Here is a 72,089-nt window from a genome sequence, read left to right as displayed (position 1 = left end):
CGTTTGAGGGAATATGAATATATTGACTTCTCAAGTTCCGAAGTTCAATTCAAATCCTAAAAACCACATATTTTCAATCTTTTTATCATCTAAAACCACATAATTGCGATTTGCCCACTACCAGTTCGTTTTTTTGTAGTGGTATCTGAGAGTGATGGTATTCTGTGATAAGTCTTCTGTGGTAAAGATAAAGATTTTGGCGTGATACTTTTTTCAGACTTGGCCCGAACCGGATCTATCAAAACCAATTGTGTCTGGACAAGCTTTTGTGACACGATTGTCGTTGATTCGTTGCCACATCCATCATCACAGCTAAAAATAATGAAAGCACACTTCTCCATAACATGGGCCTTTCTTGTGTTTTGCTCTTCTTTTTTCAATTACCCAGCCCCTATAATGGCCGGTGCAGTGGTGCATCATCATGTAGAGGCAAAACTTTCCACATTCACAAGTTTCGAGTCGCCAGAAGCTTCAGTATATAACCTTCATTTGCCATTTGTTGTGTTGTGTGCCACTCATTGGATGGCTGTTGATGACTGTGCCAAAGATTGATCTGTATGTACTAGCCTTCTTCTGTTCCACATGGCAGAATGGCTTGTGCGGCCCATGATCAGCAGCCCCGGCTAAATCACCAATTCACGAAAAAGAAACGCTCGCTTCTAGCCGGGCTTTACATGGCTTGCCTTCATCCCTTTGGATCCCGGCCCATGCTCCATCCACCCTTCCTTCCCCGTGCGGACGTGCGTGTGTGCTCCCGCCCTGCATCTCCCCATCTGATCCATTTCCTCGCATACTTGGTCCTAGTACGTCCGTGATTTGGATCTAATCAAAATACAATTATCTGGAGTGAAACTTGAGTTGTTGATTCAGTGTTTTCTTCTTATTAGTGCAGGTCAAGGAGAAATTTATAACATATGAATAAATACAACGTGTCCTACTGTGCGGCATCTAATTGGGTGCCTTCTGTATTTTGCATTGACTGCAGCTTTCACCAGGATGCAGCAGCAAGCAGGGTTTTTATGAGTTGTATTCACATCCCAGTTCTTTGTTCGCTGCACTGCCTGGCCAAGCCATTTGCAAGATGAATTTATCAGCTTTGTTTCTTGAAGGTAGTTTATCAGCTTTGTTAAGGAAAATAAAAAGGTTTCTCGTGAAGACATTGAACTTGTAAGATGAGTTTATTCTATTTTGAATGTTGGAATGTCTAGGATTTGGGTACAGAGTTCTAGTCTTCTATTGATTTCTGAGCAACAAAAAAAAATGATTTTGCAGAGGTTCAGAATCCGATAGAGCATTGTTGGCAACTACATAAGAATAACGAAGCAGCTGTTTGACCTTCTAGTTTTACAGTTTAGTGAGACTCAGTTATATTCGATACTGCATTTCATTTTGTGCATATATAGTACATCAGTGACCTTTATTTTTGCTCCATGGGATGGTTGCAGCCTAAGATATGGACACATTTTCCTGCCTGCAACTGCAAGTATTCTGTCCATGTCTCCTTTTTACCCGGCCGTTGGCCTTATGTCGCACATAACAATCAGTTATGCTTATGATGTATTGAGTATTTTGCATTCTGCATACACCATTCATATGGAAATACTGCTAGTTCCAACTCTGCATATCTCCAAGCTATTGGGAAAAAAATCCATCAAGACTAGCAATGGTTAAATACCAATAAGCTGTAATTGCTCTGAAGTCTGAAGTTAGAAGCTGATTTGCTCATTGCTCTGAACCTGTAATTGCTTATTGCACAGAATTGAAGTCTGAACCTGTAATGCTATATTGCTCGGAACCTGACATATGCTAATTACACATGTCAAATTACATATGAACCCTTAATGTGGATTTAGAAGCCTCTTATTTGGGGAGCATTTACCAGCTACGGTCAGCAGTGACTACATATGCTTATTAGCTACTAGTTCTCACTTGTATCTATTCCTATAATTATGAAAGAATATTGGTCATTGCCTTCCAAATACATTCCGGTGTGCTAAATTACTAATTTTTAAATCCTAGCGATGATGTATCCTAGAGCCAAGCTTGTTTTGTTTTCCTTATTTAGCATTCCAGCACTACACAAGGGCAAGGAGATGAGGTGCAGCGAACATTCCTAATAACCTATACTGTTTAGAATTTGTGGAAGGAAAGATGCCGGCGAGTCTTCGACAACAAGGCGCGCACCACATAAGAACTCTTGCAAGACATTATCAATGATGTACAGATGCAACATCTAGCTTTTGAGGATAATCAGTAGTTCCACAATAGTTTTTTAGCTGTTTTCTTTCTTTGCTCTTCTCATTACCTTGCAAATATTCAGACTATGCTTTCTACTGAATGAAAAGGCAGAGCACTTGCCAGTTCTGTTAAAAAATATATAGTCTAAAATATTTTGTCTTTTAAAAGTGATAGCGATTTTCATCGCTCAGCTCCAAATGGCACTGCGGCCTTCCATCATCAAACTGGCAGTGAAACTTCTTATCACCACCGATTTGTAAGTGCTTCGCGCATTGCATGACTAGCTGACACCTGGCAGTGCTAAATGTTTTCACGGTTCGGCGTGTGATATGGTGGCGAAGACCAGCGCTGTTTTTGTCACCGGATCTTATGTCGATCTGACAGTGAAAATGTGCATAACTACCGGTGGTCACCCTTCTGCACTGCCTCTGTCTTTGAACCAACGGTGAAATACACCACCGCCGGTTCTCATATAACCAGCTGTGAAAGTCTGACAACGATCATCCTTTATATAGTAGTAAAAAGTTCTAACTCAATGATCAAGCTCTGAATGCAATCTATGAAGAGGTTGATCACAAGGTCTTTGAGTCCATCATGGTCTTGGAGATGGCACACAAGGTGTGGAAGAGGCTTGAGAAAGCATTTGAGAGCACCACAACTGTGAAGGATCCCAAGCTCTACATATTCAAAGATAAACACGACAAGCTAAAGAGCTTAATTCGACCCAGCAGTGAAGCATAATCACTGCTTGGTCTGACAAATGTTTATCTGTGGGTGTACAAATGATTATTTTTAAATTAAATTTAAACTTGTTGTTTTGAATTATTGAACAAACCTCACATTAATTCTGTCAAAAAAAAACTATATATATATATATATATATATATATATATATATATATATATATATATATATATATATATACACACACACAAGATATAAATATTACATATATTTTCTACAAATCGAGTCAAACTTGTGGCATAAAAACCTAAAACGACACTCTTTCTGTGACGGAGGGAGTATATACTAACCGCTAGCGCGTTTAGTACCATATATAATATCTATGGAATCTAGAGCTGCCTAGCTTATCGTGCTCCATCCAGCATATATACGTTGAGGGCATTCATGCATGGGTAAAATTATGTCAGGTTCGTAACACAGTGCAAGCTGGATTATTACCGTATCCTGCACCACCAGATATGGTAGTACTATACGAGACACGGGCCGTAGCATGCAGCAGCAGAGTTAGCGCTGCACGTACACGTACACACGCTACTGGCACTGGCAGCAATTTATTTGGCGCTCCCAGTCCCGGCGACCAACGGCCGGCGGATCTCCTCCGAGCACCGCACTCGATCCCGTAGGTACACCAGCCGCCCGGCGTACGCTTCCGTGCGTTAATTAGTTCCCCGCCGGCGGCGTCTCGCTCTTCAGTCACTTCCACTCCGATGATCCGCCGGTGTCCGCCCGGCCAGAGTTGCTCCACGGCCCTCGCCACGCGCAATACAATAATCGTTTGTCGCGGACGCCGCGCCGGCCTCTCATGATGATCTTGGTACAATCTTTTCGTTTAAGCTTAATGCTTTGCATATGTGTTTAAAGATTTGATGCGACGAACAATCTTAAAAACTTTTGCAAATTAAACAAGCCAAAGCTCGCACGACACACGCCGATTGATGTCGCTGCACGTACGGGCTGCTGTGGCACGTAGGGCATGCAGCTAGGCGTACGTGTTTCACGTGCACCCTCGATCGATCACCCGTCGCCCTCCGCGGGACCGCCGCCGGTCCGCCGGACGACGGGGCTCCGGCAGGCGTTGACGTCGATTAGTGTTGGTACATTCTTGCGCACAGCACGTCACTTCCCCGGTTCATTTACGCCTGCCCTGCCCTCCGTCTCCGTGTCCGTGCTGCCTACTACACGGTATACACGTACGTGGTGGCTCCGAAGATGGCACCGGCCAAAAATCAGGTATGCGCGTGTGCATTCATACATATAAGAGCAAGGATAATAATATACCGTACCCTAAGTTGGTTATATACAATTTTTAGTTTCTCTCTTAGTCCACTCATGTCGTAGTTAACTATTCACTTTCCTCATGAAAAAAGTTAACTATTCACTATTACTGTATGACTCAATTATCTCTCTCACACTCACAAAGTTTTCTTTTTTTCGAAGAATCCTCATAAAGTTTTTTTTTTGTTCTTATGTTTTAAGCCAGCAGCTCAGTTTCTTCTCTCCTCTCTTTTCTTTACCTCAGCATACAATCAGGCAGCTCCAATAGTTGACTCTTAAGTTAGCTCTAAGTATTTTTTTATATTTCAATAGAAGAGAGAAAAAACTAGCAGAAAGTACTGTTGGCTGCTGAATGGCTGACAAATTTACGTGATAAGCACAAACGAACAGGTTGTTAATCAAGAGCTAGACTCTTAGACACATTTCAACATCATGTGAGGATGTTAGGCTAGTCTCAATACATATTTTATGAGAGTGTCATACGCATTGAATAAAGTGTCATATAAGAAAAATTGCTGACTTGGCAGAGTCATTAAATGAAGAAATTTTCATCAGATGAGAGAGGAGTTTCATCCTCATAAAACTCATGTGGCTCAGTTACCTAGTCTTGCTAACTATGTCATTAAACTATGCATTGAGACTGGCTTTATAGGGGTCTGTCTAATCATACTAAGAGTCATTGCTAGAAAATTTAGCACTATTAATTATAAAAGTTAGTTTAGACCTAGTATCTATGTATGGCGTACACCTAAAAACATATAGGCCGTCCTGCAGATTAATTGCTGACCACGTATTAGGACACAAAACATTACTGCATGCATGCGTCTCCCACTGTAGCGGATCTAGCCATCAGCCTCTGCCTCACGTATAGGACACAAACATTACTGCATGCATGCATTGCTATCTATGTATGGGGGAGGTGTGCTAACCATCCCGAATCGAGTTAGGTCAACCTCTAAAAAGAACAAGCACCTTCTCCAGCGTGTAACGCATAGGTACTAGAGTAAAGTAAAATTTGCTCTTAAGGACACATGTCCTCATAATATGGACCACAACATTTGTTTTGAGATTCTTGTCCAATAAGAGAGAGGTAATTTTCTATTATTGTCTCTCTCCTGGTGGACACAAATCTCATAGCGAATCCTGTGGTTCACAATGCAAGAGCGTGTGCCCTTAAGGTCAAAGAAACTGTGTTCTACGTGCTACCTACGTGTAATCTGCACTAGCTTTTCCAGCATGTAACGGAAGAGACAGAGATAGAGAGACTATTACATGAAGGATTTTTAGAGACGATCAGATAAAATGAATTCTTAAATGATATTTATCGAAGAAAACCCAAATAAATAAATAAATAAATAAAATAGTGTCTTTGAGGATGCAAATTCTACAACCATATATTCAAAATCTAAAAAACATTAAAATCTGCATATTTAGATATTTCTATGCTTATTGATAATCTAAAAAACATTAAAATTCCACATATTTGAATATTTCTATGTAAGTTCATAATCTAAAACAACCACGTACTTGAATATTTCATAATCTTAAAAAGCGACCACATATTTATAATCTAAAAAACAAAGATCTACAAATGATGTATAAATAAAATAAATTCCACCATTATTATTCATAATCTAAAAAATCACATATTTGAATATTTCTATGCTTATTACCAAAGCAGCAAATGATCTATATTATTAACAATAAAAGATTATAAGATGAAGTTGCTAACCTTTGGAAGATTTGGAGATGAAGCCGGCGGTGCCTAAAGAGCAAGAACTTGTTCACCCAAGCAAGAATAGGATGAACACAAGCAGCAGATAGGGCCAGTGACTGATTTTGACCACCTGCATGCGGTATATAGGCGGATACCTTTAGCCGGCGGTGCCTAAAAGTCACCCAGATGTCCCGGTTGGAGTCACAAACCGGGATAAAAACCCGACTACACCTTTTGGTCCCGGTTGGTGGCTTCCAACCGGAATTGGAAGGCAACTTTTAGTCTCAGTTATTTGTTTAAACCTGGACTAAAGGTCCTCAACAGATAGTGCCGTAAAAATCTGCTACACTACTCGTTGGGCAGGGAATTCTAGTTCTGGTTGGTGATTCCAACTAGAACTAAATTTTGTATCACTCTCAGGACAAAATCCGACCTGACAGCATAATAAACTTCTTGTGGCACCTTTCAGCTTTTATTAAGTTGAATCCATTTGCATTTGTGCTGGTCTTCGCTTCACTCTTCGCTCTTTTTTGGCTGGTAGAGTACATAAATTTTTTTGAGATGTCGTAGTTCTCCTTTAAAAGAAAGAAAAAGAAAATGACGAAGTTTGAGATGTCGTAGTTGTAGTAACGACGGCAACTGTTACGTTTAGATTAAACGATAAAACTATTACGATTGCGTTTTCATATATGGCATTAAATTTGTACTGTGACACAGTACAATGTATCTACATTGATTGCACACTAGAATTTGCAGGACTTGTTAGTTCTCAAAAAATTTTGCAAAAAATTCTAGATTTCTCGTCACATTGAATTTTACGGCGCATATATAGAGCATTAAATATAGATAAAAATAATAACTAATTGCACAGTTTGACTGTAATTTGCGAGACGAATATTTTGAGCCTAGTTAGTTCATAAATGAACAATATTTGTTAAATACAAATGAAAGTGTTACACGGTATTTATTTTATAAAAGTTTTTGGAACTAAACGAGGCAGATTCATTATTAGACAGACTATTCCTGACTGTCGTCAGAGGTTTCTCAATTGTTAACCAGGTTTGCTGCAATCACATCACACAGTTAAATGGCGGTACACATGGACAGCTATTGATCAGGGGGTTCTGGAGTCAACTATCCCTGTAGTTTCTGGAACCCCTTACCACAGATGCATAGATTCGTACTAGAGATTTGGATTAGCTATAGCTTCAAGTACTGTTTGCGTGTTGTTGATGCAGAGGCTTCAAACCCGTACCCAGTGAGGCCAACTGCCCTAACTATAACACAGCACGCATCTGATTGGTGCATATCCATATATTTCAGTGTAGTTCCTCCTATCATGAATGTAAACTATATAAATCCATTTGGACAAGTCTCTGATCTAACATTAGAATTGGACTAGCAATACTTTATAAGTATATTGTCTTGAAAGAAACATATTAGAGTAACTCCAAAAAACTCTTTATACCATTCTTAATTGTTAGGATAGAGATTTTGATGAATAAAATGCTCTCCAACAGCTTCATTAATTGGTTATATAAAACTAGCCATCTTCAAGTCTATTCTGGATTTCTCGCTATCTAAAGATAGAAAACGAAAATGGCTATCTAGACTGCAAATGAGATATAAAAGCACCGTTAGAGTAGAAAGATATAGAAAACGATTGTTATTATATAAATGACTCTCCAAATGATGATTCATAAAGCAAGCTTTGAAAGACTCTTGGAGATCCATGTTCTTATACAGTATTCGTTTATGGTTGTCAATCTAGGTAAAATGTTACATGGCGATGGTCACAGTTGTAAATTTTGTCATTGGGGGAGTTGGTAAGGATTCCCTATGTAGTAGTATATTTGAACTGGAAGTCTAGTATGTAGGATGATTTCTTATAAAAAAAAACAAAAGAATTGATCACAAGATTTCACACAAAACAGTTCAACATACTCATCTCGTGCATCCAAAGCAAGAAACATTCCCAGACCATCTTTCTTATGCATATAAATCCAGTTACCATATTTTATATATATATATATATATATATATATATATATATACACACACTAATTCGGCAATTCCACACACAATATATAAGAAAAACCCCAAGAGATCGAAAATTAGCATCGGGGTTCCAAGTTTGTACACCATGATCACAGCATACATCTACATGCCGACAGCCACAATCGACCGAATCTCTCCATCGCGTCCTCCGTGTCAGTCGCTCACAAGTCACAAGTCTCAGCTACAGCCCCTTCCCTGCTACTGCTACTGCTACTGACTAGTCAGGCAAGACGACACACTCGTAGCAAGCAGCTAGTAGCTCAGTTACTGCTCCAGCCAGGACTCCCCTGCGGCGGCGTCCCCCTGCTGCTGCGTTTCATGGCGACATATAGCAGCTGAACCTCGATGCACGCGTCCATCTGCACACGTACCGCAACCGCAGTGGCGCCCAGACCAGAAGATCGAGCCGCAGCGCCAGCGCGCTAGGATTCGGCAGAGGCAGGCAGGCCGGCCGCCGGCGTCGTACCGTACGTTCCTGTAGACCAACAGGGAGGAAAGGGAAGCTAGAAGAAGACGAGCGAACCAAGACCAGAGATGCGTAGCGGCGGCTGCGCGGTGCAGCAGGAGCTGGCCGGGGACGCGGCGGCCGTGATGCGGCAGGCGGTGAGCCTGGCGCGGCGCCGGGGCCACGCGCAGGTCACGCCGCTGCACGTCGCCAGCGCCGTGCTCTCGGTCTCGGACGCCGGGGCACTCCTCCGCGCCGCCTGCCTCCGGTCCCGGGCCAGCTCCCACCCGCTCCAGTGCAAGGCGCTGGAGCTCTGCTTCAACGTCGCGCTCAACCGCCTCGCGACGACGGCGGGGATGCCGGGACCGCCGGCCCCGCCGCCGGCCATGTTCCAGTTCCACCACGCGCCGGCTGGTGGGCACCGCGCGCCGGCGCTGTCCAACGCGCTCGCCGCCGCGTTCAAGCGCGCGCAGGCGAACCAGCGCCGGGGCGGCGGCGGCGGTGGCTCGGCGTCCGCCGCGGAGGCCGGCCAGCACCAGCACCAGCACGTCCCCGCCAAGGTCGAGCTCGAGCAGCTCGTCATCTCCATCCTCGACGATCCCAGCGTCAGCCGCGTCATGCGCGAGGCCGGCTTCGCGAGCGCCGAGGTCAAGGCCAACGTCGAGAAGGCCGTCTCGTCGTCGGAGCAGTCGTCGAACACGGCAACCAGCAGCACCGCTTCCCCGAATACTACTACTAATAATAACCCCACCAAGGACAAGGAGTCCAGAGCCAAGGCCGACGACATCGTCGGCGACGCCGTGCGCGTGCTGGACTGCATGGCGAGCGGGACGAACCGGTGCGTGGTGGTCCTCGGCGAGACCGCCGCCGCCGCGGAGAGGGTGGTCAAGGCGGTGATGGACAAGGTGAGCAAGGGGGAGCTGCGGCGCCGCCAGCACGAGCGCCTCAAGAACGCCCAGTTGGTGCCCTTCTCGGCCGCATCCTTCCAGCGGATGCCGAGGGAGGAGGTCGAGGCCAGGGCCGGCGACCTGTGCGCGCTCGTGCGCGAGTGCTGCGCCGCCGGCAGAGGCGTGGTGCTCGTGCTCGAGGACCTCGCCTACGCGGCGGAGGCCTGGACCGCCGCGTCGTGGAAGAGATCAAGTGGCCACCGCGCGCATGGCCTCATCGACTATTGTCCCGTCCAGCACGCGGTCATGGAGTTGAGCAGCCTCGTGCGCGGCGCCGGCGGCCGCGGCCGCGACAAGGGCATGTTCTGGCTGCTGGGGTTCGGAGCCTCCGCGTCCTACACGAGCTGCAGGTCGGGGCAGCCTTCCCTGGAGACCGTCTTGGGACTACACCCCGTCGTCGTGCCGGACGGCGGCCTCGCGTTGAGCCTCGGCGGCGACAGGTACGCCACAAGCTTGATCCTTCAGTTGTGTCGCATCGCATGCATGCGTCAGTTTGACCACTTTATTTATTTGTTTATTTATTTATTTGTTTTCGGTTGCTCGTCATTCATCAACGTGTCTTCTTGATTTGTTCTTTCCAGTGAGGTCACACACTGCAGCGCCGGCACGGTCGTGGCGACGGCGGCGGCGGCGAGCATCCCCGCGTGGATTCGCCGTTGCCAAGGTCCAGCCCTCACTGGATCGGAGCTCACACTGAGCTTCTCCTCTCCGGCCTCTTCCTCCCACTGTGGCTTTACCCATTATGACACCAACAAGAGCTGCGAGCCATGGCATGATCTCATGGACCGGCGGCAACCGTTGCTGAACCGCCGGCACGATGGTCCGATGGCCGAGCCATACGATCAGCTGTGGCTCGCCGCAAACCCTAATTCAGGGTCCTCCAACTCGGTGTCCAATAAATCCAACTCATCGGATGGCACGACGACGACGGCTCGCCGCCGGCGTCCGAAGTTCACCGAGCTCACCGCGGAGAATCTCAAGGTCCTGAGCAGCGCGCTCGAGACGCGCGTCCCGCGCCACAGAGACATAGCTCCGGGCATCGCCAGCGCCGTGCTCCAGCGCCGCTCCGGCGTGACGAGGACGACGAGGCCGACCCCGGCGACGTGGCTCCTCTTCCAAGGGAGGGACAACGACGGCAAGATGGCCATGGCTCGGGAGCTTGCCAGGCTTGTCTTTGGCTCCTACGCCGAGTTCACCTGCTGCTTCGCCGCAGCAGCATCAAAGCTCGCACCGGATCACTCCGGCTCCAGCAGCCCCGGCGATCGCCGCAGCCTAAAGAGGCAGAGGTCGTCGCCGGACAACGAGCACGGCGGCTGCATGCAGATGTTCTACGAGGCGATCCGGGAAAACCCTCACCGTGTCGTGCTGGTCGACGGCGGCGTCGAGCACGACTCGGAACTAGAAGTCGGCATCATGGATGCCATGGCGAGCGGAACCGTGAGGGGTTGCGATGGTGGTGTGGTCAGCTTGGAGGACTCTATCGTAGTGTACTGCTGTGAAGTGTTCGTCGAGTCGGTGTCATCGCCTAGGGTTTCCTCACCACGGCCTGTGAAGCAAAGGATCATCACGAGTGGCGACGTTGACAGCAAGGTGGAAGATGATGGCGCAGAGAAAGGAGTAGTTGTGCCACGTTTCAGCTTGGATTTGAATGCGTGCGCCATTGACGGCGAAGGGGAGGAAGGGAGTTCTTCGTATAATGCCATGGAGATCCTTAATGTTGTGGATGGTGTTTTCTTCTTCTAGTATTAACTGAGAAATAATTAATGGATTTAGTTTTGCTTCATTGGTGGATGACACAATCTTACATGTTGCTGTTGTTCTGTTGTTTCGATCTTGAATATATCTCTTTCGAGAAAACATATATAGGAAAACAGCGTGTATCATGTGAAACAAAGCAAGTTCATTAACGGTTTTTTATAGATGTCAGGTTCAAGGACTATAGACACCATCATCATATGCATTCCGAAAACAAATGTCATCTTGTATGTAACCGTAGTAGTACAGTAAGGCTAATTTCAATGTGATTTCATCAAAGTTTTATGGGCATTAAATATGTCGACGTGGCATCGTATTAATGAAGTGAGAGATGATAAGAGTTTTATGGAAGCAGAGAGAGTTTCAGCCCAATGAAACTCTTCTGTACTGTTTCCAAAATCAGATGAGTTAAAAACTAGGACATGAAACTCTTCTTTGAGACTAGCCTAAAGGCATCCAACAAAGGTTCAAATTGCTTGTGTTTAATATATTTTATACCATCACGATAAAAAAGAATATAAAAATTGCAGTAGCTAGGGCAGCGACGAAGCTACATTATAGCTTGTGAGTGCAAATACACCTATAAATTTTAAAAAATATTATTAAAATCAATTTTTTATTATAATTGTTGCATATATTTTTACATCTACAAAAGAAGCGCACTACCCTCTAAATTGCTCTAGCTTCGCCAATGAGCTAGGGAGTTCTCAAGTAGCGCTTGTATGCGACCCTCGGGTCCCTTCCTCATCTATTATGTGTATGTATTGTTTTCTTCATTATTTTAATTTCCTTTTTCTCTTCTCCTCACTAGCGATTTCATTAATTGCGTACGCCTAAGCTTCCGTTGCCGGCAGCGTACTCTTACACGGTTTCAGCCAGAACTATTGATCAAATTAGGGCCTTGTTTAATTCCGAAAAAATTTCAAATTTCGCTACCGTAGCACTTTCGTTTCTATTTGACAAATATTGTCCAATCATGAACTAACTAGGATCAAAAGATTCGTCTCACGATTTACGGACAAACTGTGTAATTAGTTATGCATATGCCGTAAGATTCGATGTGACGGGGAATCTTGAAAACTTTTTAGATTTCGGAGTGAACTAAGGCCTTGTTTAGTTCCCAAAAAATTTTGTAAAATTTTTCAGATTCCCCATCACATCGAATCTTTAGACGCATGTATGAAATATTAAATATAGACAAAAATAAAAACTAATTGCACAGTTCAGTCGGAATTGACGAGACGAATCTTTTGAGCCTAGTTAGTCCATGATTGGTCAATATTTGTCAAATACAAATAAAAGTGCTACAGTATCGATTTTGTAAATAATTTTGGAACTAAACAAGGCCTAAACAAGACCTAGATATGACGATACATATTTTTGTGATTGGACCGTTTCTGGAGATTCATGCATGTGTGTACATGTTACGCCTTTTGGTTTTCCATGTTTAATTTATTTCACTATATATAATCCCACTGCGCTAGCTTCATCATCACCTTAAGATTATTATTGTACAAGACTAACAAAGTATTACTATAACATTTTAATTAATATATTTTTGAAACACAATATGGACGTATGTGGTCATATCTACTCCCTCCAGGAGAGTTCCGCTAAACAAACAAATATATGGAGAGTCTTTTTTACCTTTTTTTATCTTCGAGATCCAACTTTAGCCATAATTTTTGTACTAGAATATAGTTAGTTATATAAGTCTAATAAACAGAGGACATTATGAAAGTATTTTTTGAGATAAATGTATCCATTGCGTATTTATATCTACGAACCAAATAACTTGAGGGCTATCCGTGGTCAAAAAGACTCAAATTAAAGTTTCAGAAGTTTGACTAGATTTTTTTTTGAAGTGTCATATATACGTGAAATAGAGGGAGTATTCCTAGAATAATGATAATGTTATATGGTCAATTTGAACATTCACAAAGATTTTACTGGTCACTGGTCAAAGTAAATTAAAACTATCTTTACTATACTCAACAAAGCAGCAATTGCATATTTGTCTCTATATATACAAGCGATCTCATTGGATGTAGTTCGTTGACACAACGCATTCACACATACTGACATATTAATCCCATGCCCGTGCGTTGATCAGCATATGGTTTCCTTCCCAACTGCTAGAACTAGCGACAGCTAGTAATATATATCTTATTGAATTCATGAATTGTCTTTAAGATTATGTTGGAACATTTGTTCGACGTAGTACACTCAAAGTTGTACCCCCTCCATTTGAAAGTGTAAGTCATTCTATCTTTTCTGAAAATATAATAAAAGTTATGAACCTTTACATAGCATATATCTAGGCCTTGTTACTTCCACCCCAAATTCTACACATCGAATCTTTAGGCGCGTGCATGGAGTATTAAACATAAACGAAAATAAAAACTAATTGCACGGTTTGGTCAAATTTTACTCGACGAATCTTTTTGAGTCTAGTTAGGCCATGGTTGGACAATAATTACCACAAACAGTGTCACGAAATTTTTTCATTCACGAACTAAACACGGCCCTAGCTAAATGCATTGTAAAAAGCTATGTATTTAGAAAGACCTAGAAATGCCAAAATATAACTTACGATTTAAAATAAAGGGGGGTATAGAAAGCATGAATTATAGTTCGATTTCTGGTAGACTTTGTTGAAATCCTTACCCACGTACTGACAAAATTAAACCCATGCTTGTGCATTTCATTGGCTAGGTTTCCTTATTACCCACGGCTTGTAGAAATGATAGATGTACCTCTATATTTCAGTCTGATTTTTTGTTGTTTTGCAGACAACGTGTAATTTAATCATTGTTTGAATATAGAAAAAATCATGAATTGTCATGCAATAGAAATATAGCAACTCTTATAATAATATACCAAGTTTCAGTTGGAACTTTGAGTATTTTTAGTTTTGGTATTTATAACTCTCATAGTAATATACCCTATTTAATTTAAGAAGGGTTTCACTTAATACATGAAAATCTCAAAGTTTTATTAATTGCAATTAGGTTGCTTGCTTTCTATGTAGTGGTTAATTTTTCTCCTGGACTCTCAGCTGTATAGCTAGATTCGTGTGGACACAAATGTTTTGGTATTTGTAGTGATCATTGCGTATTTTGGTATAGATTGTGTTGTCCAAGTAGTAGTATGGTTCAAGAATAAAGACTTCGGGTTTGTAGAAAGTAGGAGACACTTTATATTACAAGGCAACGAGCTGCAATCTCTCATTCAGAGATGACCAAAAGGTACATGCTTTTAGTGTATGGTGATGCCATTTGAGAAAAAGAATAAAATAACGATCCTCCTTTTCGTGCTTTAGATCTCCAAAATCAACATCGCCATACATCTCAAAGCACTGACCGGCCGGAGTGTGAAAAAGCTTAGGCAGGATGAAAGCAGCAAGCAAGAGATCAACAAGATGATAAGCATCTCCTCCCCCTGGTCATTAGGCCCTAAAGTTTGGTGCTTTAGAATCCTATAAAGATATTTAATCTCTTCTCTTAGTAGTCTCGCCCAACATCTGATGATATTTAGGTCACTAAAATACGCAAACCAGCTGTAAGTAGGGCACTTGTCGTTTGCTGCTTTTCAGAGATAAAAATTGACGACATGTGTTGAAATCTAAGAGCCTACTCTGTTCTGGGTGCGTCTCTTTCTCCCCATGAGGCCATGACTATCTATTCTTTCCACAAGCTATGTAATCTCTGCATAGTTGGTTGCGTGTATCTCGCTATGCTTTTGTGTTTTAATTAATTTATATCTACCTTTTGCCCTATCTCAAAAGGGGAGAAGCCCCATACTACTTTCTTCTTAAAAGATGTATTGCTGGTGTCTTCCCTCTAGATGTATATACTTTCTTTTTTTTTGCGTATAATGATTTTACATATTTGCATTCAGTTCTATTGTATGTATGTATGTACACTTGAACCTGGGTTCATTTACTGGTTTATATCATTAGCTATAGGGAATATTTGCACCTTTTTCCACCAGGAATCGTCAAACACAATTTCAAGAATGGAAACTATAACTAACAAAAAGTCTAGAAGAAATAAAAACAAGTAACCAAAACTTTAAAACTGGTGACCTGTCACGGAAACAAAAAAAAGGATTGTAACAAACCAGTTGCATTTCGACTTAAATATGATCATCGTTTGGTATCATTCCTCTCTAGAAGCTAATTAATTTGAAAAATTTATGTTGTTTAAAACTGAATCTGACACGTTTATGGAGTGTTAGATGTGAACCCTCAGATGGTTCGGCATTGCCATGTTAGTGGTTAGCAAAGTCCAGTCATATTAGGAAAAACTCACAGTTGTCGCATGGTCAAACGAGAGGTTATGGATGGTCTAACCCTACACAGTTGGCACATGTAACATGTAAAGGGCTAGCTATCCATACCCCTCTCCCCTTGACCCCATCTGTCAGCCTAATGTAACACCCGGCCTAGGGTTTAATAGAATTAATAGGAGACTCATACCAACAAGTTGCAACTTCTTTTCCGGAAGCCTATCTCCAAAGAACTCTAAAGTTAAGCGTGCTTGGCCTAGAGAAATTTAGGGGATAGGTGACCGACCGGGAAGTAGTTCCCGGGTACGCACGAGTGAGGACAAAGTGTGCAGAAAAAACTAGTGTTGGTTTGTGGGGGCTGACTATGTCCTAGAAAAGCTGCCAGATGTAAGCGGGCCTGGCCTCGTGGAGGCGGGACCTTACACCTAAGGTGGCACCCAAAACCAGAACCAACTCCTGCTCTCTTGCTATTCACACCTCACCCTCCCATTTCTTATTATTAAGAAGAATGCTAAGAAGGGCGTGGAAAGCAAAAGGAAGGGAAGCTGAGCAAGAATAAGGTCAAGTCGACACCTGAAGATCACCACTATGGATAAGGTTTGAGCTCTCTCTCTCTCTCTCTGCCTTGGAGGAAGAACAAAAGTAAGCTTCTACAACACCTCTCTACACCAACTAGGGGCCCTTGCTGATGTTATTAAATGCAATGGTAAATCCAAATCCAGCCTCTAGTATGGCCAAGCCTAGGATTGTATCCCCATCTTCAACCTCGATAGGTTAGTCGTGGATAATTTAGAGCTTCACCTAGGCAAAACCCACCCAATGTACCTTCCTAGATGTACTATAGAGCCTTCTAGCAACCTCTAGAAATTGACCTGGCCCAATCCACTCTCAACATGACCCAAAGTGAACCTCGGTACCTCCACCAAGATTGTTGGATAGTTTAGAACCATACATCAAGCGGTTCACCCTCTCTAAAACTTAGCAACCAGTAAGCTTGTTATCTATTTTAAGACAATAGATACATATCAGATGGCACGAGGTGTACCATGGCTAGTCTAACAAGTCTCTACATAGAGTTACCTTAATATTAGACCATGCTAGAATTGTCCAAGACCTTATGCAAAGAGTTAAGACTGTACTGGATCCTATTGGGCAATTCGACACCCTATGTTGACTAGTCTACAAGCTTTCTAAGACAAATGTCCCTCCTAGATGGTTTAACACCCTATGTCGAATAGTCCAATAATGTAAGCCAAGCAATCTAGAGTACGTGTATCACAAATACGTAGAATTCACTTGTCTTAGTTGTTCTAAAAGAGCCAAGATCGACCATAGGTTTGAAGTGTACCTAGCCCTAGGGTGTTGACGCTTAGTCTCTACTATGTTCTTGTTTATGTTATGGTACCTCCTCACTTGTTCATGCATTATTACATTATGTTCATAATATCATGTTTTTCGTACGCATATCAGATATGGAATCTTGTAGAAATAGAATTGGCCAAGGAGGCCAGCATTGAGCTGAGCCCTAGTTCATTGCCGAAACTAAGCTTCCGGAGCTCCAAGGCAAACCTCAAGGCATGCACCTAAGCATCTTGAACTATTTTATAAACATTGAACTTGACTAATGCTATGTATAGGCATATTACACTACTATAATAATCTTATTACAGGCGAGCCCTTTTTATTTTTTACGCCCGCCACATTCTAAAGGTCACGATTAATGTCTTTTTCCCCATGTGGTTCCTGTGCCCACCTCCATAAATCAATTAAAAATAAAAAACAAAAGCACACCAGCGAGCCCATTTTAGAGCCCGACTACTCCATACAGGCCCTGTCGCCGCTGTCGCCTTCTCGTGTGCTGTGTCTGTGCTAACACCGCATAGATCCGCCACTGCTGTAGTGGATCTGTCACACCCACGTCCCGTAGCCTGCCACCACTATAGGTGTTGGCAACCTCACGCATCTCCATGGATGGTGGTCACCTAGCCCTAGATCTACATCGGCCCAGCATAGAACAGCGCCACCGCCCTAGATCTGCGCCACTCTCACCCTAGATCCATCGGCGCCACTGTTAGGTGACAAAGAGGGAGGGAAAGGGAAAGGACACCGAAGGGAGTAGAGAGGGGAGGAGAGTCGGTGTTGTGACGGAGGGAGGAGGGCGTCACGCAGGAGGATGGGGCGCCCGAGAGAGAAGCAAGTGGAGAGAGAGAGTCTGAGATTTTTGTGACTCAAACCCTAAGTCCCATCTTTATATAATGGGGATGGTATTGGGATGGTGTGGGTTAGCGGGTTGGACCTAATTTACGGAGGTGGAGGCCTTATAAATGCCTGCCTCTAATTTACCGACGCAGATATTTTCTTTACTACCTTGGTAAATCGATTTATCAAGGCGGACATTTATGACCGCCTCGCTAAAATAAAATATTTGCATTGGTAAATGTATTTTGTGAGACGGTCAGCTATAACAGCCTCCGTAAATAAAAACATCCACTTCGGTAAATTATCAGGCATTTTATGTGGCGGTTGAATTTTGTGACCGCCTCGGTTAATGTTTGGGCAGTGCCTCGCAAAATCATTTGTGTAGTAGTTAACTTATAATTATCCATGACCTAGAGGCAACCTACTTGTAGCTTATATTTAATCATTTGTCATTCATGACCTATACCTTGAAGTATGATTGTCTAAACGGTAGGAGTTGGCACCACTACTCATGAACATATAAGGCATGCTTATTTAATAACTTATAGAGGAGGAAAAAGCTAAAATATGATCGACAAGATGAATGATGATCGACACTAAATGAGGGGTAAGATTACAACAAGGTTAGGTCTCGAGTAACATTAAACTAGCTAGCATGTTGTGACGGGTTAATCCAATGGATTCATTGCATCTTGTTACTAAAGGTACCAGCTTAGTAAGGTATTGGTACTCATGTACATGACCGTGAAGATGTGAAAACCCTACTTTGGTTTTGGTAATTGAGTGCCAACCCTATGGACTAATGCTTTCAATGAGTTTCATTGAGCAAGGCTTAGGAGGTAGTAGAGATGGAGTTAATAACCACATTGAGCAAGTGCTCATCCATGAAAGGAGTTGGAAAGCAAGCCCGAAGGCAAAGGTATAATTAATGATAGAGCTTTGCTTTTGCCCCCAAGGTGTAAGAGGGTGCACGGTCAAATTTAGAATAGAAAGTCATACTATAAAGAGAGGGGCCTAGAGTGTTTGTGGTTATCTAGTGCCTTTAGATGAGAACACTCCTTGCATACAGTATGAATTAGGCCTAATGATGTGTGAAAAGCAAGTAAAAATGTTTTTTTAAATCACTTTGAACAATGCTAACTCAGTTCTTCACTATTTTACAAAACAATTTAGAGTTAGGACGCTTGCAAAGATGAGCTGAAATAGCACTCGGCATAGTGTTTTTACACTCACCGAAGAGCTACGATGTGGCAGAGTGCTCTTGCAAAGCACTAGCTTGAGGAGTTTTGAAGGTGTATGCGGTGACTTCCGGTGTGCGCCGGAAGTGTCACTGGAGTAAGCACCTTGCGGTCCAGCGTGGTCACTGGAGTGTGACCACGGGACGATGAGTTCGGAGAGTCTTTTTTTTTGTTTGAGTGCTAACACTTATTGGATACCTTCAGTGCCACACCAGAGTGATGGTTAAGTGAGGTTGCAGTCACTTTGCTGCCATGCAAGGATCGATATTCATGAAGACTAAGGATACTATACGGTTCAAGTGCAAACTTGGTGTTCAGAGGGATTCGACGTAGTGCATTTATAAAGGTCCTTGTTTTTATCTTTGGCCCATACTATTAATAAAATCAAGGTTAGGAGTTTTGATGGGAGTTAAGTTGAGAGCAAGTCTGCTAACCTTGATTTTATTAATAGTATGGGCCAGTTATCCCTTGCTAAATATAACAGGGAAAAAGGTGTAAAGATCTTACATATATTAGTCCTACTAATTGGGTTTTCATCATGATTACCAAAGTCATATAAATCATGGTGCGAACTAATCATAGATCAGCTGGTTGGGTTCCTTGTGGTGGAACCTGCCTGCCCAGGTTCAATTCCTCGACTTGGTACGGGTGCTTATATTTTCCTAGATTTATTTCAACATTTAATGGTGTTATGCTTTTAATGGTAGACAATGTACCTGTCACAACGAGGCGTTTGTGATGACTTCGTAAATCTCGTGATCTGCTGGCTCAGTTTGATCGCATGTGCTCACAAGGATAGTGTTTGCGTACCTGTGTCCATAGGGATGAAAGTGTATGTGAGTGTGCGTGTTATACTGTGTAATTTTCAAAAAAAATATAAATCATAGACTATGATAAATATGTGTGCATTATGAGTGTTTGTGTTGTTTTATGTAATTTTCAAAAAAAAATTCATGGCCATGCATGGTCACATGATCTTACACACACACCCCAAACCAGACGACATAATAATGTCGTAATTTCTTGATGAATCATATATATAATCGCATTATTATAATGGCTGTGATTTGGACTATTTGGAGATAATGGTGACTCCTTGAAACATTGCCTGTCCCAGACCTTTCCAAAGTGTTGCCGCCTTTATGTACACAAACTCAAGATGAGTGCTCTCTCTTTGGCAAAGATAGCTCACCTTTTTCCCTGTTATCTTTAGCAGCAAGACTTCCAACGAAACCAGTTATGAGTCAATGCGCAATTTTTTAGTGAGCTGATATATATTGGTGCTACACTTAAAGCACTTCAATGACGTTCGTCTTTGCACGTAGAAGATATCAATCAACAATGTTAAAAGTCCAAAAAGTTTGCGAGGTGTCAAGAATATCCCTTGCCAGTTGCCACGTTACGTACATTCGTGAATCGTGCGTGTTTTTTGTTTCTTAAATATTCCGTTTTTAATATTCTCGGATCTCGATCGTCTAAGATTGATCGCGAAGGCATAGACGCTCCGATCCATTTCAAATGTAGCCTAACATAGTACATTTTTCTTTTCATTGTTAGCGCAATATTGCACATTGACAGAGAGTTGTAAAGCACCATAGACTGAGGATCAAGCGGTCGATGTCATCATGCAACTAAGCATGCCCGATGATAGAGGTGCTCGAGACATCTGTCACTGTGACATGCATACAAAAAAGGCGATAAAGCAGGGAATACAATCGACAAAATCTCGTTGTCGTATGAGAGAGATAAGATAAACACAACAGATACATATATAATTTTTTTGATAACGACATATATAAGAGCAACTTAAGTGACTCCTTATAGTTTACCCTTCCTAATATGTAGGAATAATTGAGATTTCGATGAAAAAATATTAGTGCTCCAAGAGCTTTTTAATTGGATCCTCAATATAGACATGAATCCTCTATTTCAAAGACGAAGAGTGACGATGACTTTCTACAGCGCATGTAAGATATAGAGAAGCTGTTGGAGGGTATAATAAAGATATAGAGAGTGATTTTTACTCTTAAAGATGTTCTAATATATATTCATGTGAAAGCTAAGTCATCTATGACACATAAGCTAGGTTGTGTTAGAGCAACACCAAGAGTTTTTAAAATTAATCCACTCCCAATCTAGATATTTTAGCAGCTCTCCAAGAACTTTCTATCTCAACTCCTAATCTTTTTGCACTTAGGAAAATCAATCCAATCGCGTGGAAATCACTACTACAAAAAATCTTAACAGTGACAGGCATTTTGGATTTTAGGAGGCGGGCAAAAGAAACGCCTCCAATGGAAGGTCACGGTAAATCGACCATTATCTGAGGCGGTTTCATGCCCGCCTCGGTTAATCAAATCAAAAAAGAAAACCCTGGATGAGCCCGCCAAGCGCATCTAGGGCCCGCCGAGCCCATCCGGGTAGCTGCTCGCGGATGCGCCTGAGGAGGAGGATCTGCGCCGCCGCTGGATCCGCGTGGGGAGAGCCGCCGCATGGGGAGAGCCGCTGGATCCGCGTCGTCGTTCGAGCACCGGCCCATAGCGCCGCTCCGCGCAGCCGACCGCGTGCCCCACCGCGGCAGCTCGTAGCGACTGGCCTGCAGCACCCCACCGCGCGTGGCCATCAAGGGGAGGGGAGAGGGCCGCTAGGATGGTAGGCAGGGAGGAGGGCCGTCGGGATGGGAGGGAAGGGGAGGGGGCGCCGGGACGGGAGCTGTCGGGAGAGGAGGGGGTGCCGGTGGGATGGGAGGCATGGGGAGGGGGTGCCGGGTTGGGAGAGATGAGAGATGTGCGGCTGAGTGGGTGAGGAGAGTGAAACCCTAAGTCATGTATATATACTCTGTGTGATATATCGGGCCAGGATGGGTTATTTGGACTCTAAGATGGGCCACTATTAACCGAGGCAGGCCTTCTAAAATAACCGCCTCGGTTAATGATTTACCGAGACGGTTGCATTACAATAACTACCTCGGTAAATATGTACTAACCGAGACGAGACGGTTATATTACATTGTCCGCTTCGGTAAATAGATTTTAGGAGGTGGTTTTTTTGTAACCGTCTCGGTTAATAAAAAATAACTGCCTCAGTTAATCTGAGGCATTAACCGAGACGGTTGAAAATTTTGCCCGCCTTCGAGACCCATTCTAAAACGTCTCGCAAAATATTTTTTGTAGTAGTGAATATTCACATGCTTATCAATGTGCCAATCTGGAGGCAGAAGGATGTGGAAAGAATAAAAAGTAAAACATGCCTCATAATGCAAATGTAGAGACAAAGAAAGTATAAAAATGGTTGGGTTCATTTATAAAAAGTTTAGGATTTCTGAAATAAATTTGTCTTGTATGTTTTATGGGCGAAGTTTTGAAAACTGTGGGGGTAGCCAACAAAACTTTTCTAGCCACTTTTAAAATTATAGTATTTGAGAACTATTGGAGATGTTCTTTGCTCCTACACCTGTGCCTAAAGAAAATACAATTCTAATGTTTTATTAAGTTAGTCGATCTTAAATTTAACTAAATATATCATGACATTGAATAATTATTATTATTAGATTAGTTATAAAAATATGGTGTACATGAAGCTAATAACATGCATGCAGTTTAGAGAAAAAAAACTCAATCCATGAGGGTAAGATAGTGCTCAAATATTCTGTTTAGGATAGAAGGTAATGAGGGAGAATGTAGGCGAAGCTAACATGCATACATGTAGTGGCGTAGCCAGGATTTGTAGCTATGGTGGTCTATTGTCTAAATTTTTGTTAACTAAATTTAACATGTTGGTACACAAGTATATATTAAAAAACACAATTAACTAAAAATTTAAATGTGATCGTGCATTCTAATGATATTTTGTGTATCTTGTGGCTTGCGATCTCTAGACGCCTGATACTTGATGGTGGATGGATCGGTGTCACTGATCATCGCCTGGTGGCCACCAGCAATAGCCGATGCATTCTACTCGAGTTAGGTCTAATTTGCTTATTCTCTAGCTCTAGGAGAAATTGGATGAGGAAAAAAAAGGAAACGGGACTAAAGGAGCATGCTATGGTTGCTCGTCGTCCGGCGCCTACTGCCGTTATGGTATAAAGCACAACTCAATAGGGAATACGAATGTGCGACAACGGTCGCACAGGGAAATATTAAGAGACGCAGAAGGACAGCACGATGCATATTTGGGAAGGCCGCGGACGCTCGGATGTACGCATTCGATCTAAATTTTTCTAAATATCTACTATTGGCCTTGTATGTGCCGAGCGCATGGTGGTCCACGGACCGCCCGGACCACCATGTAGCTCCGCCCCTGCATATATGTCAACTGCAATCTTAGGGGAGAAATTGACCCATGAGACATAAGACAACCCCATTCTATTCAACGTATGGTAACTTTCTATGTAGTTCACATAAAACCCCAAACATTGTTCCATCTGTACACAAGCATAGTTGCGCATGTCAAAATCTAAACATGTCCTTAGACTTTATTTTGGCGTGTGACAAAAGAGGAGATTTTTTTTAACCTTAATTCTGGCTTTGCTCCCACAGGATCCAAAGGGTGCTACTAAAGTCATCTAACCTGTTCACTCGACCATTTCAATTGTCAATTGCTTAACCAGGACCATGCATGGATGCACGGCCACCTGTATGCCGCCTAGATAGCTGGCTACGATGAACCCAAAGAGGAAAACGACACGATGCAAAAGCAACGCATTACACCTGATCGATATTCGGTGCTCCCTCCACCCAAGAAAGATCAGTTTAAACTTAGTAGTAAATGAGTTTGATAAAATTTATATACAAAATAAAAATAAATATTTATCATACCAAATAAAGATCATCAATATCTATATCTTTATTGAATATATTTTAATAGTGTACCTACTGGTATCATAAACTATTTTAGCAATTTGATCAAACTAATTATGACAGAGGTAAGTCAACCAAGAAATTGAGTGCAAATAAAATAAAGTTTATACATCTCGCCAGGCTTCGAGGAAAGGAAAGAGCGCCAAGCTTTTTTAACCCTTTTGCTTTCCTTCTCTCATCAAAGTTAGATGGATCTCACTCTCATCCACGTCTCCTCAGCGTGCATGCATGCCCGATCTGTGGAGGAAATGACTGCGGGTCTCTCTCTCTCTCTCCGCATATATATATATATATATATATATATATATATATATATATATATATATATATATATATATATATATATATATAGGCTATGCCTAGATTGCGATAATGCACAAGCTAGATGGGTTTGTGATGTCTGAGACCGTGCAACCCTCCTTTATTCAGCGGAACTCGCTTTTAATTCCCAAACTGAGATAAACCAAAATGCATCTTAGAGCATCTCTAATTGTACCTAATCTTTATCAATTCATGATTTTTGGAAAGAATGAAAAATTTTCATCTCCAACAATTCCTAAACTCACTTCCCAATCTTTTAGCACTTGGAAAAAAACTTTGCGCGTAAAGGTACGTGGACTCTAATATACTTCGGTAATCTAAAGGTGAAAGGACGAAAAAGAATAAAGAATAGAAAAAGAGATCCTGATGCAAATGTATAAGAAATAATATATAAGAGTGGTTGAGATAATTAATTTAGATATAGTATAGGATTCTGATGTAAAAATTGTCTTCTATATTGTAAGAGTGAGTTATTGGAAATTATTGGAGATGATCTTCTTTTTTCCTCCTAATACCTTTTTGGAAGTTGTAAAACTATATGATTTTAGGAAGAAAAAAAAATAGGATACTCTTGGAGATACTCTAATTAGAGCATCTCCAACAGTTGGCACAAATTGGATTTTTTTATCCTTAATTTTTTGGTAAAATAAAAAAAACCTCTCTAAATCGCATCTTTCCTCTCCATCTTTCCCAATCTTGCAAAAATGTAGGGGCTTGTGAAAGTCCCTACATTTTTTCAGAGTGAAGGACATAATCTCGTAATTTTTTGGCTTCAATACTATATTAAGAGATGGAAACTTGTGAAAGTCCAATCCAGATATCTTACCAAAAATGTAGGGGCTCATTGTTCAAAATAAAAGGACATAATCTCGTACTTTTAAAGGCATGACAAGAGTGAGAAACTCTATGTTTCCATTGTACCTCACCAAAAGTTTTATTTTTTTAAGTAGTTCTTCTTAAGAAGTTGTTGCCAGACTCCAGTATCCTCCTTAAGTAAACTGAAAAGCCACTTACTTGCTCCATCCCAAATTATAAGGCATTTCAAGAATTCTAGAAAGTCAAAGCATCTCAAGTTGACCAAAGTTATAGAACTAATTACAAAGATTTATGAAATTAAATAGATATACTATAAAAAATATAATTAATAAAGAACCTAATGATACTTAGTTGGTATCATAAGTGTTATTATCTTATTATATACATTTAGTCAAACTTGAGATGCTTTGACTTTCTAAGATTCTTGAAATGCCTTATAATTTGGGATGAAGTAATAAGCAGATATTTTTAATATTTAGATTTTGTATACCCAATCCTCCATGATCCTTCATGTACAAATGATATCCCATTTTACTAACCTGTACTTATTTTTTATCACCACATTGCTTAAAACCAGGATTTGTTGATCCCCAGAGGGACCTCAAGAATGATAATATATACATTGCTAATTTGTTAATACATTATATGGACTAGACGACCCACCAATTGTCAACATCTTCCTTTCCAATTGCTTAGTTTTTTTAACCTCTCTCCACTACTTTTCTATCTTTATTTGAAAAGTCTTCTATGGAGCAGGAGCCGAAGCTAGAGAGAAGTTCTGCCAAACAGGCCCTTAATTAGGCGGCATTATAGCCTTATCTTTAGGATGGTCATGGTTGAAAACGCTTAGCGTTGAGTCAATTGTTCGTTTTTTAAGAGCTAAAAAAACAGCAAGAGGCTGGAATTATAATACAAATTGTTGTGTGCAAAACTCCTGCAAAGATCATAAACTATATATAATTATATTTAGCAACTCGAAACATAAAATTTATCCAGGAATATGTGTTCACACGAAATCAATCAGCAATGGGAAAGCGTTGGATATACACTGAAGTTGGATGGAGATGAAGGGGAAACAGTGAGAATATTCTGTTATAGTAATTCTTTTCTTCCCGGCGATGGATTAGGCTTTAGTGACTTTGATAGAGCATAAAAGCTTTTCATAAAGTAAAGAAAGACTGGCCATCAAAAGCTCATGTGTGGCATTTTCTGGCCGAAAGCCGGTTTGCAGGCCGCAGCAGCTGGTCACAGTACACTCCTTTGAATCTCTTTTGCTTGTTTGAGCCACAACTTTTTCAGATAGGGAGCACAATGCCATTAAACATTTAAACTACGTCTCCTTCGGGCAAAACGGATCCTCACATTTGCTTCTCTGGAAAACTGAAAGTGCCAACCTTTTTTTTTTACAGACCCATGATTTATTGCCTTTCTCGTAATATATGCGAACAGAAAGCTAATATTCCCCGTAAGATGTTTCAAAACTCAAAAGAAAACTCAAACTAGCCCAAAAAACAAAATGCAAATGAAAATGTTCCTGAATGCATCCATAGGCCATAGGGACAGTAATTTATTCAGAGGAACTTGCAGGAGTGCATCTTCAGTTCGAATCAAATGTAAGGCAGCCGAAAGATTTGACGAACCCAATTCTTTATTTGTGGTCGTTTGCTCGGGGTGAACGCCGCCTCCGCGCCATGTGGGCGGTAATTCCACACTGCCCACTTTTGACACGATATGGGGGATTGAACGCTCGATTGTTGCCCCCACAATTTTTCTTAAAAATTACTCCCTCAATTTTAAATTATAGTACAATCTTAAACCTTAATGCGTTCTGGCAAAAAGTTACAAAGTTATACTAAATCTTAAGATTTTCCACAGGATTTAGAAGTTGCAAAAATATTTTTTTCCAAAAAGAAAAATCATGAGGCCTTGGGAGATCGTCATTGGCTGATTTATGCGTATAATTTTGTAACTTCAAAAAAAAATGAAAATTGTGGAAATAATTTTGTTTCCAAAACAACGAAAAGTCGTCGTGGTTGTGGAATTGACCGCTGGATTAGCCGGGGACGTTTGACGAACTCCGTAAAAGTCCAGCTCAGAAATGTTTAGGTCGGACCATATTTCGGCAGTGCGGCAGACTGGGCCGTCTCAGACCATATGGCCGAGCCGGAAATCTCATTAGGCCTGGATCGTTCCAAGTGCATGGGCCTCAAGCTAGCTATAGCTAGGCCCGTTGAGAGCCTACAAAAGGCCATTTCAATGGGCCTCAGCTGCTGCTGACTTTTCGGCCCATCCTCATGGTGCCGCGCGCAGCCCAGCACGTTCAAGGTGAAATTTGGCCCGAGACATTTTTGGCCTTGTTTAGTTCCTACCAAAAACCAAAAACTTTTTAAAACTAGCAAATATGCACGTGCGACACGCACGTGTTTGTATTGTTGGACGTGTTGATTTTATTTTCACTCCACAATAGAGTTGTTGTTCATTCTACTATAAGTAATGTAAGATGTTTGCTAGCTTTTTCTTCCTTGTTTGTCATAATAAATAAAATCATGTATGCTCAAATTTTATTATTTTCTTTTTAATTGCAATACATACGCTTGCATGTATTCGTATTGATGTGCCTTCATATTATTCTATTTTTTAAATTAGTTTATTTATTATAGTTGCATGCATGCATTCATATTTTCCTTTTTCCAATTAATCTATTTATTAGTTGCATGCATGCATCTTGATATGTATTTTTTTTCCAAACAATCCACGGCAAGCGGCGGTGCATCCATATTTTCCTTTTTTAAATTAATCTATTTACTATTCTCGTGCAAAGCATGTTACGGTGCTAATGAATTGGACGTAAAAAATTAGAAAAGCTATCGGGTTGGGGTCGAACTTTGATACGCAAATGCTGAGGAAGCAAGATTATCTAGGAACCAAAAACTGAGGTATTTGTAACTCTATTATTTTCTATTTTTTGGAGTTTAGGAGGAAATTTGGTTTAGAAGTAGTCTTATATCTTACATCATATAAGATCATAAGTGACGGAGAACTCATATAGCACGACATTTAGATCGAACAGTTGTTAGAGAATGAGAGCTCGCTAAAATAACCCGCTCTTTTATAGTGTGGTGATTGCATACATTTTTTTCGGTCATAGGAAGCAAGTGGTAAAAGATAAATTTTTTTTTATAAATAAAAAAAAATAAGTTGCCAAAAAAGGCCTTCCTCCCTTCTTTACCATCACGATGTATCCAAAGTGGCCGCCGACAGTAAAAAAAAGTTGGCCGCCTGTCGACGAAAGCTGGTCGGCAGTCTACCTTGGGGTATACCCACGGTAGTAGTTTATCGGTAGACGGTGCGCAAACTACGAACTCGATGGTGACGCAGGACTCGGACAAGCTTTTTATCCAGGTTCGGCCGCCGAGTTGGCGTAATACCTACGTCCTGCGTCTGGTTGTATTGATTTGTGTTGAGAGAATCGTATGTATGATCTGTCCTCTAGGGGACCCCTGCCCCTCCTTATATATCGTGAAGGGACAGAGTTACAAGTAAAGTATCCTATTTGGTACAAAATCTTGTAGCCTTGCGGTGCACGCCGACCAGTCGTGCGCCGCACGTCTTCATCCTGTGGGCCGAGCCACCTCTGATGGTGCGGCCCATATAGGCCCATGAGGGTATAGGGGTTTATACCCCCACAGCTAGTCCCCGAGCACCATGTATTGTGATGTAACACGCCGTCTTGAGCTTCTTCGATCAATGAGGCTTGACGTCTTCAATAAGCAGGAAAGTCGCCCAAACAGTTGCAACGGTATTTTGACCAACTCAAAAGACAGTTGATCAACATTGACATCGAAGAAGCAGGTTGTTCGAAGAATACATGGTGCTCTTAATCAAAAAAGATTTCTTTCCTGGTGAAGTGTGCCCACTTTACTTTTCTGAAAAGTATAGTCTTTCAAAAAGCAAGCATATTCACCGCAAGGTGAAGTGTGCCCACTTAGTCCCCGAGCCTGGTAGTAGGTGACGTAGGCACGTGGTGCTAGGGTCAAAAGAAAAGTCCTCAAAGAAATTCTGAAACTGAGATGCATCGCCAGATGCATCGTACCGATGTAGTCCCCGAGCTGGCTGGAAGGCGAAGTATGAGCCTTGTAGCAAGGTCTAAAAAATTGAATTTACCAGTCCGTCTGCAATTGAATAGACTAATCGACCAGTCCCCGAGCATATAACGCTCGGTGGTCGGTACAGTCCCCGAATTCTCAAATTGGTGGGCTGGTCGACCAGTCCCCGAGCGTATAGTGCTCGGTGGTCGGTATAGTCCCAAAACTCTCAAATTGGTGAGCTGGTCGAACAGTCCCCGAGCGTATAATGCTCGGTGGTCGGCACAGTCCCCGAGCACGGCGTAGGGACCGGTGGACAAGTCCCTGAGCGTGGTTGGGAACGTAAACGTGCTCGGTGGTCGGCACAGTCTTCGAGCACAGCATAGAGAGCAGTCGACAAGTCCCCGAGCGTGGTTGGAAACGTAAACGTGCTCGGTGGTCGGAGCAGTCCCCGGGCACAGCGTAGGGAATAGTCGACGAGTCTCCAAGCGTAGCTTGTCGACTGGGCCAAACTCCTAAAAAGTAAATATAAAGAATTGGTAGTACATGATGTATAAATAACCTTTAGATAAAAAATCAGTACTAAGATAAGTTTTAGATTTTTTGTTATAAAATTAGCACGAGTAGTTAATTCATCCTAGAGCTTGTACCAGCTCTGGTCTAGCCAACAATCAGCATGAGGTACGGAACCTAGGCACGCGTAGGATTGTCAGCCATGTCAGAGAGCTACTGCCGACCACCCGGAACGCAGAGGGCGGATCTCGTGCACGTGTAGGGAGGAGTCGGAGACAGTACCGGCTCTGGAAAACTCGTGTAGGAGAAAAAACTAGTCGGCTAAAAAAGTTGTTTTGAAGAATAATAATCTTAAAAATATTATGCCAAAAATAAATAAAATATTAGAATTGTACTTATCTTTGGACGAAAGTCTAGTCGGGAGAGTTGCTTGACTTGTTGTCGTGATGGTGGTCGCGGCTGTCGTAGCGCCGTTCTTCGCGGCGATTATTATTGCGACTCGTGGTCAGAGCAAGTAGGCCACACAACTTGGTCGATAGCCTGAGCAGGTCGGTGTCGTCGATCTGCCTGCCTTTGTAGCAGAGAAGCGGGTGACGCGTTGTCGGCGTGGTCGGAGACGTTGCTGGAGTAGTTGGAGTCGTAGCCAGCGTGGTTGAAGCCGCCGCCGACGTCGATGAAGAAGTGATTGGCGCAGATCGGATCTACACCTCCTCCGTGGTCGTGGCGGTGAAGCTGTTGAAGCTGACGGTGAACGTGAAGTCGCCCGCCATGGCCACGAAGTCGGGGATAATGACCATCTCGTTCGTCGAGAAAGTTGCACGCACACCCCCTACCTGGCGCGCCACTGTCGACGAAAGCTGGTCGGCAGTCTACCTTGGGGTATACCCACGGTAGTAGTTTATCGGTAGACGGTGCGCAAACTACGAACTCGATGGTGACGCAGGACTCGGACAAGCTTTTTATCCAGGTTCGGCCGCCGAGTTGGCGTAATACCTACGTCCTGCGTCTGGTTGTATTGATTTGTGTTGAGAGAATCGTATGTATGATCTGTCCTCTAGGGGACCCCTGCCCCTCCTTATATATCGTGAAGGGACAGAGTTACAAGTAAAGTATCCTATTTGGTACAAAATCTTGTAGCCTTGCGGTGCACGCCGACCAGTCGTGCGCCGCACGTCTTCATCCTGTGGGCCGAGCCACCTCTGATGGTGCGGCCCATATAGGCCCATGAGGGTATAGGGGTTTATACCCCCACACCGCCGGACTACCATAAGGCCTAAAAAAAATTAGAAAAGATACACAAATATGGATAAAGAACTAATATTTACTCGAGAACAAAAACTGAGGTATTTATAACTCTATTATTTTTTTGGTTTTGGAGTCTAGGAGAAATCTTAATTTAGAAGGAGTCTTATATCCATGTGTTTTTGACTCTAGGAGGAATCTTAATTTAGGAGGAGTCTTACATCTTATATCATATAAGATCATAGATGACGGATGGCTCGTATAGCCCGACATTTAGATCGAACGGTTATTAGAAAGTGAGAGCTTTCTAAAAAAAACTCGCTCTTTTATAGTGTGATTATCCGTCACATCGAATCTTATGATACATATATGAAATATTAAATATAAATAAAAACAAAAACTAGGTACACATTTTATTTGTAAATCGTGAGACGAATCTTTTAAACCTAGTTACTTTATAATTGAATAATGTTTGTAAAGTTTTCACAACTTGTTGGCCTTACTCGCGCGGTCAAGGTCACTTCAACCTAACACGCTCCGTCCACGTGCTATGTCCTACCACTGACAGGCGGACCAGGGGACACGACATGAGGGACCACCATGTCATGGTAACGCCGCTGACCCTGGGTACCTTCCTGACGCGTAGCGGTTGCGGTTTTTACCGTGGTGGTGCGCTGGCCCGAGCCAATCAGGAAGCTCCCCGCCAAAACCCCGGGGTGAGGTACGCGCGCGAGCTGGCGCGTGGTCCAGCTGTCAGCGTGGGGGAGGGGGAGGCGACGAGGCGGGCGGCGGGAACATAAAATTGCGCGCGCGCTTCTTCGTCCCGGCGGGAGGATTCGGTCGATCGACCCCACCACCAGCTGGACGGTTTCTCGCCGGTCCGCTTTCTGCTTTTCTGCTGCGCGCGGCGCGCCCATGGCTTTTTCTCCTCCCTGTGTGTGTGATGAAATGACGAGCACGTCACGTCGGAAAAATTTTCAGTCTTAGGCCTTGTTTCTAAAAACTTTTACAAAACAGACACTACAGCGGTTGTAGTTTCGTTTATATTTGATAAATATTGTCTAATTATAGATTAACTACGTTTAAAAGATTCGTCTCACAAATTACAAATAAATTATATAATTAGTTTTTTTAATCTATATTTAATGCTCTATGAATTTACCGTAAGATTCGATGCGATAGAAAATCTGGAAATTTTTGCAAAATGAGCATTATAGCAATTTTATTTGTATTTGACAAATATTTTCCAATCATGGACTAACTAGACTAAATAAATTTGTCTCGCAAATTACAGATAAATTATGCAGTTGATTATTTTTTTATCTATATTTAATGTTTTATGTATGTGCCGCAAGATTTGATGTGACAGAGAATCTGAAAAATTCTGCAAAACTTCCAAAAAGTATTGCACAAAAATTTAGATTATCCATCACATCGATTTTTGCGGTGCGTGCATAGAGCATTAAATATAGATAAAAATAATAACTAATTGTACAGTTTGTCTGTAACTTGCAAGGCGAGTCTTTTGAGCCTAGTTAGTTTATGACTGGATAATATTTATCAAATACAAACGAAAGTACTACAATGTCCAGTTTGCAAAAAAAATTGAACCTAAACAAGGCCTTAGTTTAGGTTGTTCAGTTTCCCATCACATTGATTTTTTGAACATATGCATGGAACACTGAATATAGATAAAATAAATAACTAATTATATTGTTTGTCTGTAATTTGTGAGACAAATCTTTTGAGCCTAGTTAGTTCATGATTGGACAATAATTACCAAATACAAACGAAAGTGTTACAGTAGCCAAATCAATATTTTCCCGAGCTAAACAAGGACTTAGTGGGTTAAACTTTAACTCTTGTCATATCGAATGTTTAGACAAATGTATGTGGTACTAAATATAGACTATTTACAAAACTAAAAATATAACTACAGAGTAATTTGTGAGACGAATCTTTTAAGTCTAGTTAGGCCTTATCTAATTCCTCCCAAAAGTCAAAATTTTTTCAAAATTCCCCTTCACATCGAATCTTACGGTACATACATAGAACATTAAATATAAATAAAAAATTAACTAACTACATAGTTTGTCTGTTAATTTGTGACGAATCTTTTGAGCCTAGGTAGTGACAATAATTGCCACATACAAACGAAAAAGTGCTACAGTAGCCCAAAATTTTTTTTAAGGGAATTAAACAAGACCTTAGCCTATAATTAGACAATAATTATCAAATAAAATAAAAATGCTACAATACATGTTAAACTTTAACACCCCACCTAAACACCCAGTCGAAATTAAATATATGATAATTTAAACATGAATTATGTTTTTTGAAACTCACACAAACAATCATTCTAAAGTTCGAGGACTACTTCGACAAATAAACTAAGGCCTTGTTTAGTTCCCAAAAAATTTTGCAAAATTTTTCAGATTTCCCGTCACATCGAATCTTTAGACACATGCATGAAGTATTAAATATAGACAAAAATAAAAACTAATTGCACAGTTTGGTCGAAATTGACGAGACGAATCTTTTGAGCCTAGTTAGTTCATGATTGGACAATATTTGTCAAATACAAACGAAAGAGCTACAGTGTCGATTTTGCAAAATATTTTAGAACTAAACAAGGCCTAAGCCACGTCGTCAGAATTTTGAGTCCCTATCGACAAGAATGCTTGAATAGGCATTTGTTTACTACCTGAAAATCGTACTCCTGTAAGTCCTTTAATTTTAAGCACAAAAGAATAATTTTACAAAGCTCCAACTCTATTCAAATAATAAATCTACTATAGTCGTTTTCTTTTACCCGGACGCAACACGTGAAGTAATTTGTTTAAACGACTCTATTCAAATAATAAATCTACTATAGTCGTTTTCTTTTACCCGGACGCAACACGTGAAGTAATTTGTTTAAACGAGAGAGAAAGAGCGCGCGCGCATTAGCAGAAGCATATATCTTAACCTACGCGTGTCCTGTTTGCTACTGTTTACATACATATTCCATTATACAAAACTCCATTACTTCTGAATAACTTTGAATTACACTACACAAGATTAAGCTATGAACGCACTTTTTTTTTACTCATATAAAACAGTAAAACAAATGGGAAACAGAATTGGTTAAAACATTTTTTGTTTTACAGTTTTGCCCCTATTCCTCCAGGCTCCAGTAGAGCTACAGCGGCCCCCGTCCACCACACCATAAACTCGGCAAGTCGCAGCCCCCCCACTGAAAACTCCAATTTCCCTCGCTTCTCCCACCCGCTTCGTTTCCCTCGTTTTCTTCCCTTCCCTCCGCTCCCCTCACCTCCCCATCCGCTACCCCGCGCAAACCCTCGCCCGCCGCCTCCTCCACCTCAGATCCCAGCTGCAGGACCCTGCCGCCTTCCCGCCAGCGCGCGCGCGCGTACGCGCCGGGCCTTCGATCCGCCCCCCGATTCCTCATGGCGGCGGCGGCCGGCGACGGGGCCAGCGAGGCCAGGGCGCGGGCGCTGCTGCAGCTGCAGAACCACCAGCCGTTCGCGCCGCTCCCCGGGGAGTACCACCACTTCGGCGCGCCCGCCGCCGCCGCCGCCGAGGAGATGGTGGAGGCGGTCGTCCTCAGGACGCCAGTGAGTTCCGGGGAACTGGTGGTGTGCTGGAGTCGTTGTGCTGAAATGAAATTCCCCGTTGTTTGCGTCCGATGTTCTAGCGCGCCGGTTTATATTGGCCTGGTCCCTCCCGTCGGTGGCGAGGGGAGCTGCGGGAGTCCGCGCGCGCGCGCGCATCCGGCAGACTGAATCGACTGTAGTAATGCGTGGCCAGCGAGCTGAGGTGGATGGGGATGGGTGCGTTTTGGTGTTAGCCAACACGTTTTGCTTAATTTTGGTACATATGGTCCGATCCGCTGCGAATTCTGCACGGATTCGTGGTATCTGCAACTTGTCGTTACTTTAGGTGGTGGCTACAAGGATACTTTGCTGCGGTTTAGGTGAATGTTGCTAGGATGTTTCAGTAAAGAGAATGTACTAATCTGCTGGAATCTGCTAATTGGACGGTTGAAGGAATGGATTATGACCTTTTTACTTGGTCTGTACCCACATTTAGAATAAATAACCAGTGAAGCAATACACACATGAACGTATTCTTGTGCTGATGAATCAGTATAGTGTTTGCTGATTTATCTGAGTTTTTTTTTGGATGATTGCCAGGTGCATAACAAACTATTACCTGATTTTGATAAACACTTGTTAAGCCTTTGCATCTTGTATGATGCATTTGCATCTTGTATGATGCATTTTCTTAAAAGCACCAGGCAGTAGCAATATGTTGGCACTAGCTTGAAAACACAAACTAGTGCTCAACAATGCTGAAAATTGAGTGTGAACTATGTTTCCTTACTAAAGTGTAAAGCCTCATGCAGACACAGCATCTGAACTTGCTGACAGAACTATAATGATTATGAACTTTTGTCAAACAGGCTCCTTTTGCACCAAAATAACACATCACAATCTTGCAACCCTTTTTTTAACTGACGTGCCTGAGCACGTGTTTTTGTTAAGAGGGAAGCAAGTGCAACTCACGTCGCCACCAAGGCTAACCTTGGCGGCTGTTGTACAAGTTTTAACCCACCATCGTGCTACTTTAGAACACTATTGTCTAATCAGTCTGACATAATCTACTGCCAATTTTGCCATACTAACAATTTTCGTATGAGGTTTTACACTTGTCTGCATGCGGACGCTATCAGGATGATGTTGCATTTTTTAGTAGTATTAACACTTTGCTCATAAATATTATATCTCAAAGCCTTTTTGAAAGCGTTATGCATTACATCTGCATGCGACTCCTTATTTAGCTGTGTTCCTAACAAAAATTCTTCCTATTGTAGTTGAAACGGAAACATAATAACAAAGCAGGAAATGAAGCTGCCGAATCGAATGACTTGATGATGAGCCCTGGATATGCTAATGCTGGCAGCAGCCCAGTTCCTACAACCCCTTCAGGGAAAGGTTTAAAAACATCTGCTAAGCCTAAGGCTATGAAGGGCCAGAAATCTTGCCCTCAGACCCCATTTAGTGTTGGTGAGTGATGCCACACTTGTAATGTAAACTGTAAATCATCCTATTTGGGACCAAAGTACTCAGTTCAATTGCAAATACTCTTTCCCAGGTTCTCCGGGCAATCCTTCTACTCCTGTTGGTGGCTGCCGCTATGATAGCTCCCTCGGTGAGAAGAATCAGCTATTGATTTTCCTGTTTTGCTGTTCACATTTATGTGGCATCTTGATCAGTTTCCTTTTCTTTTAATTGTGGTGTATTATTGCCTTTTAGGGCTCTTGACAAAGAAGTTCCTGAACTTGCTAAAAGGTGCACCTGGTGGCATTGTTGATCTGAATAATGCTGCAGAAACTCTAGAGGTTGGTGTTTCTTTTTTGGGTACCTTGTTCCAATCATGGTTTTCTTTTGTTAAACATATGCATATGGAACTTGGTTTGCAGGTACAAAAAAGGCGTATATATGACATTACTAATGTTCTCGAAGGGATAGGGCTGATAGAAAAGAAGCTTAAGAACAACATTCGTTGGAAGTAATTATTCTCATTTTCTGTATCTATAATTGGTGTTTAATGGGCATTACTTAAATTCATGTGGTCTTTTTGTAGAGGAGTTGATGACTCTCGACCCGGAGAAGTTAGTGATGATATGTCCATCTTACAGGTACCATTATTCATTTCTCACTATGTGACTAAGTTCTTTTGAATTCTTGTGTGGCACAATTTGTCGAATTGGGAATGCAGATGCTTAAGTAATGGTTCTTATCTTGGAATAAATATTTGTTCTTTATATTTGTTATCAACAGGCAGATATCAACGCTCTCGCACTGCAAGAGCGCAATTTGGATGAACGAATAAGGTTAGTGTCTAGCTGTTAGAAAGCTCATACTATTGTTATGCTTTCAGTCTTTCACTAAGCATGCTTCTCCAATATTTCTTGCAGTGAAATGCGAGATAGATTAAGAGCGCTGACTGAAGATGAAAATAACCAAAAGTAACTACCTTTTTTTCTTGAGACTTTAGCAACTTCCTCAGATGTCAAGGCAGTGCGGGTTTTAGATCTTATTAATGAATCTCTCTACCTGCAGGTGGCTTTATGTCACGGAAGATGATATCAAATCTTTACCATGCTTCCAGGTACTTCTCTTTTCTAACTCTACTGAGTAGTGACTGTGAAAATCATTACTAATCCGTATATATATATGAATCAATTATTAATATTAACTAATAATACCCTACAACTTTCAGAATCAAACTCTAATTGCTATAAAAGCACCGCATGGTACAACATTGGAAGTCCCAGATCCTGATGAGGTAGGTTGGCAAAACCATCCTTGTTTTTCATACTGGGGATCCTAGAGGGATGTTGCATGTTGTTAATGGAAGCAACTTTCCTGTGCAGGTTAATGGTTATCCTCAAAGGAGATACAGGATTGTCCTAAGAAGTACCATGGGTCCGATAGATGTGTACCTAGTTAGGTATATGCTCCTTGTATCCATATACTCCTGGCATTGTTATGCTAAAAACATAAATTCCTAATGTACATCTCCAACCTGCCTAACATTGTTTTATTGGTTGATCATAGTCAATTTGAGGAGATGAGTGGCATGGAGACTCCTCCAAGGCCTACACAGACAATAAGCATGGATTCTATAGAGAATCCTAGGACGCCTTTGGCTGCGGATTGCAACAAAGTTACAGGGATGAAATTGAATATTCAAGAAGGGCTTATTCTACCTTCTGATGCACCTAGTACTTCACAGGACATTTCAGGGATGATGAAGCTTGTCCCTTCGGAGCTTGATGTAAGTTCACTTGTCTAAGATCATTTTCTTATTATTTCATAGCATCGCTCGTTGCACCTGTCCTCAATATCTCTTTAGGCTTCACCTTTAGTTGGTCTATGCTTCGTCCAATTTGGCACATATCAACTCTTTGCTTCACTTCACTGCAACTTGTTTTTAGCGAGTATCAACTTTCATATCACTTGCTGTGATGATAGTGGACATGCATGTGTCTATTATTATGATAGATTTACACCTAAACATATCCATGAGGGCTACTTGCACTTCTTGGTACATTTGTAACTGTCTGCGATAGCCAAAAAAATTTTCTTGCCTACCTTAAGAAGAAAAGTGGCTAGACAAGCATCTGAAATCCCAAGATTCTTCAGTGACTCTTCAAATCTAATTAGTAGTCAAGAAAAGTGCAAATGCAGTTCCTAGGTATAGAGGGTAGCAGCAAGTAGCCAAATCATCTCAAGTCTCAGGGTTTCAGCTTCGATGCATATATATATATATATATATATATATATATATATATATATATATATATATATATAGTTCCTACCTAGCATAAACGGACCAGAATAGGGCCTTAAATAGCTCGTCAAACTTTTAGACATTTTTACAAGTAAGTGCATCATTTCTTCAAAAGGACAGCTTCCCAAAAGATCGAATATTTGAAATATTCCTGCCAAATAGCATCCATTTTCTAACTTATTGATCATACACTAAGATATTAACATAGTTTAAATTAAATCTTGGAGGAATCAACAATGCCACTTTAGCAGTACATCTTTATATTATTTTTTTACAGTTGAAAAGAACTATACAGTTCCTACCTATCATAATTCATAAACATACCAGAATAGGGCCTTAAATAGCTCGTCAAACTTTTAGACAGTTGTACAAGTGCGTGCATCATTTCTTCAAAAGGACAGCACCCCAAAAGTGGTCCGTACAAGGAAGATATCTATATGAAAATGTCATAAGAACTCGAATATATAGATGCCAAATGAATGATTGAGCTGGGATGATTAAAAATAAATCACACATAGTGGGACACTCATGGGATGACTCTGCCATGGTGAAGCAAACAGGGTGGACGCAAATCCGCACTCAAAGGATGTAGGATTTCCACACCTTCTAATAAAAGAGTTAAGTATGTGATCCTCATGTAGGGCACTAATTAAGAAGCTCCAATTTCTTTTCCTTGAATGCCATCATGACTGACTTCTGAAAATTTCAACCGAATAAGAATGAATAAATGGCAGTCAGAATAAATAGAGCTAGTACAAAATGAACTTATCCAGCAAGCAGAACACTACAAAAATAATTTAATTCAAATCCATAATCATGGTCAGTATTACCCATACAAATATTAGACTTTCCATATTAATTCCAAGGAATTTTCGGCATAATTGCAAGCTTCAAAATGGCATGGACAACCAAACCAGAGCATGATATATATTACTTGCCATAAGCCATGCATTTCCAAGCTCAGGATATGGATTTTAAAACTGTCATGGATCAGGAAACATGTTTCAATGGAATATATTTAGCAGTAGCGAATATGTTAAATGACTTCAAAGACTCTAAAATCCACATATAGATCACTCTTGAGGCAAGCTTTTCTTTTGGCCCACTAGCAAATATCCAGCAAATCATATCTATATTAAAGGCAGTTCCAAATAAATTACTGCTAGAAATCCTCCAAAAAGATGTATTAAATGGAATGATTTTGTCTAAGATAATTTTAGTATTTCATAGCATGGCTCGTTGCACCTGTCCTCAATTTCTCTTTTGGCTTCACCTTTAGTTGGTCCATGCTTCATCCAATTTGGCACATATCAACTACTTTGCTTCACTTCACTGCAACTTGTTTTTAGGGAGTATCAACTTCCATATCACTTGCTGTGATGAATCAACGGTTGATAGTTACAAATTGAGTTTTTTTTTTTAATTTAGCATAACATATTCCCGGGTTATGCATCCATTTTGGAAACTAGTCTATGCAAATTATCTTTGTGCCACTTCTGAATTCAATGGCTTTCATTTTGCAGTATTTTTAATGTAGTGCAAGCACTTTATAAGGCATTAACCCCTTTCTATATTGTCAGGCTGATACAGACTACTGGCTCTTATCGGACAACGCAGGAGTTAGCATGACAAACATGTGGGAGACAGGACGTATCCTTCTAACAGTCTATGTCACCCTTATCTTTCATACTTGCAACACTAAGTTTCTCATCTAGTATACTTTGATGTGAAACCTGTAAACCCTTAACCGAACAAAGCAGAAGATGTGGAGTGGGACAGGATTCAAAAATTCAACGCCGAGGATTTCCTGGAAGTGGGCACTCCCCAGCAGCAGGATAAACCAGCCGACGTCATGGACGGTGGCGGCCCCTCCTGTGTAAGCTGAAACCTGCCGAATCACGGCAGAGAAATACCTTTCATAGTTCAGCGGCCGCTCTGATCAACCTGGAGCAGTAGATGGCTGTGAGTGATGTACAGATGCCAGATCAGTAATGATAACTTACTAGAAATGATGATGGTAACCGAGAGTGTCAGGCTCAGACATTGTCTGGTAGTTGTTGAATGCTGTGTATGTTAAGGTCACAGCGCTATGAGTGTACAACTAGGAATAGCTGTGTGTGTAGAATCCATTTGTAAAATAGCAGCCATTGTTATTTATTATTTGCGTGGTACTGATCCATCCTTTTTTTAGAAAAAAAAAATCATGTGTTGCCATCCTGAGATGGCTGGAGGATGCTGCTACTATAAACAAGCTTAGTGACCTGGCGTCGACATTTGAGTGTCTCGGTGGACCTCTCGCCGTCGCCGGGCAATCTCGTGTGCTGTGGATCGTGATCTCTGCTACAGGCTGCTAGTACGTGGTTACTCTGCAACTTCACAACGGAAGCAGTCTGAAGAGTCAGTTTCGTTTTCGTGTCACGTCAGGCATCAGGATGGCTGGCATGCGGTTTATTACTCCATACCAAATTATAAGTCATTTCAAAATTTTTGAAAAGTCAAAGTATATCAAGTTTGACTAAATTTATATAATAAGATAATAATATGATATATATATTTGGGATGTGGCACCCCAAAAGTGTATTTTTTATTAATTATATTTGATAATAACTCAAATATGAACTCAAAGTATCATTAGATTTTTTATTAATTATATTTTTATAGTATACATATTTGATATCATAAGTTTTTAAAATTTTTCCTATAACCTTAATTAAACTTGATATGCTTTTACTTTCCAAGATTCTTAAAATGATTTATAATTTAAGATGAAGGTAGTATTATTTTATGTCCTCGTGCCGTTGTTATTATAACATGGAGTCACGGTGGTGAATGGTGATGACTCCGAAGCTCGTAAGATGGTATTTGAAGCTTGGGACGCTCCATAGTCAAACACTGACGGCGAATGGACCCTTAGAAAAATGCCTAGAAAACGTAACAAGCAGCGTAGAGAAAGAAAATAAAGTATATACGAGTATAAATTAGGCTGTCTCAATTTCAATTGAGTCAAGAACATCAGAAGACTAGAGAGAGAAGATAAAAAAAAACATAGAAACTAACCAACAGGGCATTTTTTTTTTTGAAGTGGGCATCTCAAATCCCGTCTTAACCAGGGAAATCAATCCCATGCATTTGGATGGAAGAAACTCCCACCCATCCTCCACAAACCACAAACATAAGAAACATCAAAGAATTTCAGAATGTTGAACAAGACAACCCAATAACTCAATGGAATGGATTGGTTCCTTATACTCCAATCTTGCCGCGCATTTAGGCCTTGTTTAGTTCACCCTCAAACCCAAAAACTTTTCAAGATTCCCCATCATATCAAATTTCACGACACATGCATGGAATATTAAATATAGATTAAAAATAATTAATTACACAGTTTGCCTGTAATTTGCAAAACGAATCTTTTAAGCTTAGTTAGTCCATGGTTGGACAATAATTGCTAAATAAAAGCGAAAATACTACAATAGCCAAACCTAAAGTTTTTCACCAATTAAACAAGGCCAGTCACCACAAAACAGTACAACATACGAATGCCCAAGATTCCATCCATCTTGATATTCCAAGATGCCAAGAAGAAAATTTGGTCATAAAAATACACCTTTCTTTTACCCTTAGGATCGAGTGTGTCAGGTCAGCTAGTGAGCTCCTGCTACATTCTCTTTTGAGTGTACACCACTGCAACGTGTAAACCCTAAATACACTACAGGCTAAAAAGTCCCTTGCTGACTAAACACTGTATTATATCTTGCAAATGTCCAATAAACCAAGCCCATGCTTCTACTACTCAGTACCTTGGGTCAACACAATCACTTCTCAAAATTTTCTTCACCATGCATCCCGATTGCTCCATGCTCACAGGAATCAATTAAGCGTTCCCTGATATTCGCCTGCCTTTCCACCGTTGCTAAAACAAGGGTTCACCTCAACTCCATAGTGAAATTTACCTTCTCAATACACTACACTCCCAGCTGACTAAGAGAATCTGGGCTGACAAGAAATATTCGCCTTTGACTACTGTTGTACCGGAAGACCACTACTCCTTTGAAAGCTGTTCTTGGGATGCCATCCTAGATTAAAAAAAAAAGAATCATGATACACTCTGCTGCTGCTTTTCAAATCACAATCAGCAATTGATAACAGAGCAAAGAACTACATCTACAACATATGAAAAACTGTTGCTTCACATAATTAAGGAAATTATCTAGATTTGGGTTAAGAATAAACCTTCCATTCTTCGAATATTCCAAATTGACGAGCTATCCGCTCAAAATCTTCCTGATCGTTGTATTGGATCCTTACATCCTCAGCCATATTGTGGGCTTTCAGCACAGCATCCGATCCATGGAGAGGAGTGGCACTAGCTACCTCTTTTCCAAATTTGGTTACATACTTATCCTAACAGTATCACAATGATTAGGAACATCTTATGTGAACGAGAGCCTTCGAAATCCAATTACCAGTTCTTACCTCCCCAAGGTAGCTCAGATCCTCAGAATTCCAGTCAATCTGAGGTCACAAATAAGAACAAGTAAATTTCAGCCACAAGTAGCTCGTAACAGGATTACAAAATGAACAATATGGACAGTTTTGCATACATGAACATCATTTAACTTAATGGGCTCCAAATATTGCTCAAAGAATTGTCCCAAGCTTGATCCCTGCAAAGAAAATATAATGCCAGCAATTGTGAGATGGCCACAAATGGCTCGCTGGTTTCTATTGCACAAAGAAATGTGGTACAGGTGACTGCTATTCCTATTACTATAGCAACTTCTAGTATTTTAATTAAGAAAATTGAGGAAGAATAGCCAACTTACATGCTTGCCAAAATTGTATGTTCTACAAATTTCTGGGCGTATGAATTGCCGATTTCCATGTACCTCCTTTAGCCTCACCCAATCATCCCAATAAGTAAAATCTTGTCAAGGAAAAACTAGATAAAAAGTGGAGAAATAGCACAGCTACTAATAAAAAATATTTAGGAAGCAGTAAGGATATGCTTTAGGCCACTTTGGTGACAGTTCAATCCAAGTGGACTTTGTTAACATCCATCCAAGCCCAGGAAAGAAATCCGAGCGGTAAAGAGCTTCTGCAGAACGCTAGCATAGCAAAGTGAATAGTATTCCCTCTAAATAGGCAAAGGAATTTGAAAGTAAGAGTATCATAGTACAAACTTGGGTCGTGAACAAACTGCTTTTGCCCATTGTCATTCCAAGAAGAAACAGCCATAATCGTCCTTCCATGCCACAATGATTAGAATAAAAGGAAAGTGAGTAGAGAAATTTATATATCTGAGTTCCTCATATTTGCAATTAGAAAGCATAATAATACATACTTGTCATTATCAAGTAATTTAGCTGCAGCCTCAAAGTATTCGAAAAAATCCGGGGCAATCTCCATGTCATCTATTAATAAATTAATTATGAAAACCTGTTGGAAAACAAAAAATATGTAGTAATAAATGGAAAAGGATCATCATAGATGTCAGACCTTCTAGAATGATTACTCGAGCAAAGTTATGTTTAATGAATAGGTTGTCCAAGGCCCACTTATAATGTTCTGAACAAGTGCAAGTGTTAGGATTTAGGAACCACATAAAATCCTTAAGAACACATACATTAGTTAAGGTGCACTTACTAGCAATCTTGTAATATGCTGTCAATTCTCCTGGCCTTTCAGTTTGCACAGGTTCAAGATCCACATGCTGCGACATACAGAAAGCATAAGGACCAAAGAAAGTCTTAGCTAAATTAATCGATTACTACTTTGCAACAAGGGGGGGGGGGGGGGGGGGGGGAGAGACATACTACCATCCAAATTCACTATAAGATATGAATTTGAATAATTGATTTCCAATACAAGGCGCAAGTTCGTTTGGACCTTCATTTAGCTCAGTGAAAACAGACACCAGAGTAAAACAAGGTCATTTGGTCTCTGTTCTATATTTCATACTGGACTCAATGCCATCGTCCTATTTGAGGTCCTCACAGATATGTTAACCCTAACGCTATCAAAATAATGCAAGGGTTTTCTCCATCAGGGCTATGTAAAATTCCACAAGTAAACTGTTATGAATAACACATAACTGAATTGAACAGCCCAAGGGGTCATATATAGAATGCATTAATGGAATACAAAAAAGGACCCTAGTGCTGAAATGAAAATGATTCTGTTACTCCTAATATGAACATCACCTCTCTGCGACAATGTCTAATGCTTAAAATACAAAAAACACAATGGACTGTGTTCTACAGTACCAGTTGAATAAGAATAAGAGAGCTCTAAAAAAACAACACAACATTTATTTCTGCACCTGCATATATGTTATTTGTTTATATTCCAAAGCTTTCCTTTTCACAGCTCCATTTGCTCCATCCTGTGACAAGAACCAATGAAAAAAAAGGACTTCACACACATTGAGTGGATCCAAAAAAGAAATCGGTATATCAATACCTGAGATATAAAAAGCGGAAACTTTGAAGCAACTGTTGTCTGATATCTGCAACACATACATCAGTCATTTAGAAAGAAGCTCTATGCACTAAGCTACGTTGAGCTAAACAGGGTTAACAGGTAGCAATGAAGAATGCAACTTAAATCTGAGTATAGAACCACAAATAATTAACACTGGGTGGGTACTAGTTCCAAATTAGGAAATATTTTAGGAAATGAAGAGGAGAATACTATAATAGATATTTTTGCCTTTTGAAAATGAATGACTCAGACGTGAACCATACTTCAGGATAGATTCAACTGTTCTCTCTAAATAGTCCGGTCGATTGCAAGCCATTATGACAACAGCAGCAACAGGAACCACATTATTGTCTAGTAGCTTCTGCACACTCCTTTCTGCATTTAAAAGAAATGTTAAATAAAGGATTAGAAAGTAAACAAGGGTAGAATATACATAAAACGAAGAAACAGTGTAAGTTAAGTCAGAATATAATTTTCGACCCAATAAGCAGATGGCAGCTGCAAGGTTTAAGTACAAGATGTCTAATTTGGCATTTGGACAACATTTAGCAATTTTTTACTATGTTCCATTTGTTGCAATGCTATTTCTAAACACACTTTACTCAGATTTATACACATAGTATATAAAGGTTAAAATATTCTCACACATGATTCATGGAAAATGATGGTTGAATTCTTGAAAAAGGAATGATACTTTCAATATGATAAAACAGTCACTGTTTATGAGTTGTTTACAATACATGAAGGATCAACTATGTGCGTAATGCTCCAGTATGGCAAGTCCCCCCCCCCCCCCCCCCCCCTCCCCAAAAAATGTATGGCAAGGTTCTGATGGGTGAATGATGTGGCATCCTACAACCTAAAAGTCTTATTCCTTGTATCATAACTGAAACAGTGGGAGGACAAAGAAATTCAACTAAGGAGGACAAGGGTAGCCAACAAAATGAATAATCAAATGCTAGAAGAAGGTGATGGTTCATACTTTCAAGATCCTTTATCAAAATCTTCAGATGTGCACGTTCTTCATCTTGCCGTACCTTTATCTCTGTTGCATCACCGAAACTTTATGATGTTAAATACCCACTAGAACTGTCAGTCATGATAAGGCACAAAAGCAGACAACACCTCAAAAAAAATAGAAGGAATTTCATAAAGCAGCGAAAAGCATATTTGTACTGCCATGATCAAAGCAGTGTCGAGATATACAAGCTTATTCAGGAGGTGATTGGTGAAGATGAGCACTATAACAATTTATCATCAAGCAAAAGCCATAAGTTTAGTTTTGTCACAGAGCACAGCAGGGCAAACTAAAAGTTGCAGCAAGCATTAGTTGAGTAGTAAATATCCAAGACAGTGCCAGGAACTATATATCGTAATCAATTCTGTCTTGCAAGCGTTACAATTGGTCACCCCATAGAAATGCCTGATTTGAGTTGTAATTGTAACGTCCAAAAAAAAAAAATCACATGGAGGTGCAAGTTTAAAGGTGTTTGTACCTTCCAATGCTACAATCTTCTCCTGCTGCATGCTGACTTGATCGATCAAGGACTTTAGTTGACTGGTGCATTGATTTTCAGATCTTTCCTGTATGGTGCAAATTACAGGTGTAAACAACTTTGAGTCATAGAATGCCTTCGATCCTAGTCCTACAGTGAGTCCACAGAGAGATGGGAAGCTTCCAATGGAAATGCATAGGTGAAGAAGGGATAGAAAGAAAAGAGAGACAATTAACATTACTTACTGCTTCTGCAAGACGATCTGCATAATGGGACTGAGTAACAAAGAGCCGCACCTGAAGGGAGAGACTGTGTCAGTATACCTCACTCATAGAGATGGAAATATAACGAATTCATAGCATCCGGAGACCGGACCACTGAGACCTCAATTGGACAGTGGACAAAGAGACAGAAAGAAAGGGCAGGTAGGCTCCCCCATACTTGGATGTAGATGAAAGCTGCAGCGGCAGCAAGGAGGAGGAGGCGGAGGTCGCAGGGGCTCCGAGCCATCGCCGCATACACCTGTAATTAGATTCAGATCCGATTACGAATAGTCTGTTACGGTTTGGGCGCACGGTTTTACCTACGAATTTCGTTAAGGTTTGGGCGCACGGCTTCGCACAGCAGGAAGGGAGGGAGGGAATACCTGGTGTCCTGGTGGTGCTCGTCGCCGGCCAAGGTGGCGAGTGGCGAAGTAGGACAGCAGCGACGGTCGCGGGGACACCGGGGCTGCAGAGGGCGGACGCCGCGCCGGAGCTGATCGCGAGGACGCTGGGCTGCTCGACCGAGCGCAGTCTCCTCTCCGGCCGGGTTGCGGCCCGGCGAGCGGATGGAGGAGATCGGCCGCTGGCGAGACGAGTTCAGGCGGCGGGCCAACAAGGGTCTGAGCTACCAATAGTACTTAACTAATCGTTTCCTAATCCTAAAAAAAGTACTGTACAAATCCATGAGTGAGTTATGTGGTTACTTTCTCGGTGAGTGAATGATGTACACTTCATGTTTTATATATTGCAATCTTTGATTTCTATATAGAGCAAAAATTAGATCAGTTTTAGTAGAGATTTCATCTGAGTTTTATTTGTATTTAGGCCTTATTTAGATCAAAAACTTTTTGGATTTTAATACTGTAGCAATTTCGTTTTTATTTGACAAACATCGTCCAATTATAGAGTAACTAGCTAGGCTTAAAAGATTCGTATCATGATTTATAGGTAAACTGTGCAATTAGTTATTTTTTTATCTATGTTTAATGTTCCATGCAAGTGCCGCAAAATTCGATGTTATGAGGAATCTTGTAAAGTTTTGGGTTTTTGGGTGCATCTAAACAAGGTCTTAATACTGTAGCACATCATCGGATTTGATACATGAAACTCAATAATAAGAATGACCTTATAGTTTCTACCATATTGGAGAAAGGAGGCCTGCTTAACAGTGGTGGTGAGCACAAGGAGTTTCTTTCTTTCCTCCTACGTTTTTTTCAAGGTTGACGTCATTTTCCCTTTTACAAGGCCTACAGTAACTTTTATGTAAGATAGCAGCAACTCTTGATTCTAGGTCAATAACACCTAAATTAACTCCATATTTATCTAAAGTTTTTATGTTTGTATATCATATTAGGCCATGTTTAGTTTCTTAGAAAAAAAATTTCGTAATAATGTAGCACTTTCGTTTGTTTGTGGTAATTATTATCCAACTATGGACTAACTAGGCTCGAAAGATTCGTCTTGTTAATTCCGACCAAACTGTGCAATTAGTTTTTATTTTCGTCTATTTTAATACTCCGTACATACGTCCAAAGATTCGATCTGACAGAAAATCTTTAAAAATTTTGAGTTTTTGGGTGGAAGTAAACAAGACCTTAGGACGGTCCATTCAGCTGCATCATGGAAAACCATGCCACACTAACGATTGTCCAGTGTCCAGTGATGAAAACTCAACATAAATAGAATATATAGTGAAGATTTAAAATGCATTGTGGGCTCCATTTCATCATCAAAACTCTATCACATCTAGATCTAGGGCTTTCGCATCCGTTAAGACGATTCTCAGATAGATCTATTCAGCTACATCATAGAGAAAAGCATGCTACATTGATGATTTTTGAGTTATGAAAACTCAACAAAATAATAATAAAATGATAACTACTCCCTCCGTCCCTTTTTAATTGTCGCTTGCGCTTCCTAAAAAAACAACTGCCAACAATCATATATTAAAAATATTAATATTTATAATACATAATTAGTATCATTAGAAAGATCTTTGAATCTAGTTTTTTAACAAATTTATTTGGAGATATAAATATTGTACGTATTTTCTACAAATTGAGTCAAACTTGTGGCACCAGGGGCGGGCCTAGGACTAGGGCCACTAGGGCCATGGCCCTAGTCGCGGCCTAAAAATTTTGGGAGCAACACTTAAGGCCTGGTTTAGTTTTAAAAAATTTTTAAGATTGTTGGGTATCATAATAAGGGGTACCCAAATCTGAGCAACAAAAAACGCGAAGAAACATACTAATTACAATCATCAGGGCCTCGGACGCAAGTTCCGACTCGCCCGACCTCTCAGGGCCTCGGACGCAAGTTTCGACTCGCCCGACCCCTCAGGGCCTCGGACGCAAGTTCCGACTCGCCCGACCCCTCAGGGCCTCGGACGCAAGTTCCGACTCGCCCGACCCCTCAGGGCCTCGGACGCCAGTTCCGACTCGCCCGACCTCTCAGGGTCTCGGACGCAAGCTCCGTTTCGCCCAATCCCGTCCAAGGCTTGGGCGCCGGACCCCACTCCACCTGGGCAACAAGACTTCCCCCGACATGACGGACGCGACGGCCCCCATAACGCGGCAGGGCAAGGCGATGACTGTTTCAACCACCCCAGTCACTGTGGCCTTACCTCTGTCACTATACACCCTTACCCCTGTTCACTGTAGCACACTACCGCACAGTAGAAAGGGAATGGGTGAGGTAAATCAGCACCACTGTTTGTGGTCATTTCCCACTGTTGACAGGATATGCAGCAGTACCGGCGATCCGACCCCCGCGACCCCTACAGGGTTCGGTAACCCTCTACAGGAGTAGCCATGCCGTCAACCATCCCACAAGGACGAGATGGACCAGCCTTAGCAGGGTCGGGACTGTGTTTTCACCATTCAACAGAAGAAATCTACTCTTGTAAAAACCTGTCTTCCCCTTAAGACTATAAAAGGGGAGCTAGGGTTCACAACTGGAAGGGACACAGGTCCAGAACACACGCACGCATACACTACCGTCACACTCTTCCAGAGCAGCTACCCGCACTCTTTCCACCACCAAGCCGAGACCTGGGACTTAGCCCTCTCTCGCAACCAGCTTGTACCCCCTACTACAAGCGCCTTTGGGTGCAAGGTTATACAGAATCTACAGCCACACTGGACGTAGGGCATTCTTGGCCCGAACCAGTATAAACTCTCTGTGTCCCACTTGCATCACCATCCGAATTTGGGTAGTCACGCAGACTTATACTCGTCAGTGCCTAGATCGCGAGTCTAGACGCCGACAGTTGGCGCGCCAGGTAGGGGCCTTCTGCGTGACGTTTGCCAGTCCCTACTGGGAAGATTTGGATGGCAGACGGTTTTCGCCCGCTCCGCCGCGGCACCATCATGATATTCGGGAGTTTGGAGTTCATGTCCCTCGGTTCCGGCTACGACATGATCCTCCTCCCGCCACGTGACGACGTCGAACTTAGCCCCGAGCCGATCCCGCCACAGTCAGTACGTGGGAGACGGTCGGGACACCATGCGGGGGGCTCACGGAGGGGGCGTCAGAGATCTAGGATCTCCGACCCCACCACTGAGGCCAGGGTCCGTCCGGTCCTCCCCCCGCATATTCCTCATCAGGTCGCCCGCTCCTCCGGCCCGACAGGCGCCAGAGGAAGGGCTCGCGGGACATCAAGCTCCGCACCCAGGACCAACAGAGGGTCATCGCGGCCACCCGTCCCACCCCGTTCGAAGGGGAAGGCACGGCCCGCGCCCGTCCCCCGCAAGGGGGACAAAGGGGCCTCAACGTCCCGTCCTCCTCCACGTGCGGATGAAGTAACAGCAGCGGCACCTCCCGAGTTACCTTTTGGGCTCAGGAATGCCGCCGCTACCTACGCCTCTTCCGTAAGCACTTCGTTAAGTGCGTACGCGGAACTTCCCGGGCACCACTTGAGGTCTACACTGGACCTCGTCTCCACACCGCCCGTCTCATCCTACCCAGAGGACCTCACCTCGGGCAACGACGAGTGGGCTGGCGCTGATTTCTCCGGGTGTGGTGACCCGGAGACCTTCATGCGTTCCTTGGAGGCCAGCAACTATTGTCTCGGCTACTCCGACTCCGACGACGAAAGCTACGACCCGTCACGAGAGTGCTTCAACTTAGAAGTCGGAGGCACGCCGCATAGCGCCCAGGGGGACGCAGGGCCCTCTAGGCAAGAGGACGCAACTCCACCTCCCAATCCAACTCCCGGAACCAATCCCGGAGCCCGTGGGGTAGCATCTGCCCCCGCTGGGGGACACCATCCTGACCTCGCACAGCTCGATGAGCTGGAGGCCAGGCTCGAAGAAGAGCGCACACGCCTCCGCCAACTCCGCGAGGCCCTGGTCCGGGAGCCGTCCGCCCGCGGAGACGGGGGTGAAGCCAGACGTCGCGCCCGAGACGTCAACCGTCGCATTGTTGCGGACCAAGGGGAAGACGCCCCAGTCTTCAGCACGGCCAGCCAGAATGTGATGGCCGCCGCGCTCCTCCTCAGGGCGATGCCCGAGCCTTCAACTCCTGAGGGAAGGAGAGTGCGCCAGGGGCTACGTGGTCTCCTGGAGCAGGCTGTGGTGCAGAACGCAGAAAGTTCTGCTTCACAATCCCACAGCACGAGACATCGTGGGGAACACCCCCCTCCTAACAAGGCACCAACAGTACAGGGTCTACCACCCCCTAACCCGCAAGGGGGCAACAGGGCCCCGTCAGTTCACGAGCGCGTCGGAGCCGACGCGGACGTACGGGCCACCCTTGAGGCCAGGCGACGTGACAGGGACGAGGCCGAGTCCCGACGTTACCGACCGCGCCGAGGCGGGAGGTACGACCCCGATCACGACCGAAGCACTTCACCAGAGCCCCCGGGTCCCCGCGTCTTCAGCGAGGCCATACGCAGGGCCAAGTTCCCGGCGCGATTCTGACAGCCCGCCAACCTCACCAAGTACTCAGGAGAAACTAACCCGGAACTCTGGCTGGCGGATTACCGCCTGGCATGCCAACTAGGCGGGGCGGATGACGATCTGCTTATCATCCGCAACCTCCCATTGCATCTAGCCGACACGGCCAGGGCGTGGCTTGAGCACCTCCCTGAGCGCATGATCCATGACTGGGCTGACCTGGTCAGAATCTTTGTTGGGAACTTCCAGGGCACATACGTGCGCCCTGGGAACTCCTGGGACCTCAGGAGCTGCCGGCAGAAGCCTGATGAGTCCCTCCGGGACTTCATCAGGCGATTCTCCAAACAGTGCACCGAGCTCCCCAACATCACGGACTCCGACGTGATCGGAGCCTTCGTTTCTGGTACCACCTGCAAGGAGTTGGTGCACGAGCTCGGACGCAAGACCCCCACGAGCACTAGCCAGCTGCTCGACATCGCCACCAACTTTGCCTCAGGCGAAGAGGCAGTCGGCGCCATCTTCTCCGACGGTGCAGCTAAAGGGAAGCAGAAGGCCGAGGCCACCGAGGCCTCGGGATCACGCGACCCTAAGAAAAAGAAGAAGGGCCGCAAGGGGCGGCAGGGTCAGTCGGACGACAACCAGGTCGCCACGGCAGATCGCAAGAACCCCAAGCGGGCTCCTGCTGGCCCCGGTCTCTTCGACGAAATGCTGAAGAAGCCATGCCCCTATCACAGGGGACCGACCAAGCACACCCTCGAGGAATGCACCGTCCTCCGTCGGTACTATACCGACATCATCACCAAGGAGAGTGCCGAAGAACCTCCCAAGGACGACGACCCCGAGGGGGAGGTTTTCCCCAAGATCAAGAACTGCCTTCTGATCTTTGGGGGACGAGCGGCGGCTCGCCTCACTGCGAGTCAGAGGAAGCGCGAACTCCGAGAAGTCTGCGCAGTCAGCACCGCCACCCCATCGTACCTCAAATGGTCCGAGAGCGCGATCACATTCGACAGACAGGATCACCCAGAGCGGATCCCCAATCCCGGGAGCTATCCTCTGATCGTCGACCCCATCATCGCCGAGACCCGTCTCACTAAGGTGCTGATGGATGGAGGCAGCGGCCTCAACATCCTCTACGCCGAGACTCTGGCCCTCATGGGGATCAGCAAGTCCCGGCTGAGGAACGACACCGCTCCATTCCATGGAGTGGTGCCGGGGCATCGTGCCCACCCCCTCGGACAGATCGATCTGCCCGTCTGCTTCGGGACCCCCAGCAACTTCAGACGAGTGTTCCTCACTTTCGATGTGGTCGGGTTCCCAGGAACCTACCACGCGATCCTGGGACGACCGTGCTACGCCAAGTTCATGGCCGTCCCCAACTACACTTACCTTAAGCTCAAGATGCCAGGGCCAAAGGGCATCATCACCGTCAGCACGACCAGCCAGCACGCCTACCAGTGCGACGTCGAGTGCGTCGAGCAGGCCGAGGCTCTGGCAGAGTCTCTGGCCATCCTTACTGGCCTCGGCGACTGCGACCTGGACGTCCCCGACCCCAAACGCCACGCCGGGAACTTCGAACCGGCGGAGGAGACCAAGCTAGTATTTCTCGACCCCGGCACCTCTGAAGGCAAGGCGTTGAGAATCAGCTCCAGTCTCGACCCCAAATAGGAAGTGGTGCTCGTCGACTTTCTCCGTGCAAACGCCGATATATTTGCGTGGAGTCCCTCAGACATGCCTGGGATACCGAGGGAAGTCGCCGAGCACTCCTTGGACATCCGAGCCGGCTCCAAACCCGTAAAGCAACGCCTGCGCCGATTCGACGAGGAGAAGCGCCGGGCCATCGGGGAGGAAATCCACAAGCTGCTGGCGGCCGGATTCATCAAGGAAGTATTCCATCCCGAATGGTTAGCCAACCCCGTGCTAGTTAAAAAGAAAAATGGGAAGTGGAGGATGTGTGTAGACTACACTAGTTTAAATAAAGCATGTCCAAAGAATCCCTTTCCATTGCCTCGTATCGATCAGATAGTTGACTCCACCTCGGGATGTGAAATTTTATCTTTTCTTGATGCTTACTCCGGCTACCACCAAATCAAGATGAAAGAGTCCGACCAGCTCGCGACTTCGTTCATCACCCCTTTCGGAATGTATTGCTACGTAACCATGCCTTTTGGCCTCAAGAACGCGGGGGCTACATATCAACGATGTATGCTCCAGGTTTTTAGGAACCTTATAGGCAAAACGGTAGAGGCATACGTAGACGACATCGTCGTCAAGTCCAGGAAAGCAAGCGGCCTGGTTGCCGACCTGGAAGAAACATTCCGATGCCTTAGGGCGAAAGGGATCAGACTCAACCCTGAAAAGTGCGTTTTCGGGGTCCCCCGAGGCATGCTCCTTGGGTTTATCGTGTCTGAGCGAGGAATCGAGGCCAATCCAGAAAAGGTCTCGGCCATCGCGAATATGGGCCCCATTCGTAACCTAAAGGGAGTACAGAGGGTGATGGGATGTCTAGCCTCCCTAAGCCGTTTCATTTCTCGCCTCGGAGAAAGAGGGCTGCCTCTGTATAGGTTACTCAGGAAATCTGAGCACTTTTCCTGGACCCCTGAGGCCCAGGAAGCCCTTGACAAGCTCAAGGCTTTGCTCACCCACCCTCCTATCCTGGTGCCCCCCGCCGAGGGGGAGCCACTTCTTCTTTACGTCGCAGCCACTGATCAGGTGGCCACACCCTGCCGGTCCAAAGGCCGGTATACTTCGTCAGTGAAGTACTCTCCGACACAAAGACCCGATACCCCCAGATTCAAAAATTACTCTACGCTGTAGTGTTGGCTCGGTGCAAGCTCCGACATTACTTTGAATCTCACCCGGTCTCAGTGGTCTCATCTTTCCCTCTGGGAGAGGTGATTTAGAACCGAGAGGCCAACGGGAGGATTGCCAAATGGGCCATAGAGCTCATGGGCGATGGGATCGCCTATGAGCCTCGCAAGGCCATAAAGTCCCAGGTCCTGGCAGACTTTGTGGCAGAATGGACCGAGACTCAGCTCCCACCCCCACAAATCCAGCACGAATGCTGGACCATGTACTTCGACGGGTCTCTGATGAAAACTGGGGCCGGCGCAGGCCTTGTCTTCATCTCACCCCTCGGGGTAAGGATGCGATACGCAATCCGGCTTCACTTCCCTGCTTCAAACAATGCAGCTGAATATGAGGCCCTCCTTAACGGTCTTCACGTCGCGATCGAACTTGGGATCAAGCGGCTCGACGTCCGAGGCGATTCTAGACTCATCATCGATCAAGTCATGAAAGAGTCTACCTGCCATAACCCGAAGATGGACGCATACTGCAAAGCGATTCGATGCCTGGAAGAAAAGTTTGACGGCCTCGAACTTAACCATGTGTTAAGGAAGTATAATGAGGCCGCCGACGCGCTCGCCAAGATGGCATCCGAGCGGGCCACGGTCCCCCCGGATGTTTTCGTCAGTGATCTCTACAAACCTTCCGTCGACTACAAGGACGACGGGGGGTCGGACGAACCCCAAAACAAACAGAGTGCCGACCCCAAAGACGCCGTCCCCCAAGAACAGGAGGCCATGGACATCGAGCCAGAGCCACCTGCGACTGACGATTCGCCTGAGTGGCGCTACCCTTTGCTTCAACGCCTGGTCGAAGGCACTCTGCCCCTGGACCAGGCTGAAGCGAGACGCGTGGCTCGTCGTGCCAAGACCTTCGTCCTCCTCGACGGGGAAATGTACAAACGCAGCCCCTCGGGCATCCTCATGCGTTGCATCCCACGTCAGGAAGGAGTCAAGCTCCTACAGGACATACACTCGGGGGCTTGTGGCCATCACGCTGCACCTCGAACGTTGGTAGGAAATGCCTTTCGACAGGGTTTCTACTGGCCAACCGTTGTAGCCGACGCCACAGAAATCGTAAGAACCTGTGAGGGATGCCAGTTTTACGCTTGGCAGATACATCAACCCGCCCAGGCCTTGCAGACGATCCCCATCACCTGGCCTTTCGCCGTCTGGGGCCTCGACCTGGTCGGGCCTCTGCAGAAAGCGCCCGGGGGCTTCACCCACGTGCTTGTCGCAATCGACAAGTTCTCCAAGTGGATCGAGGTCCGACCCATCACAAGGATCAAGGCCGAACAGGCGGTATTGTTCTTCACGGATATTGTCCATCGATTCGGAGTGCCGAACTCCATAATCACCGACAACGGCACACAATTCACCGGACGAAAGTTCCTACAGTTCTGTGACAGACACCACATACGTGTGGACTGGGCGGCAGTCGCTCACCCCAAGACCAACGGTCAGGTCGAGCGCGCCAATGGCATGATCCTCCAGGGCTTGAAGCCCAGGATCTTCAACCGCCTGAACAAGTTTGGGAAAAGGTGGCTCAAACAGCTACCGGCCGTCGTCTGGAGTCTGAGAACCTCCCGAAGCCGAGCCACGGGCTTCACCCCGTTCTTCATGGTCTATGGGTCGGAAGCCATCCTCCCCACTGACCCGGAGTACGGGTCTCCAAGGGTACAAGCCTACGACGAAAACAGCGGCAAGACGTTCCAAGAAGATGCGCTGGACCAGCTCGACGAAGCCAGGGACGTAGCCCTCCTGCACTCCGCCAAGTACCAGCAGGCCCTCCGCCGATACCATGCGCGGCGGATCGGAGGCCGAGCATTTCAAGTCGGTGACTTGGTGCTAAGGCTCAGACAGAGCAACAAGGGTCGTCACAAGTTCACACCCCCCTGGGAAGGACCCTACGTCATCGCCGAAGTTCTCCGACCAGGCACCTACAAGCTCGCCAGCGAAGCAGGGGAGGTCTTCAAAAACGCATGGAACATAGAACAGCTACGTCGCTTTTTCCCTTAGAGCTTTGTAAAAATTTCTTTGTTCATCCATTGCCTCCAAGGAATAAATCAAAGTTTAAGTTATCAGAGCCTCGGACCTGCCGAGCTGAGTCCGAACCTCCCTCGGGGGCTACACGGGGGGAACCCCCTATGTCGACTCCGAATCTTTTTCTTTTTTCGCACAAGTTAAAAGAACCCCGACCCAAGGTCTTCCTCCTCCTTCCTAAAAAGACTCAAGAAACCGAGAATCCGTCCCCTAAATCTTAAGGCATGAGCCCAAGGAAGGATCCGCGCTCACGAGCAAAGACCACCTCAACTCACCTTAGATTCGGGAACGAATTCGGGCTTCCAGGAGTTACTAAGGAAAAAGGAAAAACACTTAGGCTTGGGGACTCCGACTTGCGCGATAACTCTAAGTAGCTCACCCGACCCCGCGCTGCCGAGGTCGGATCGGTATAAAGAGAAAGGAAATAAGATACTTAGGGAAAAGGCCCAAAAAGAGCAGTTATATTTACATTCAACATTAACATTATATATATATATGCTACAAGGCCCACCGGCCTCAACACCTACAAAAAGAAAAGAAAAACTAAGAATCCTATTGCCCTATCTACTCAGGTCCTTGAGCCCCGAGGGGGGGAAGCTCCGCCTCATCGTCAAAAAAGGCGGCCAAGGCGTCTCCAGGGACAGCTGCGGCATCATCGAGCCTCTGCACCTCCTCCTGGGCTTCTGTTTCGTCGTCAGGGAGGACGTAGCCCTCACAAACCGCCGACAAATCAATGCCGGCATAGTGAGAGCTCACCACCGCCAGGGCCTTTTTCACCCCGGTGTGGAGCGCCTCCCTCATCCTCTCCCCAGCCCGGGAGTAAAAGGCCTCGACCCGACTGCGCAGCGACGACCCCGACACCGATACCCCGAGCCCCTCACACGCCGAGGTGACCACGGCTTCAAGAGCCGAGCGGTCCGAAGCCTCAGCGTCGAGGGACTTTTCCAGGGCCTCGGCAGTAGAGGTCGCCTCGACCACCTTCACCTCCAATTCTGATCAAAAAACAGAACAAGAAACGAGAAGTCAGGAAAAGCTAACTCAAAAGTACAAAGGCGTCTAAGAAAAAGGGCGCAAGTCCTACCCTTGGCGCGCTTCTCGTACTCGGCCGAGCTCTGATGCCAGCGGAACACCTGGCTCAGAGCCTCGGCTAGGTCGGTCTGAGCTTGGTTCAAGGCGAGGTCTTTTTCGGCGAGCAAAGCTTCAAGCCGAGCGACCTCACTCTTGTACCCCTCAGCCGCCGCCTTCTGCGCCTCGGACTCTTGCGTGAGGGCCCCGATCCTCTCCTCCAGGGGGGCGACCTTGTCTCGGGCCTCCCGAGCCTCGGTGGCCAGTGCTGAGCACTTCTGCCGAAGATCGGCAGAAATCTCGCACTCCTTCACGAGCTCCCCCTCGGCCGCCTCCCTGGCAGCCCTCTCCTTCTCAAAGGACGCCCAAGCATCCTTCTCCCGACGGAGAAATACCGATTTCTCCTGGGAGGTGGCCTTGAGCGCCTGCAAGATCAGAGGTCACACAGGGGGTTAGTACCACAAAGGTAAGCACAAAACTACTTTATAACGCGGAGAAAAATCTCACCTGAGCCAAATTAAACATGTCGCGACCCACGAGCTGGGTAGCTCGGTTGAGGGCCTCGACACCAGCGCGCCCACACGCATCCAGACCCTGCTAGAGGTAACTCTCTGACGGGTCGTCCAGGACAAATCTGGCTCCCCCCTCAGCATCGCCGAGGTTGGGCCAGATTACGGGGCTCTTGCCCCATCCGGTTTCCTCCTCCCTCCCCGCAGCGGGGGCCTCGGGCGCCGCGCTGGACACCACGATGGCTTGCCCCTCCTCAGCGCACGCAGGACGGGCCGCGCCTCCGAGGTCAGCGTCCTCCGGTCCCTGGGGTTTCGACGCCCCCGTGTCTTGCCCCGGGTGGCGTCCTGCCTCCTCGTAGCCTGGAGGCGGCGGAGACACGGGCCTAGCCGACCCGGGAGTCGACTGAGCCCCCCTCTTTACGGCCTTCAGGGGGGCCAGCGCCACTGAGGGCGCCTTCTGCTTACGGCTGGGGGAACAACATCAAGTTAGAAGAAAGAGAAAAACAAAAAATCAGCTGAGGAGTCAGAAACCTCATGCATACCTCGCTCGGGGAGCAGACTTCTTCTGGGAGCTCGGAGCTCCTAAGGGGCCTCCCGCGGCACCAGGGGCCGCCGGTTCGACCCCGGCCTCGCCTGCCGACGGCGCAGGAGATACCGCGGCGGTCTCAGCCTACGACGCCTCCGCCGAGGCATCAGTTCCCGCCCCGGTCGCTGGGGCGGGCTCGGCCGGAGCCTCCGGCACTACCGGTTGAGGTAGCGCCTCGGATCCGACCTCCGACGCCCTCTCCCCTTCTTGAGGACCCACCGGGGCCAAACCCTCACGAGGGGCGCTATCCTCATCATCCACAATAATGTGGGGGGCGGCCTGTCCGCCCCCCGGCGCTTGGGCCCCCTGGGGGGCCTCCGACCCACCTCGGGCCTCCGACCCACCTCGGGCCCGCGAACCCTCCGGGGCCTCGATCCCCCCGCCGGCTGGAGGGATAACGTCATCCTCCTCCGCAAGCTCGTCGAGCCAGTCGGTGCTGTCTCCTCCACCCTCTATCTCCGAGACTGAAGTCTCGGGAGACGGAGGCGGGGCGACCCCCGCCTTCTCGGCTTCGCGATGGTTCTTGGCGGAGATCTCCCGCCGCTGCGCTTTCCGCGCTGCCTTGGCCTTCTTGTCCTCCTTGACCTTCTTCTGCTCCTCGTTCCGGGCCCGATTCTTGGCCCGGATCTCCTTGTCCTCTGGGACAGGGGGCAGGGAGTCCTTGACGACCCCCATCCTCTGCGGACGATCAGGAGTCAAGGAAAAGGCAAGAAGGAAACGAAAAGAAGGCGTAAAAATTCCATACTTACCAAGGAAATGTAGCCCTTTTCAGGGCGCATCGGCACCACCCGGGAATTCTTCATCTCTGGGTGCGTCGTCTTCTCGACCTGGGCGGTGATGTCCGAGGCCGATATCGGTTCGGCCAACATCCTCGTCCCTGCCCAAGGGACCCCCCGGGTCATCTCGAACATGGGCACTCGCCGCTGCGCCAGTGGAAGCAAACTCCTCTTGTGGAAGGCGATTGCCACCTTGGCCGCAGTGACTTCGGCATCTCTCAACTTTTGAAGCCCCGCGAGAAGCGGGGCAAGCCTCTTCTGCTCCTCGGCCGGAGCGCCCCACACCCACTTCTGGGGGGCCTCTGTCACCATCTTTCCAGAGTACTTCGGCAGAAGACCACCGTCATTCCGGAGGTAGAACCACGCGCTCTGCCACCCCTGGTTTGACGATGGCATCGTGCTCCAGATGTACAGTCCGGACCGTTGCTAGCGAAGCTGCAGCGTGCAGCCGCCGGCCCGCAGGGGGATCTTCTCATTCCCCACATAGCGGGCCGACATGTCCGCCTTGAAGAGGTGAAGCCAGAGGTTCCAATTGACAGGAACCCCCAGGAACCCCTCGCAGATCGTGGTAAAGACGGCGGCCTGCATCACCGAGTTTGGGTTCAGGTTGTGTAACTCCACCTCGTAGTAGTGGAGGATGGCCCTGATCAGGCGGCCGGCCGGAACCCCGAACCCCCGGTCTAGGAACGACAGGAAGCACACCACGTAGCCCGGCGGCGGGTTTGGCTCCCTGTCGTTCGCCGAGGGAACGATCCATTCCGGGAACCCGACGTCCTTGAGAGGACGAAGAATCCCGGCCCTCACGCGCGCCTCCAGCGCGGATTTGGTCACGTTGCTAGGCGGCCACGCCTCGACGCCGGCCATGGCTCTGGGAGGAAGAGGAAAGTCTGCGCGATGGAGGTGGAAGAGACGGCGGCAGAAGAAGGGGCAGGAGGCAAAGGTTTCGTGGCGCAGGAGCGAGAGGAAAGAAACCAAAACCCCAGCGGCCGCTTTTATAGAAGGGGGCGAGCCACGACCACGCCCCTGCGAGGAAGGCCAAGAGAGAGAGAAAGAGGGCAACCGTCGCCCACTCAGGTGAAAAACTCGAAGCGCCAACTCCCTCCGATTCCCGCGCCCGCCGCACGCACGCATTAAATTCGCAGGCGAAACGTCCTGTCCAAACCGGGGCGAGACGGCACAGCCGTTTCGAGTCCCCACGCGCCGCGCCTCAAAAGGAGCGCCCTGAAAAGTTATGACAGGGCGGTTCCTTCCAAGAGACGCGGCGCCCGACCCCCCGCTGACCAAGCGTCGCATGGAGGTCTCCGTCGGGCGTCAGATTCCGTCTCGCCCGACCCCGACGCGAAAGAACGAGTCTGAAGAGAGCCTTTCAAGGCCCAAAATCCCCAAGCCATGGCCACCTACGTTCCAGAGGTTGAGAGACTGACCTGCGACACAGGTTCGAACAGTCGCCTCAGGATGACCGAGCAAGGGATGACTGGAGATGAGCACAATAAAGGCCAAGGTCCGAGCCCAACAGGGAGTCGGCGCGTCTTTGCAAGTCATATCCGAGACCCATGCGGGTGTCACGTGAGCGGGATCCCATCGAGGGAGGCATCGAGCCCTCGGAACCTAACGAACGGTTCCGACATCCGCCGTGACTGCCCTCGGGTACTTTTTGAGATGTGCCCATAAGGCCACTAGCCGACCCCTATCGAACGGGGCTCGGACATCCACTCGGATCTACCCGCCTGTAGCTCCCGGGAAGCGCCGTCACTCGCCCATCGAGGGTAGTACGGCATGACCCACCCCTCCTCCGAGCGAAAGGAAGAATGAGGGACGTAATTACAAGACGAGAAAGAACCTGATCGACCCTCGCGGGGAAAGGGCTCGGGGGCTTCCTCGCACGATGGGAACAGGCACTACGTGTAAAGAACGCGCAACCTATCCCTTAAAACACTCCAGACTAAAGATATCAAGGGGTGAAAGCCTTTGAAGGAATAACATCATTCCTCCAAAAGGCTCGGGGGCTACACCCGGCGGGTGCGCTCGCGCGCACCCCTCGGCAACAGTAAAAGGCTCCTAGTCAGCTACAAAGCAGTCCCCGGGGAAGGAACCTCTAAAGAGGTAATCCTACCCCTTCAGAGGCTCGGGGGCTACTGTTGGGTATCATAATAAGGTGTACCCAAATTTGAGCAACAAAAAACGCGAAGAAACATACTAATTACAATCATCAGGGCCTCGGACGCAAGTTCCGACTCGCCCGACCTCTCAGGGCCTCGGACGCAAGTTTCGACTCGCCCGACCCCTCAGGGCCTCGGACGCAAGTTCCGACTCGCCCGACCCCTCAGGGCCTTGGACGCAAGTTTCGACTCGCCCGACCTCTCAGGGCCTCGGACGCAAGTTCCGACTCGCCCGACCCCTCAGGGCCTCGGACGCCAGTTCCGACTCGCCCGACCTCTCAGGGTCTCGGACGCAAGCTCCGTTTCGCCCAATCCCGTCCAAGGCTCGGGCGCCGGACCCCACTCCACCTGGGCAACAAGACTTCCCCCGACATGACGGACGCGACGGCCCCCATAACGCGGTAGGGCAAGGCGATGACTGTTTCAGCCACCCCAGTCACTGTGGCCTTACCTCTGTCACTATACACCCTTACCCCTGTTCACTGTAGCACACTACCGCACAGTAGAAAGGGAATGGGTGAGGTAAATCAGCACCACTGTTTGTGGTCATTTCCCACTGTTGACAGGATATGCAGCAGTACCGGCGATCCGACCCCCGCGACCCCTACAGGGTTCGGTAACCCTCTACAGGAGTAGCCATGCCGTCAACCATCCCACAAGGACGAGATGGACCAGCCTCAGCAGGGTCGGGACTGTGTTTTCACCATTCAACAGAAGAAATCTACTCTTGTAAAAACCTGTCTTCCCCTTAAGACTATAAAAGGGGAGCCAGGGTTCACAACTGGAAGGGACACAGGTCCAGAACACACGCACGCATACACTACCGTCACACTCTTCCAGAGCAGCTACCCGCACTCTTTCCACCACCAAGCCGAGACCTGGGACTTAGCCCTCTCTCGCAACCAGCTTGTACCCCCTACTACAAGCGCCTTTGGGTGCAAGGTTATACAGAATCTACAGCCACACTGGACGTAGGGCATTCTTGGCCCGAACCAGTATAAACTCTCTGTGTCCCCACTTGCATCACCATCCGAATTTGGGTAGTCACGCAGACTTATACTCGTCAGTGCCTAGATCGCGAGTCTAGACGCCGACAAAGATTTTCCATCACATCAAATATTTGGAGACATGTATGAAGTATTAAATATAAACAAAAATAAAAACTAATTGCATAGATTATTTGTAATTTGCGAGACAAATCTTTTGAGCCTAGTTAGTTCATATAATTGTCAAATACAAACGAAAGTGCTATAGTAGCAAAAACCAAAAACATTCGTGAACTATTAATATGTGATATAGCGTGTAGTTACTCATATGTCTATATCTGTATATTTAGGGTGCATATGACCGTACGAAATGTATGTAGACGAAGTATGTGATCATAGTAGATCATTTAGGGTGATATGTATATTAAGTATGCATATATACATAGAGTATGTGGTTATATTTATTATATATACTACAGTAGTGACATTTTAGTAATATATTAAAAAATATGGATTGCTTTGAAAACTTTTCACGTGGTAAGATCTAGAATATGAGTATATAAATATATTCAAATCGATCAACAAGTATGAACACATACGAATTGTTACTCAATAGACTATATTTTAGACCGTAGCTTTTGGATTTTGTCCGCTAAAATTTGGCCCTAGTCTTTGCTAAATCCTGGATCCACCACTGTGTGGCACGCACATAAACGACAACAATTAAAAACGGACAGAGGGAGTAACCATGAAAATGGCATCATGTCGTCTCTATTTTATTATCATTGTACAATGCATGGAGCGATATTTATATTAGGCAATAACTTTTATCTTTTAAAACACCTCCCTACAAGGTTTTGTACAAGTCTCTAAAATATAACAAGGCATTTTAGTTTTTTTTATGGAGCCTCCACACATGCAGTTGTTGCCAACATGGGACTTCATGCTAGAATGGTCCCTCAAATCAGTTAAGACTACGCCCAAGACTTCACTTGACGCTCGAAAGCTTCATGTCCCCAGCTAACAAAGTCTTCCATGAAGTCTCCTTTAGCCAAAGTCCTCTTTCGCACTTCTTGTGAAGTCTTATTCCATTGGTATTTTTTTGCCACGAGGTCCCTATCACATCTAGATCTACGGCTTCCAAATGTCACACCTCACCTTTGGCAAATTGTGGTGTGGGGATAGCGGCGCCCGGGCTAGGTTAGAACAGGGGAGGCTCGCCAGAGCTGAAGAAGATGATAGCGGTGTGGGAAGAAAAAGAGAGAGGCTGTTGTGAGCAGGACAAGAGGAAGAAGATGAATAGTAGATGCGAAGAAAATCAGGTATGCCCACACTCTATTGTTTCGTATACATACTCTAACTTTATTGGAGTGGTTCTTGATCAAATTTTGGTCGTTCTTCATTGCTTGCATGTGTACAGGTATGTTTTTGGTTTGCCCTATTTATGATCTATTTGGTCGGTGTCGTAGTATGTCACACCTCACCTTTGGCAAATTATGGCTGCTATGAGCAAAAATCGAAGTCACACGCATGAAATTGATTCTATGACGTGAAACCGTATGCTAAGAAAATGTGGCGTGTCATATCTATGGCGCTAAATCAAACAACTGCCGGAAAAAACTATGATATAACCAGCATTTGACATGCCAAGTCTCGGTAACGAACCAAACAAGCTTTAATTTCGCACAGCCTCAGTGGGTTGTTGCATGCTATGCATCTTAGGCCTTGTTTAAATCCAAAAACTTTTTGGATTTTGACACTGCAGCACTTTCGTTTTTATTTGACAAACATTGTCCAATCATAGAGTAACTAGACTTAAAAGATTCGTCTCGTGATTTACAGATAAACTGTGTAATTAGTTATCTATTTTATCTATATTTAATGTTCTATGCATGTGCCGCAAGATTCGATGTGATGGAGAATCTTGTAAAGTTTTGGGTTTTTGAGTGTATCTAAACAAGCCCTTAAGGTCACGCACTAGGAATGTACATCTAGGAATATGTTATATGTGTGTGTCGAATCCATTTGTAAAATAGCAGTGAGTTGGTGTTGCCATCCCGAGAGATGGCTGGACGGATGCTGCTACTATAAACAAGCCATGCTGTGCGAGTGACCTGGTGTCGGCATTTGAGTGTGTCTCGGTAGACGATCTCTCGCCGTCACCGGGCAATCTCCTGTGCATCATGATCTCTGCTACTGTGCTACAGATGGCTAGTACTACGGCCTTGTTTAGTTAAAAAAAAATTTGGATTTCGGCATCGTAGTATTTTCGTTTTTATTTGACAAATATTATCCAATTATAGACTAACTAGGCTCAAAAGATTCATCTCGTGATTTACAGATAAATTGTGCAATTAGTTTTTATTTTCATCTATATCTAATGCTTCATGCATGTGCTCCAAAATTTGATGTGACAAAAAATCTTAAAAAAATTTTGGTTTTCGGGGTGAACAAGGCCCTAGTACTACGTGATTACGAAACTTCACAACGGAAGGAGCCAAAGTTTCGTTTTCGTGTCACGTCAGGCATCAGGTTGACTGCCATTTTTCTTTCCTTGGTCGCTGTTTATTTTATGTCCTCGTGCTGTTGTTATTATAACATGGAGTCACGGTCAATGTCTAATACCCTATACACGTGTCAGCAATCGTATGCCACCACACCATGTCACATGTCAGTGCCGCGTCAATGGGTTATCTTATCCGCTTATGTTGTTGGTTTAAGTTTATTAGCTGAATCTGTAAGTCATTTAACAATTTTTTTACAATAAATCATTTAACAACAATACTTTCTGTTATAGCTTATCAGCCAAACGAACAAGTTTGTATTGAGAGTTGAGACTGGCCGCCAACTTCTAGTCAAAGCTAGTAGAATCCTTCGCTTGGAGAAAGTAATTCCAGAACCCAAACTAGTCATTACTTTACTAACCGTCTGTACATGGAGCAATTACTAATGTTGAGTGCCAAATTGATTGATTTGTATACTTCTTCATTTGATTTTTTCCCCTGTGCTCTGAATTATAGATGGCAACGGGTAAAATCCGTGCGGATAGTGGCTTCGCTCGCCCGCGCCCGCGAACAAAATCCCATGCCCGCACCCGCACCCGCCACCCGCCACGGGCACAAACCTCTGCCCGTGCCCGCTATCCGCGGGCACGGCTCGCCCGCGGGTATGCCCGCATACCCGCCAAACGATGACGGACTGCTGGCAGAGATCCTGACGGCGGACGGCGCTGCGGAGAAGGCAGATTGGGCCGGAGGCGCGCGAGTATGGGTCTGGAGCGGAGATGGCGTACCGGTCTCCTGGAGCAGGGAGGCTGTCTGGGAAGCCGGTGGCCAGCCGGGAGGTGCGCGCTACGAACGGAGCAACCGTGCTCGAGCGCCGTCGATTCGACCCCCGCTGCCACCGGTTCGAGCGCCGCCGCCGTCATATGGACCCCTACAGTCGCCAGATCGAGCTCTATCGTGGCCGGATCGAGCATCGCGCCCCCGAACCGACCTCCGACGCCACTGGATTGACCTCCGCCACCGCGAGATGAAGCACTACGGCCACCGAATCGACCTCCGACGCTGCCGGATCGAGTTGCGGGGCGAGGTAGGGCAGGCAGCGGCAGGGGATCCAAACGCCCCCAAGGGAAGCTGGCGAGGTGAGGCGAGGAGAGGAGAGGCAAGCGGGCGATGTGAGGCGCCTCAGGCGAGCTTGGCGAGCGGCGGCGGGGTGAGGAGAATGAGAGGATTTGACGGGCGAGGGGCAACAGTGGCGGGTGGGTTTGGGAATTGGGATGGGAAACCCTAGAATGCGAGTATATATATCTCTTCCACAGTGGCCCCATATGTCAGTGTTGGTTTGGCGGGTTTGCGGGTGCGGATATGTCTTTTTGTTATCCGTGAAGCTTTGCCCGTTGGGCATAACTTTCTACCCGCGCCCGTGCCCGTGGGCACAGGTTTATGCCCGTATCCGCGCCCGGCGGGTCGGGTGCCCGCGGGTACACGGATATTTTGTGCCCGTTGCCATCTTTACTCTGAATTCAAGCAGAATTCATGGTGCAAGTTGGGAAGTTCCTTTTTTTATTTTCTTTTTAAAATCTCACAAGGCTTAGAAGTGACCATTAATCAAGGAGGAGGGTAACATGTTGTCAAAACACCCCTGGAGAGTAACAGAGGTGTGACTTATAGTGGGAGTAATAACTAACACAATAAATGAATAAATACATTGCCTCATAGAATTGTTTGATGACTTCGCACATTATCGATGAGGAAACAGAAGAGAGTAGTACAGGACAGGACACAAAATCCAACTCATGTACTCGCTTTACAAAAATGTGTCATTTATGACAAGATTTGGTCCGGCCTAAATTATTTTGTTTGAAAATATGTAGGTTATATCATATTGTAAATTTGTATTTAAAATATTTGCAAAATTTGTGAAATTTAAAACGGTTTTTTAGAAAAGAAATTCTAAAAGAAAGATGTGCATTGGAGTACTTGCTTTTTGCTTGGTTTCTTTTTTTGTGCAAAATTTTGCTTGGTTTCATTGTGACATGGAAATCTTGTTCTTTGTGAGAGAACAATGTGTGTTGCGCTTTGACAAAGAGTGGCAATGGACCGCTGATTTTGTTTGCACCTTGTTTATCGTTACATGCATGTTAGCTATAGTGCTAGTACTAAATAAAAATGGCAGCTTGCATTAAAATATTGACAATGGAATATGCGCCAACTATGACCTTGATAAGCATAGACTTCATCTTTTTTTTAAAAAAAACAAACAAACAAATAAATATTAGGCCCTATATATTCTTCAAGGAAGAGAAGACATGAATCAACTCCCAAGAAAAGGAGTTTATTAGTTCAGCATTTGATTAGAGAGAATCGCATGTTTCTCCCACTTGGAACAACCCCTAATATTTTACTCAAAATTGTGCAGGTGTTATATGCTTGCTAACTGAATTCCCTACTTGTCTGATAACAAAAAGGGACTTTACGTTGTTCGATTCCGAAAAGGACTCTCCAATTTGGCAATTTGGAGTGCTGACTGTTGCTGAGCTGATAAAGTGAGAGCTTTCCGCCTTATTATCCAGCTGCAAAAATGCAACTGAATTACTGATCGATAAACCAAGATCACAAAGCGAAACGCGCTAGCTGATCTGGACTGATAATGACTCGCCGTGACGGGGACCGGCTTTGAGCGAGCCCGGCCGGAACAACCAGGCTGTAGAATGACACGACACTAGCATGGTTGTGTCATCTTGCCGACCACCCTGATAGTGATAAAGACAAGCTTTTCTTTCGATCTTGATGCTATGGGCAGAAATGCAACGCCGGTGTTGACTGCACTTTGCTGTCTGCGTGGTTACTGAATCCTAGCTCAATCTGTATGTTTGAGAAGAAGGGAAAAAAACAGAGAACATCGTCTTCAAATGATTATAAACAAAATCCTTATTTACAGGCGTGCGTATTACAGGCTACGATTCGTGAACAGATAAGACAAACTCTCTTTATCTTATAGATAGCTGAAGCATCAAAAGGAAATGTTCATCATTCCCCTCGACCTGTAAACACCTGGGACTCACTAGCAAGATGTCGACTTCCACGTTAGCCATGACCAAGGCGTACCAAGAAATCTACGATGGTGACCACGGTCATATGGAGGCGCTTCGTGAGTTGTTCCCACCGAATGGCAGCATGGGAGCAGGCAAGCGGCGCCGCCGCCGCTCAGGTGCGCAGATATAGACCTCTTACTGGTTCCTCTTTTCGAGTTGATTAGTTCCCAATGTAATACCATAGATTTTAATTCACTATGATGGGCCCAAGCGTCCATTTACAATTCTTCTAACCCGCTAGTATGCTAAGGCGTGTTGTATTAAAATTTTTTTCTCTATTTTAATACAAAGACACAGACTTTTTGCAAAACGAAGTCAAGTGTAATATTAGAAACAGTGTCAACTCCGTTCAGGAATTGTTTCAACCGCTCAAATCTTATATACATTAGACCAGCAAGCTAGGTTTGAATCATTCCAAGGAATGATTTGCTACTAACCGAACGAGCCCTTATAGAAAAATATATAAACATCTATAAAATCAAACAAGATTCATTACCTACACCATAAAATATATTTTAGTAGTGCATTTTATTTAATATTGTATATACATTTATGCACAATCATCCTACCTCTCGGACTAAGCCAGTAGATCTTGAGACGGATTAAGTGACTAGAGACGCCTTGTTGTATCATTATCGTCGGTCACGTGGGTACTCACCCTACCCTACGAGTCCCACTAAATGACTACGACTGAGCCAAAATAGATCTTAAGATTGACGAAGAGACAATAAATCTCGAAATTAACAAAGTTACCAAACATACACCAAAGGTGCCTTGTCAACTTGTTATATAGCAATGGACAATGCCCACTCATATTACCCCTATGAGCACTTCTAAAAAACTAAAATTGTGCTAGCATATCTTGATATTATCGAAGTTACTATAGGTGCATCATTATCGATAGGCACATGCCATTGTCTATCACCAAAAGAGGACTTAAAATCAGATGAATAGGTCCCAACATAAAAAACACAACCACGCTCAGTTAGCTATTTGATATTATGTATATATATATATATATATGTTAAAACTTAATCAAAATTAGATAAGTTTGACTTATGAAAAAAAAATAGAACTTAAAACAGATGGAATATGCCCTGTCCTAAACTTCACGTGCGGTACAGTGTTGTAGGGCTATTTGCCTCCAAAGGAGAGAAGAATTTTCTGCATAGTGCACCACTTTGCGAAAGCTCATCCTTAATTCATGATAGACATGGACGAAGCTAGCGGTGGGGCTAGGGGGCCTCTAGCCCCCCTACCGCTGCTGATTCAGTGGAGCTTCTAGTGTTTTTCTTCTAATTTTAGACACAAATTTATAAGGTAGGGTGGGCTGAGACCTTTATTTTTAGATATATTTTGTGAATTGATATATGACTACTTCAAGCTAATATATTTTTTTTCTATTGTGAGAGGTTATAGTAAAGTTAGGTCGATGTAGCAATTTTGTTCAGCCTCTCCTACAATTTTTTCTGGCTTCGTCCCTGATGATAGATATGATATAACTTACCATACAAAATTCCTGATTGTTCTTGATCGATTCCCAAAGAATATATATATATATATCCCAGTGCGCAGTGCTGACTGTTGTTGAGCACAAAAAAACTCCGACGACGTGGACCAAGATTCCGATGCGGATTGCTGAGTCGGACTGATCCCCACCGGGCCCCACCCGCCCCACGGCGCTCGGGCCCACATGAGGCAACTACTGCGACGCAAGGAGGAGAGAAAAATGCGGCGAAATCAGGGCCACATCTCTCCAGCTGCGCCACGTGGCCGGGGGGGGGGGGGGCATTAGGTGGCCTCTCATAGCTAGTTTGTTTTGAAATGTTCTTTGTAGTGGCCCCAAACTTGTGATGGGGATGTCTTTGGTGCATGCATATACAGGCTATTCCATCTCTTGTTTCGATCTCTTGTTTCTGTGGAGATTTGGCCTCGTTTAGTTTACAAAAATTTTAGTTTTTGACTACTGTAGCATTTTTGTTTTTATTTAACAAACATTATCCAATCACGGAGTAACTAGGCTCAAAAGATTCATCTCATAAATTATAGGTAAACTATGTAATTAGTTTTTATTCTTGTCTATATTTAATGCTCCATACATGTGACCACAAAAAATCTTGAAAATTTTTATAAACTAAACAAGGCCAAACGTAGTCGAGAATACATGACCATGCATGCTATATATTATATATTGTTTTCGGTGATCTCGATGTCCTTTTTTATATTTGATTAGTGCTGACTTTGTCGACTTGGACAAGTAACTGTGCCCGCTACGTTTTCGTATGATGCTGTACTTTTATGGCAGCGTTTATAAAGACAAATGCAACAGTGTGTTCTCTTTTCATAATGCATGCATGTGGTTTTAAATATGTTACTAATGGTCACGTCAAATGAAAAGAACGAAGAGAACGCGAAGTTGTCTATATATCCTCAAAACACCAACAACTTTAAAAAGGAATGGCTAGTGTGACAGTGAGTGCGGTGTTCAACATTAGTACCACTCATCAATTATGTTAAGAAAAAACTTGTGTGTTCCCTCCAATTTGGTTTTATGAGGTCAAGTCTTTGGCCAATGAGACTTGTCGTAATGAAATAAAATAAAGCCTTGTAGTTTTGAATGGAGAGAGTATATAATGGAACACCTACATCCTTCTAGGTGAAATTAATTCATAAGGAGTTACTCTATTTGTAAGTACAAAGCTTCAGTTTTACTACATAATGATAAGTTGTTATAATCTCAGACTACCAAGTGTTAATGAAGATTGAAGATTACACTAGCACAATCTAATGACAATCCTTAGCTAACAATCAACCAGTAAAAAAATTATCTATTTGTAAAGGTCTTTGAAATTATATTTTGAGCATTAATTTATCTACCAATACAACAACATATTGTCGAGAGATATATGAAATCCAAATCCATTGATATTTTCTCAAATTATATATACATATAATAATTTAACTAAGCAGGTATTTGGAACAACTCCTCTCTATAAGAAAAAACAGCTTCATCCTTTTTTTTTTCTAGCCAAACATAGCACTATCAACTCCATATGTATCAAAATATAGATCAAGCTCCTAGATCCGTGAAATGGTTAGACACCCTCCATGCATATTCTGAACCAATCGCTTTTTGTTTTCTGTATTATGATACCGTTTTCTATCGAGTTTTTTCAAACATAAAAAGTTATCAGTTTCGGTTGGTTTCACAACTATTTTCAACCATTTTTTGTACTCTTTAATTGCTAAAAAGTAGAAATATCCCGAACTGACCATGTTCATTTTCTATATTATAATTCCATTTTCGATAGTTTAGGATCGTTTTCATCCTTACCTCTTGTCTTCCTCAATAGAAACAGTGAACCTGCAATAGCCAGACTTGTCCCACATCGCCCTATTAAGGTGCCCCACGTGCCTGGCTTAGGGCTCCTTGCGGCCGCCTTGGATGGCCCGGGCGTCGCCACCCAAAAGAGGTGCTATCTGGCAAGGGGATCGCCGAGCATGAACATGTTGTGTCGACGAAAGAGGAAGCAAACATGCCTTCTACCTCACCGCGTGTGGCTAAGGGAGGAAGCAACCCCACATTCTTGTATTTTTGGACCTTGAATAATCTTTTATAACATATGAATTCAAATATACAGCTCTTCTAAACAAGTTTCTAAGAGGCTAGATCCATGCTGGAGTTGCAGCGAGTCTGTTTGCTGATCTAAAAAGTCACGGCTGAAAGTACTAGCAGAAAAATATAACTTAAGATAAGCGAACGGAGCCCGGAGCCCAATAAAAGTTGATGCTTTGGAGTTGTTTTTTTTTTAATCTAAAGCTCCTTCAAACGGACTCTTTGTCGATGAATCTACAAAGCCTCGTCTTGTATTTTCAGACGGAGTACTGTTTTGACTTTTGAAAAGCGCCAGGCAGAATTCAGTTCTAGGGCCTTTTTTTTTGCAAAACAAAAACTATCAGTGCTAGGATTTGTAATTGGGCAAAACTACTTGACGCTGACGAAACCAATATCCGAGTTTCGACTCTCGAAAACAATGGGTGGGAGGAACGGGACGCACAGCCAGGCGCGCGCGCTGACGTGGATCCAATAATTCCCGTGGGCCCCACCCCGCCACCCCGAGCCGCTCGCCGCGCGGTCTGGCAAGGCCGTTTCTGGTTCACTAGCCCCCAAAATTCCGTTCATGTCCTCATCCCCACTCCCGAAACTCACACGCGCTTACAAGCTCCGCGGTCCATGACGTGTGGGCCATCCTGTGCCATTTCGCGGTGTTTTTGGAGGGGCGCT

At 44.6% G+C, this 72,089-nt stretch overlaps 3 protein-coding genes across 4 annotated transcripts; 2 read left to right on the top strand and 1 right to left on the bottom strand.

Annotated features, from left to right (window-relative positions):
- On the top strand, nt 8,179-11,207 carry LOC8073459 (protein SMAX1-LIKE 3). Its single transcript, XM_021445938.1, has 2 exons — nt 8,179-9,864; nt 10,006-11,207. The coding sequence occupies exons 1-2, from the start codon at nt 8,567-8,569 to the stop codon at nt 11,165-11,167; spliced, it is 2,460 nt and encodes an 819-aa protein (XP_021301613.1). The 5' UTR covers nt 8,179-8,566; the 3' UTR covers nt 11,168-11,207.
- LOC8079845 (transcription factor E2FB) lies at nt 33,979-40,337 on the top strand. 2 transcript variants are annotated; one of them, XM_002442793.2, is made up of 14 exons: nt 33,979-34,359; nt 35,619-35,811; nt 35,900-35,956; nt 36,061-36,146; nt 36,228-36,316; nt 36,392-36,446; nt 36,589-36,641; nt 36,726-36,776; nt 36,871-36,919; nt 37,031-37,096; nt 37,185-37,261; nt 37,369-37,588; nt 39,685-39,754; nt 39,865-40,337. In XM_002442793.2, the coding sequence occupies exons 1-14, from the start codon at nt 34,192-34,194 to the stop codon at nt 39,987-39,989; spliced, it is 1,359 nt and encodes a 452-aa protein (XP_002442838.2). In that variant the 5' UTR covers nt 33,979-34,191; the 3' UTR covers nt 39,990-40,337. The 2 variants fall into 2 exon arrangements, with proteins under 2 accessions (XP_002442838.2, XP_021301272.1); XM_021445597.1 differs by having other exon boundaries at nt 39,862-40,337.
- LOC8073458 (alpha-1,3-mannosyl-glycoprotein 2-beta-N-acetylglucosaminyltransferase) lies at nt 41,578-46,982 on the bottom strand. The gene is made up of 18 exons (XM_002441816.2): nt 46,730-46,982; nt 46,525-46,605; nt 46,329-46,379; nt 46,084-46,171; nt 45,570-45,632; nt 44,851-44,962; nt 44,567-44,612; nt 44,427-44,489; nt 43,751-43,817; nt 43,604-43,672; nt 43,449-43,518; nt 43,288-43,349; nt 43,112-43,202; nt 42,931-43,024; nt 42,709-42,771; nt 42,581-42,619; nt 42,338-42,508; nt 41,578-42,180 (listed from the first exon to the last, which is right to left on the bottom strand). Exons 2-18 carry the CDS (start codon nt 46,591-46,593, stop codon nt 42,070-42,072), a joined length of 1,329 nt encoding a protein of 442 aa, XP_002441861.1. The 5' UTR covers nt 46,594-46,605; nt 46,730-46,982; the 3' UTR covers nt 41,578-42,069.

Source organism: Sorghum bicolor, chromosome 8, assembly GCF_000003195.3.
Source record: "Sorghum bicolor cultivar BTx623 chromosome 8, Sorghum_bicolor_NCBIv3, whole genome shotgun sequence".
NCBI lineage: Eukaryota > Viridiplantae > Streptophyta > Magnoliopsida > Poales > Poaceae > Sorghum > Sorghum bicolor.
This window is presented reverse-complemented; position numbering and strand designations above follow the sequence as displayed.

Bases quoted from the DNA above. Each gene is read 5' to 3' on its own strand.
- LOC8073459 (XM_021445938.1), top strand. From the start codon at position 8,567: ATGCGTAGCGGCGGCTGCGCGGTGCAGCAGGAGCTGGCCGGGGACGCG. The intron at 9,865-10,005 runs GTACGCCACAAG...TGTTCTTTCCAG, and splicing joins TTGAGCCTCGGCGGCGACAG to TGAGGTCACACACTGCAGCG.
- LOC8079845 (XM_021445597.1), top strand. From the start codon at position 34,192: ATGGCGGCGGCGGCCGGCGACGGGGCCAGCGAGGCCAGGGCGCGGGCG. The intron at 37,262-37,368 runs GTATATGCTCCT...GGTTGATCATAG, and splicing joins ATAGATGTGTACCTAGTTAG to TCAATTTGAGGAGATGAGTG. The intron at 39,755-39,861 runs GTATCCTTCTAA...AACCGAACAAAG, and splicing joins AAACATGTGGGAGACAGGAC to CAGAAGATGTGGAGTGGGAC.
- LOC8073458 (XM_002441816.2), bottom strand. From the start codon at position 46,593: ATGGCTCGGAGCCCCTGCGACCTCCGCCTCCTCCTCCTTGCTGCCGCT. The intron at 44,963-45,569 runs GTATGAACCATC...TTTTAAATGCAG, and splicing joins TTTGATAAAGGATCTTGAAA to AAAGGAGTGTGCAGAAGCTA. The intron at 43,350-43,448 runs GTATGTATTATT...GTGGCATGGAAG, and splicing joins AAATTACTTGATAATGACAA to GACGATTATGGCTGTTTCTT.